Source organism: Papaver somniferum, chromosome 3 (assembly GCF_003573695.1).
Source record: "Papaver somniferum cultivar HN1 chromosome 3, ASM357369v1, whole genome shotgun sequence".
Taxonomy (NCBI): Eukaryota; Viridiplantae; Streptophyta; class Magnoliopsida; order Ranunculales; family Papaveraceae; genus Papaver; species Papaver somniferum.
Genome location: NC_039360.1, coordinates 48,207,224 through 48,279,312, shown reverse-complemented (window position 1 = coordinate 48,279,312; position 72,089 = coordinate 48,207,224). Strand labels below are relative to the sequence as shown.

At 36.5% G+C, this 72,089-nt stretch overlaps 3 protein-coding genes across 7 annotated transcripts; all 3 read left to right on the top strand.

Moving 5' to 3' along the window:
- The first annotated feature begins 19,600 nt into the window (after positions 1-19,600).
- On the top strand, positions 19,601-22,217 carry LOC113356093 (protein-S-isoprenylcysteine O-methyltransferase A-like). Of its 5 annotated transcripts, none has more exons than XM_026599109.1 (5): positions 19,601-19,890; positions 19,974-20,217; positions 21,115-21,281; positions 21,457-21,521; positions 21,618-22,217. In XM_026599109.1, the coding sequence occupies exons 1-4, from the start codon at positions 19,758-19,760 to the stop codon at positions 21,477-21,479; spliced, it is 567 nt and encodes a 188-aa protein (XP_026454894.1). In that variant the 5' UTR covers positions 19,601-19,757; the 3' UTR covers positions 21,480-21,521; positions 21,618-22,217. The 5 variants fall into 5 exon arrangements, with proteins under 5 accessions (XP_026454894.1, XP_026454892.1, XP_026454890.1 ...); XM_026599107.1 differs by having other exon boundaries at positions 21,454-21,521; XM_026599105.1 differs by lacking the exon at positions 21,457-21,521 and having other exon boundaries at positions 21,115-21,243; positions 21,648-22,217.
- A 10,541-nt stretch (positions 22,218-32,758) lies between these two features.
- Positions 32,759-39,047, top strand: LOC113356092 (cytochrome c oxidase assembly protein COX11, mitochondrial-like). Its single transcript, XM_026599104.1, has 7 exons — positions 32,759-33,237; positions 33,317-33,629; positions 33,772-33,824; positions 36,298-36,370; positions 36,457-36,561; positions 38,513-38,593; positions 38,673-39,047. Exons 1-7 carry the CDS (start codon positions 33,161-33,163, stop codon positions 38,769-38,771), a joined length of 801 nt encoding a protein of 266 aa, XP_026454889.1. The 5' UTR covers positions 32,759-33,160; the 3' UTR covers positions 38,772-39,047.
- A 106-nt stretch (positions 39,048-39,153) lies between these two features.
- On the top strand, positions 39,154-46,602 carry LOC113359412. The gene is made up of 3 exons (XM_026603051.1): positions 39,154-39,642; positions 45,941-46,144; positions 46,234-46,602. The coding sequence occupies exons 1-3, from the start codon at positions 39,619-39,621 to the stop codon at positions 46,600-46,602; spliced, it is 597 nt and encodes a 198-aa protein (XP_026458836.1). The 5' UTR covers positions 39,154-39,618.
- Positions 46,603-72,089: the final 25,487 nt, after the last annotated feature.

The window sequence follows — 72,089 nt, the reverse complement described above, 5'->3', positions numbered from 1 at the left end:
TCACAGTTTTGATAGCATAGTAAATCACATGAAGTAATTTGTTTTCTCGCTGACCTAGTACAACACCAATAGCATAATCTGAAGCATCACACATGATCTTAAAGGGTAAGTTCCAGTTGGGTGCCTGGACTATGGGGGAGGTAATGAGTAAAGTCTTAATCTTCTCAAAAGCCTCTAAACATGCATCATCAAAGACAAACTTAACATCTTTTGCAAGCAAGTTGCAAAGAGGTCTAGAAATCAAGCTAAAATCCTTAATGAATCGACGATAAAAACCTGCATGCCCTAAGAATGACCTAATATCTCTTACGGTTTTTGGGACCTGTAAAGTCTTGATAAGGTCAACTTTGGCTTTATCTACCTCTATACCCTTAGAGGATACGATATTCCCTAAGACAATTCCTGATCGAACCATGAAATGACATTTCTCCCAATTAAGCACTAGATTCTTTTCCTTACACCTAGTCAACACTAATGACAAATGATGAAAGTACTCATCGAAAGACGAACCAAACACTGAAAAATCATCCATAAAGACCTCTAAAAACTTTTCTACCATATCGGAAAATATGCTCATCATGCAACGTTGAAAAGTCGCAGGGGCATTACATAGCCCGAAAGGCATGCGTCTATACGCAAAGGTACCAAAGGGACAAGTAAAAGTAGTTTTTTCTTGATCTTCTGGGGCAATAACGATCTGATTGTAGCCTGAGTAGCCATCTAGAAAATAGTAATGACTATGTCCAGCTAATCTATCTAGCATTTGGTCGATAAAGGGAAGGGGAAAGTGGTCCTTCCTAGTGACCTTGTTCAATTTCCTATAGTCAATACAAACACGCCAACCCGTGGTCACTCGGGTCGGGATTAACTCATTGTTATCATTCTGGACTACAGTAATACCGGATTTCTTGGGAACAACCTGAACGGGGATGACCCACTTACTGTCTGAAATGGGGTAGATAATGCCTGCATCTAACAGCTTAAGAACCTCGGTTCGAACTACTTCTTTCATATTAGGGTTTAGTCTTCGTTGCATCTCCCTAGAAGGTTTGGTATCTTCCTCTAAATAGATTTGATGCATACAAACAGTAGGACTTATACCCTTAATGTCTGCTATGGTCCACCCTAAAGCTTCCTTGTTGTTTTGAAGGACGGTCACTAGCCTACTTTCCTGATCACTATCCAAGTCGGAAGCAACAATCACAGGTAAAGTTTCAGACGGGCCTAAAAACACATACTTCAGGGTATCTTGCAATGGTTTTAGGTCCAACTTAGGAGGCTCTTCTAACGAAGGAACTAGGGTAGACTTAGAAACTGGTAGTGATTCGAACTTAGGTTTCCATCCGTTACTAGTGTCTAGCAAAGGGGTTGACTCTAACAAAGCATTCACCTCGTTAATCACATTATCATCATCGAAATCAATCCCAAAGTGAGCTAGGCATTTCTCTAACGGATCTTCTAACAAAGTGTTTGGTAATGACTCCTCGACTAATGTTCCTATCGTGTTTACCTCTTCTATGCTCGAGTCATCTAGTTCAGAGGGTAGCTTACTAATATGAAAGACGTTCAACTCAATATTCATATTACCAAAATACAAGTTCATAATACCAGTTCGACAATTAATGATCGCATTGGATGTTGCTAAAAATGGGCGACCTAAAATCACTGGTATCTGGTTCTCTGGGTCAGGGACAGGTTGGGTATCTAGGATAACAAAATCCACTGGATAAATAAACTTGTCGACCTCAATAAGAACATCCTCAATCACACCACGAGGAATTTTAACAGACCTATCAGCTAACTGAAGTGTCATCTGGGTAGGTTTCATATCACCAAGTCCTAGCTTGAGGTACACATGGTATGGAAATAAATTCACACTGGCTCCTAAGTCAAGCAAAGCTTTCTCAACACGGTGTTTACCTATTGTGCAAGAAATGGTAGGGGACCCTGGGTATTTATACTTAGGAGTAGTGGTATTCTGAATAATAGAACTCACGTGACTAGCTAGGAAGGCTTTCTTTTGGACGCTAAGCTTACGCTTTCGTGTACACAAGTCCTTAAGAAACTTATCATAAGCGGGAATCTGCTTAATCGCATCCAACAATGGTAGGTTGATAGTAACCTGCTTAAAAACCTCCAATATATCATTAAAGTTCGACTCTCTCTTAGTTGGAAAATTTGATGTGTTTTCAAAGTTGTTGTAGATAGTGATAAAAGGGTTGTTTTAAGACTTGTGAAGGCAATGAATTTTAGACTTAATAAAAATTTAAAAACAAAGAAAACTTATTACAAAATTGATTTCAAGATATTAGAAAACAACCAAGACACTGATTTCACTATTACACATGAATAAATTATGGTAAACAATCCAAAACTCTAATTATCTTTTAAGACTCTTATTTCTTAATTCACAAATAATCTGGAAAATTCTCAAAAATTAATTGTATCCCTAAGCATAGATTATCTGAACAAAGCATAACCTATCTAATTGAATCACAACTAATGAAGAAAATTTTTGCAAACAATTAAAAACTCTGCAAAAGCAGTGATTGAGTGAATTATAAATTATAAATTAGAGAGAATAAATAATTACCAATTATTCATGCGTAAATAGATTCCTCATTGTCTGATTGTGAGAGAGTTAGCGCTCATATGTGAAAAACCTCTCCAAAGAATTTCTTCTGATGCTCAAAAAAATGGTTACAAACATGATGAGAATATGAGAAATACAATAAAAACCGGGTTTGTAACAGTTATAGTGTTACAAACCAGAGAACTACGACCCACAATATGTATCACTGATACTGTTACTCTAAGACCCGCGTTAAGCGTCGTTGTCACTGTTGGAAAACGACTTTCTTTGGCAGTCCGTTCTTCGTGTTCTTAAGAAATGCAGTAGCAGAAAATAGAATCTCTGCAACTTTGGTGTTTAAGCTCTGTGGTGCTCTAAAACTCTCCCCAAACTCTCCGTCCGCTTCTCTGCTACCCCAGGATGATATTTATACTCAACAGGCGAAGAAAATCCTGCGTAATAACTCACAGTAATCTCTCTTTATTCGGCAGTGAAGGGTAATATTCTCAGAATATTTTCTTTCCAAAAATCCTTCTCCTACACGTCTGCTGCTGTTGAATCTACCTTATTTACCTCTGACACGCTCCAAACTGTTGCTCGAATCAACAAACATGCTCAGAAATCGTTCAGACTCATGCAATCCCGTGAAATAACTCTCCCATGCACGTAATGCCATGTTTTGCTTCTCGCGTAATATCCAGCCAAATTGGATCGAACCAAAGGCCCATACCAAGCCTTTTAGGTTATATCACGTCCACCCATGAAGTTTCAGCGATTTAGTCTACCTCTAACCCATCCAAAATCCGATCGAGAAAACTGCCAGGAGTGAACTCTTCTTCCCGCCAAAAAATGAATTTGAAATGAAGAAGAAGGGTTGCCCCCTATCCGGTTCTGGGGTGCGGTTAGAAGCTGCCTAGAAATGGGGTGCCCCTTAGTAATTAGGTTACCCCTTATCCAAAGTGAGGCTCCGTATAGCAAATGTCCTCCGGGGATGCTCCGAGCAACTTTTCGAGCCAAATTTTCCAACAATATTTATTTCCTAAAAATACATAAAAATAAAATATTAGTACAAAAATCGAGTTCCAACAAAACAGACATTGAGGACAATTTAGACACAAAAATGTGTCTATCAAGTAGTAGATGAACCATAGGGTATGTTAGGTTTTTGAGTGTAGAGTATGTTATTTCTCTTTTTATGGTATGTTATTTCTCTTCTTCTACATGTTTTTCTATGTATAGTCTATTTGAGTTTAACAATGACAGATCAACCAAATTAACAACTGAATTCGATAAGAAATTTTGATATGAAGAAGTTTTGTGAGTGATGATAAGATGCACCTAGGGAAAATTTCAAAGTTTGAGTATTTGAGGGTTAGTATCTTGAAGAAGACATGACAACTTTTGTAATGAATCCAGATAGCATTATACAACCGAGATTAAAGAATGTGTGTGGTGATAATATTCTTCACGCTATAGGATATATCCATGAAAGGTCTTTGCTGATAAAGTAATAACAATATTCCGTCTGAATGGAAAACTACAGTAGTGATCCTGAAGCTCTTAACAATTCGGGTTTACCTGAGACTTCACCAGGCGTACTAACACAACATACTGCTCTCCAATTAAATGACAACCTAATAATTTTATGTTTCAACTTATCGGGTATGTTATAATTATATATTTATTTAATTTTTGATTTGATTTTATTTTATTTTAATTAGGATTTTTATTGGTGTCTATGCTGCTATTATTAAAGGTTTATTTTGACTTAGGATTTATTTATTTGTTTCATATATATATATGTATATCAAATTTTCTAGAAGTTTAGATCCCCATGTAAAGAAAGTCTCTAGGGGTGATTGATATATTGTGTTCCAACTCTTTTATCCGAACATAGTCATATTTAAACTGATTGTTATGGATTTAACTCCAGTTGTTGCTCTTACACCTGCTACAGTTCGAAGAGCATACATAGGTTTCGTTAACTTTTCCATGCTTGACGAACGACATGAAATAAAAAAAGTCCTGTCAATATTGATGACCTATTCCGTATGCTTAGAGGTTATTAGCATACTTCGTGTTTTCCGTATTTGGAACCACTTCACAAAAATTCAATGACATGATTTTGATTTCACTCCCACAAGTATTCTAAACCATCCATTTATTTGTAGTGCTGAAAGAAGATTGAAGTTTTTATGCGAGTTAAATTAAATAACCATGAAGTGCCAAGGCAATTATGCAGTAGAAAGATTTACGGTAGGAAGAACTCGATTAATGTTGATGGAAACCTTGTGAATCCTAGGTATCACTCTTGGATTGATCCAATCACTGTGAGATTTACACTGGTTGTGAATCTGATCGTTGTCGGCGCAGTTCAGTTTAATCTACTTCAAGTGACTAGACCCATGTATCTAAGTTGTTTATTTAAGAATAAATACGGACATTTTGATCAGGAACTTGATTCCAATACTAAGGTAAGGAACAAGGCCACACTTTCTTCATCCATCATGCATAATTCTAAGAAACTTTTACATAAAAATTGAAAGGAAAATAACAACAAATAAATAAACCCTAAGTCAAAATAAACCTTCAAAAGAGAACTTACTGTCATGATCTACTCTCAGAAACTTACTTGAATGTTTTCAAGAAAGCTTCATCAAATCCTTATCATATACAATGGTAAGGATCAAGGTTGTGAAATCGTGAATCGTAGCATGAACCGTTCTCAGTTTTTAAGAATCGAACCATATATTGAATCGTGAATTGTAGATTCATTTTCATTTCTATATATACATTGGAAACGAAAAATATGAATGGGTATAACCAAATAAACTGTCGGAAAATTAGTATAAATTTTAGTATAAATGAAATATAATCAGAATTTTTGAGTGGTGTAGTGGTTTATATCAACTGAGTAACCTTTAGGTCAGCGGTTCGAACATTGATGGATATTATTTTCCTTTAAGTTCGTATTTTTCACGATTCAAAGTCAAACAACAGTCAAGGAATCCTATATTTACAAGGAATATTCACGATTTAATAGATATGATTTGATATCACAATCCGACTCGATTTAGGATATTAAAACACAAACTCTATGATTCAAATCATGAACTTTTACGATTCTAAAAACCATGATGAGAAAAAATGAGATTTGATTTGAGAGCTCTGTATTAGTTTTGACGGTGGTTCTTTTACAAGGTCAAAACTTGTGAATTTACCTCTGGTTTAGTATCACAAATATAGAGTTTGCATTACTAGTCTAAGTATCACAAAGAAATTTGTATCAGACAGACTCAACTGATGGTAATAAATGCTCTACGATGACCCCTATAACCTCTCTATTTGTACTATCAGAACTATATATGAGCTAGAGTTTCACCCGACGCGCTCTTGGAGACAAAATTTGGATCATAACATCTAATTTAAAAATAAATTTGGATGAAAATGCAGAATATATTATTTTTCATGATTTCGGATCATAATAAATTATTTCATTTTATGTGGTAGATTTTAAATCATAATATTAGCTTAGCTAACGAGGTAGATTTTGTCATCGACTCAAGGGATCAATTTGGTCATACAAGGGCCATTTTGAGTAGTTAAACAGTTCTAGAATGGTGAATTACCTCAAAAAAAAAAGCTTTCTGCAACTAAAAAATTATGTTACGACGTAAATTGGAAACGACAAAGTGGCTTTGATGTAAATGAAAACTTCTGAGGTAAACTCTGGGACATAATTCATATTTTAAGTTACAAAATAGATCGTGGATCGTATATTGCGCCAAAAAGCCCATTTTTGGTCATGCGACATGATTTAGGTCGCAATGCAATTTTAGGGGATAGTTTTATTAAGAGATACAGACATTCTATATTGGATCTTTTATACGAAAAGACGAATATTTTTAGATCCCAATGCTAATTTTAATACTATAACACATTTTAATTCACATGTAAATTCAATATAGGGGTATATTTTTAGTCATAATGGAAATCTTGTGTTGCTAAGTAGATGTGTCATGAGGCAATTATAAAAGCAAAATCGGGTCATGATGCTCATTTAGTGTCTCACATTAGAATTTAGTGACAAGCCAAATTCTGGATTCTGAGGTGGATGTTTTTTTTACAAGACACATTTTTGGTCATGGGGTTGATTTCGGGTCACAATGTAGATTTTGGAAATGAAATACTGTTATTTTAGACAACAATATTTATTTTTGAAGTTGACGGAATTATCTCTATTGGAGACTTCTGGAAAATCTCTGCTTCAAAGGGAAAAATCAATTTGCTGGGTTCAAGATCCTTATATTGGTCCGCTAAGTTTTCTGATGGCGTTAACTTCACCGCGACTTGTTTTTGGCCTTTGGGGAGTTTGGAATCTCTCTGGGTCTTGGTTTCATAAAGTGATGTGAAGAGTTGACTCAACTCCTCGAAAGGTTCTTTCAATGCTTTCAGTTGTAAATCGATGTTACGAATCTGTTGGTAGAGTAGCCGGAAACACATCATACTAACCGTCTATATTGAGTCACATGACATATTTTTTTATCATAAATAACATATATTACAATCACAAGGGCATATATAAGTTGTCGTTGTAGATTTGTTGTTGCATCGGAAATAAAACACATATAAATACATTAACATTCCTGGTATAATCTTAATATATTTGATATCTTGTAAAATATATTTAATGATATTAATTACTTCTTAGCGATGCATTGAAATATCAACATATAAATGCATTAACATTCTTGGTATAATCTTAATATATTTGATATATATATATATATATATAATATATATATATATATATATATATATATATAAATCTTGTAAAATATTTAATGATATTAATTACTTTATAGCGATGCATTGAAACATCAAAAAAAATAAAAATAACGATAATCGTGCATAACATTATTCTGATAATACTTGACATGTATAATATTCATTAAAAAAATGAAAAAATAGACCAAAAACATGTATTGTTAATCTATATGTGTTTCGGGTTTCAACAAAATTAAACTGAAAATGAAAAAGCACAAGATAATCTGATAACAACTTCATTATGAAATAAACAAAATGGTCACAAAAAAAGGATTATCAATATAAAATAGTCATTTACGAAAATGACGAGGGTACCGAGTACACCACTATATTTTCGATATCAACCTATACAAACACAATTTGTAAAATATTACAGAAACAATAACTGCCAAAAGGTTATTTCAACAAGATGTAACTTGGTATATAGTTACAATCCAATTTAGATTATTGGTAACTCAATGGGATGTAATATTAGAGCTGAAATAAAGCTCCAGGGGAATTTGTATTACAATTATTTATATTTTGTACTTTTTTTCTTCAATAAATTTCAACCCTTTTCCCTAAAAAACAACAACTTGGTATATAGTTAAAGTTTGATGCCGAACTAATTACGAGATTATACAAATTGATTAACGTACAAGTGCAATTACTTAATTATAACTATAACAACATTTACAATGTGGAAAGTAAAGTAATGGCACAACACACAAAAGTTTGTTAACAAGGAAAACTTTTTAGCAAAAAAACCGCGAGACCTAATTCAGTTTTGAATACTCTCAGAATTAATCCGCTATACATATTGACTACCGCCAACTTCGTACAGTTGAGACCAAGTAAGCACTCCTTCATTACTCAATTCATTTAGCATCCGTGCATTTATAACCAATCCGGTCTACGTACATGAATTCCAAGACAAAATCAACTATCTGGAGTTGCTTCACTTTCCGTGAGGACTTTTTCTCTCAACTACTTTGGATCGTAACCTGAGACAAAAAATAACTAAATCTATTACAGTAAGACAAAAAAGAACTAAATCTATTATAGTAAGATAAAAAAGAACTAAATCTATTTCAGTAACCAACTCACTTATAAATCTCTCAAATCAAGATTCCGATCAGAGATAAATAGAGTAAATGATCTTCCGGATATTCAATATAATCTTTTTTTGTCAAAGATCAAACCAAGATAACGATTATCAAAATAATCAATCTCAATGAACAAACTCAAGTGACTTACCAACGAAGCAACTAGACAGTGTGTTTGATCTTTCAACAAGTTTTAAGTGCAAGAAGAATCAAAAAGATCGGAAACCAGGAAAATAAAATCTTCAATCATCAATCTTTAAAGTAACCGAGATACACAAACAACTTGATTCAATAATTGATCAATACACATATAATGTAGTCTGTTAACGTTGACTGATCAACAATTCTTTCTACATATCTTGAATCACTAAATCTATAATAGTCAAATCCTCAAACAATGAGTGGCCTTATATATCGTCAGTTCTTAATCAAATCAATTAATCGAAAAACTAAAATAACAATACGATTAAGTTTCCCACCAACGGTACTACTAAAAACTTCTTGATCCAAAAGAATACTTTAAACGAAGGTAGCTCAAGATGTTTTCACCTAATTAGATTACTCTAAATATTTGTTAACAAGTTGTCTTCCCACACAATAACTTAACTTATGTGTCAACTGATGAGTTTATAAGAATACAAGCTTCACTATTCATATTGTTATGACCAGGGGTTGATTGGAAGACAAGGTATTACCAATTTCGAAAATCCTTAAGATATGCAGTGAACGTTTAGTTATGAATTTGGAAAATACCAAATGTATTCCAACTATTAAACCTACGTCACTCATAGTCGACAACTAATTACATAACACACATCCATCTATTTTACCAAAATAGTAACTACATGTTAGAGCATTGCTCGGTCGAACTCACAAGTATTGATATCTCAAGTTTGTTTTTAAATTTAGTTGATCAAAACTATTTCTTGATTTCTAGTCTATATTTAGTCAAGTCTCGGATTAGGATAGAAGTGTGTAGTTGAGTACCAAACATCACTGCAATCTACCGTTTGAAGGCGAAGATCAACCAAAGATTTTGGAGAACTTCATCAACAAAAGGTAAGTGAAGACTGAACCACCTATTACTCAAGTTTTTACCTTTGTATCTATGAGACTAAGTCGCATGACTAAAGCGGACTTTACATGCACACAAAAAAATTCGAGTCATGTTTATCTTGTTAATTATTCTCGAAATATGTTGATTAAGCTTAAGAACATTTGTTCATACTTGATGAATTTGGTTAAGAACAATTTATTGTTTATGACCTAAATCGTGATTCAATTTAATCATTTGAAAATAGTCTGGAACAGTGATATGTGTCATTGATGTTATTCGAGAATGTTTCAAATTGATTATTAGAGAGATATAAAACTACTGTAAATCTGGGTACATGACAGTACACGTACCAACTTATATACTGGAGCAACTGTTATAGGTCCGGAGCCGCAGTGCATGTACCCAGTACACGTGTCGGCGTAGCTATAGTTCGACTATGAATTTTGGTACACATACCGAGTATGCAAACCAAAAAGTTCTGTTGACTCATGAACTCAGGATGGTACACATACCTAGTACGCATACCGAAAAAGTTTTGTAGACTCCTGAACTTTGTCTTAAGGGCATACAAACCCGGTACACGTGCCGTAACAAAATAACTTACGAACTGAAAAGTAAATATACATACCAAGTACACATACTTACCAGTCGAATATTTTCAGATGCATCAGAATTAAATCTATGATTGAATGACTCTCAATAAATATATCTAGACATATTTGATCACATTATAACCTATTGTTGTGACTCAAGATTAAAGTCTTAAAGTGTTATATGAAAATGATTAAGCATATAGTTCGTATGGCTAGTTTCGGCCAACCTTTCATGAACAAGTCATTATACGCGGTTCAGTTACGGATCATCATAACCAGAGTGTATATTGTGTTGTGTTAATCTCAAATCAAAGATTCATCTAACGGTGGATATTGATTGCTTGATTCCAAAGCTACCTTGGCTTAAATCTAAAGCAACCTTTGATTTTTAAAGTCTGTATAAGGAAAACCTCAAGCAACTGGGATCTTTGAATCCCCGACACTTTTCTTGTGTGTCCTAGTTGTAAACTAGAGTCGTCCTCTCATTTAAACCTTTTTAGGTTTGGCGACTAAAAAGAATTCGCTTAGGGATTCGTGAAGCCAGGTCTGAATATCTCTATCTTGATAGTCATGCATCCTGATCTTCCTACTGATAGTTGAGTCTCACTCCGATCAGACAAGATTGATAAAAATCGCAAAGTTTTTAGTCTCAGACTTTATGATTCCACAAATATATTCCTCTATAACGATTATTTGTTGAAATCAGAGTAGGTTTTACTTGTGAGGTGAATAATAATCTAGGCTTCTCTTCGGGAGTCGTAAGTACCATATTTTGAGGTTTGCTAGACTTTGTATATTGCAAACGATTTCCTATCTCACCTTGATCTTTTGATCAAAACAGAAATCACATATAGGCTTATCTATGCGAGGAAGATTGGTTTAAAGTCTTCAATTGAGTTGAAGCAACTCTTAGGCTGTAAAGGACATCATCTAAGGGAATAAATTGCGCAGAGTCTTGCGAGATTCAAGAGGCGTAAAGAGTGCAACTGTAACTGAATTACTATGACGGTGGATTCAGTCTCAACTACATTCCAGTCCAAAGTTTTGATAGTATGCTAGAGTCTGGACTAGGTCCTGGGGTTTTTCTACATTTGTGGTTTCTTCGTTAACAATTTTTTTGGTGTATGTGTTATTTCTTTTTTCGCATTATATTGTTTTTCTTTATAATTGAAATATCACAGGTAGTACGTAAATCAATCAAAGTAGATACATCCATCATAATTGTTGGATACGACTTGATTGATCTTTGATATTGATCTTTGGAATCATCCAAGTACTCTCATGGCATAATCAGGTTCACGGACTTGTCTCTGTTTACATATTGATTATGAGAGCAAGAGATATACACTCTTAATATAATTCCTGATAGAGATTCATTAAGTTGTAACTCTCGGAATTGTATTTGAGTTTAGTCCATATAAGTTGCCTAATAAAAATTTGGTGGTTTATTTTGGTACCCCCGCATTTCCAATTGGTATCAGAGCAAGCAAACACGCGGAAGACATAATAAGTCTGTTTTTGAAGCAATCTGACTATATGGACAGATACGAAATCTCTGATTAACGTACCACCAATTTGGAAAACACCGTTATTATGGATTCTGTAAAAGAGTCTGAATTTTCAAACTCTCATAAGATGAACACTCTGTTCCCATAAAATAGTTAAATATTGATGAGTGTTATCCCTATTATCTTACTAATGAGTTTGACTCTGAATTAGAATGGGAAGCAGCCAAAGAAAGTACAAAGATTTTAAAACATGTAGGATTTCAATCTTCTGAGGTCAATCGGCTGAAACACAAAGTCAATACTCTCATTGGTAAGACTTTTGAACGAGATTCTAGGACAAAAATTCTTCTTGAAGAACAAGCCGAAGTAATTTGAAAATTATTTCGCTAGAGGCTAAACTCAAAGAAAATGCCTTTGAAATCGAACTATTGTTGAGTAAAATTCCATGACCTAACCCTTTTTTAGCCTGGAATTTTTAGGGGCGACCCAAAAGGAATTAGGGGCGACACTAAAAGACAAAAAAGGTCACCCAAACGTAATTATAAACTACCCCTTATCTCTGATTTTTCGAAATGGCCAATATGCCCTCATATAATCGGGAGCCTACACCATAATCGGTAGTTTAGAGGTGAATCGGTAGGTTGAATTGAAACTATACCTACCGATTATAGTGTAGATACTTCGGCTAATAATCCCTTTTATAATCGGTAGGTTATCCAACTTATATGACTACCGATTATAAGTTGCCCCAAAATGAGTTTTTTCTAAAATCCTTCATGTATTGAATTTTGAAACCTGCTATAATCGGAAGGGAATACAACTTAATAACCTACCGATCATAAGGAGCCACAGATCGAACCCTTGCCATATTCCATAGGTTTTGAGTGTACACAGCCAGCCATAACCACTTGGTTCGTGTTTTGGATGCTGCGTTAATCAGGAGTTAAATAAATTATAAAACCTACCGATTATAAGTTGCCCCACAATGAGTTTTTTTTAAAATCATTCATGTATTGAATTTGAAACCTGCTATAATCGGAAGGGAATACAACTTAACAACCTACCGATTATAAGGAGCCACAGATCGAACCCTTGCCATATTCCATAGGTTTTCAGTGTACACAGCCATCCATAACCACTTGGATCGTGTTTTGGACTCATCGTTAATCGGGAGTTAAATATATTACAAAACCTACCGATTATAAGTTGCCCAAAAATGAGTTTTTTTCTAAAATCCTTCATGTATTGAATTTTGAAACCTGCTATGATCGGAAGGGAATACAACTTAACAACCTACCGATTATAAGAAGCCACAGATCGAACCCTTGCCATATTCCATATGTTTTGAGTGTACACAGCCAGCCATAACCACTTGGTTCGTGTTTTGGAAGCAGCGTTAATCGGGAGTTAAATATATTACAAAACCTACCGATTATAAGTTGCCCCAAAATGAGTTTTTTCTAAAATCCTTCATGCATTGAATTTTGAAACCTGCTATAATCGGAAGGGAATACAACTTAACAACCTACCGATTATAAGGAGCCACAGATCGAACCCTTGTCATATTCCATAGGTTTTGAGTGTACACAGCCAGCCATAACCACTTGGTTCGTGTTTTAGACGCAACGTTAATCGGGAGTTAAATATATTACAAAACCTACCGATTATGAGTTGCCCCAAAATGAGTTTTTTCTAAAATCCTTAATGTATTGAATTTTGAAACCTGCTATAATCGGAAGGGAATACAACTTAACAACCTACCGATTATAAGGAGACACAGATCGAACCCTTGCCATATTCCATAGGTTTTGAGTGTACACAGCCATCCATAACCACTTGGTTCGTGTTTTGGATGCAGCGTTAATAGAGAGTTAAATATATTACAAAACCTATCGATTATAAGTTGCCCCAAAATGAGTTTTTTCTAAAATCCTTCATGTATTGAATTTTTAAACCTGCTATGATCGGAAGGGAATACAACTTAACAACCTACCGATTATAAGGAGCCACAGATCGAACCCTTGTCATATTCCATAGGTTTTGAGTGTACACAGCCAGCCATAACCACTTGGTTCGTGTTTTGGATGCAGCGTTAATCGGGAGTTAAATATATTACAAAACCTACCGATCATAAGTTGCCCCAAATTAAAATTTTCAAAGCTACCATAATCAGTAGATATGCTAAATACAATACCTACCGATTATTGGTTTCTTTACATTCAACTTTCGTCAAATTAGCCGTTGGAGTTTTTGGGAAAAACAAAAAGAGCCGTTGGACCCTAAACCTATATAAAGAAACTCATATCTATCACCCCAATTGCACCAAACTCTTTCCTCTCTTCAGTTTTAATTTTCATAACAAAAAACATGGATATTGCTTTTGCCGAAGAAGAAGATTGTGCTATTTGTAGAGCGTGGTTTGTGGTAACTGATCATGATCGTGTTCACAAGCTCCACAAATCGGAATCCGAAAAGCATATATGGAACCGTATCTTAATGGTATTTGAGGCCTTAGATGGTAATCGAATTCGAAGATCATCCAATGACATTAAGATGAGAAAGAATGCGCTCGATAATGAGATTGACAAACTTGAAGATGAGGAACGGTTTGTTAGGAACGCTTTTCGTTGATGGACGTATAAAAAACGAGTAAGTATCTCTGTAACTCCAACTCACATTAACAAAAGTTAGTATTAACTTGTTACTCATTCGTAATTTCAGAGAAATCTTGCGGATCGCCGGTATGTGGACCTCTACGGGAAACGATTTGAACATGAAGGATGCTACAAAATCAAGAGGGACAATTTCTATGGTCACTGGAAGTTATGATCTGGTTTAATACTTTTATGGTCAATTAGGAGTATGGATTTTGGTGCTTTTGACGAAATTGTAAGGTTAAGTTCGTTTGAACTTTATGTAATGGATGTAATCGGAGTATTATTAATATAAAAACTAGTCTATTATACGAAATCGGTAGATTATTTTGTTAAACAACCTACCGATTGTAATATTCGGTTATGTTATGAGTCATCTTTCTTTCCGATTACGGTGTTGTTTGGTTCCAGCAAACAGTTTTTTTACATAGAATAATCGAGAGGGTAATAAAAACTAAACCTACCGACTATTATTATTCGGAAGTCAAGGTGCACATTTGCATTCCGATTGTGGTGTTGTTTGGTTCCAGGAAACAAAGTTTTTTTACATATAATAATCGATAGGGTAATAAAAACTAAACCTACCGATTATTATTATTCGGAAGTCAAGGTGCACATATACCTCCCGATTATGGTGTTGTTTGGTTCCAGGAAACAAAGTTTTTTTACACTGAAAAATCGGAAGGCAAAGTATATTAAAAAACTCCGATTATGACAAAATATTTTGAAAAATCCCCAGAATCGGTAGGTTAATAATATAAAAAGCTTCTGATTCTGACCAAAAAATGCAAAATCCCCAGAATCGGTAGGTTAATATATAAACTTAGCTTCCGATTGTGTTCCAAAATTCAACAGTTTCATGTCTATTCATGTGATTCGCTTGCGAGTCATCGTTAAATGCATAAACATAGCAACATAATCATTCATAATCCATACAAGGAACCATTCACAATCCATAAACATAACGTAACAACTAAAAATCCGACACATTGTTTGAAAACGACACAATCCGACATAAACAAAGTTATTCATAAAGTGAACGAAAACATCGAGAGTTTACAACATCGAGAGTTTACTATTTCTTCTTTCCTTTGACTTCGCGACGAGTTGGACCAACATTATTATTGGTTTCATCAACTTGAGTGCTCGATGACGCCCGAGTTCTTTTTTCACAATCTTTTTAGGTGGCTTGGATTTTTCCCCAAACTGAGATGCATAATCTTCATTGTCAATGTTATCAATCAACTCCTAGTGCTTTCTTATCTTATCAAGTGGCACAGGATCTCCGGCTTTTATGCAATTAGTGCACCATTTGGAAAAACTCTTGAACATTCCCTTCTGTTTTAAAACATAGCATACCATCAAATGGTTATTACTCTATTTTGACCCATAATATCAAACTAAACTAAGAAAAAAATACGTACCAATCTTTCATAACCCACAACTTTGTCTTTGAGGATACTCTTGTACGAAGCTGGCTTTGGTTTAAGATCACGGATTACACGAATGTGAGAAACACTCAGGTACCATTCCATATAGTTGGGAGAATTTTCAAAACCTTTGTTGGCTGGCCTTCCTAGGTTGATCAAGTAATGCGCCCTTCTATCCCAATGCAATGTACAGGATGGTTTATTCTTGTGAACGACCGTGATAGAATCCTTATCAGACGTGCACTCCTCCATAACCAAATAGAAATTTCCATGGATTTCCTCCTTTAGTATACCTTGTACAAAACCGTGTTGTCGCATCACCCTTGAGGCATTGTACATCACATATCCTGTGGGGTGCCACAACGGTCCAAAATAAAGGGCCAAATCGGATCGACCCGCGATATGTCCACCAACTCGGTCTTCCTTGTACGGATCAAATCATAAGTCTTGGGCTGTCAGTGAGTCCAAAACCTCCCTCAAACGAATCAGCTGCTGCTCCTTCGTCCTAGAATGGTTGTCATCGAAGACGTATTTTGTTCCTCTAGGATCGCCTTTCTTCCACGCCGGGTTTTCAACGGCCAATTTCAAGATAGGGAAGTGATCGTAGATCCATGCATATATTGTCATTTTTACAAGTATTAGGCAATTGAATCTTCGATGGTAGAAAAACCAAAAAAAAAAACAACAACAACTATGTAGAGTTAATAAACAATACCTGTAATAGACTCACGTTCCCGACCACTTGGATAATTCCAACCCTCGACGCCTTTATCAACTCTTCCATCAACCACGCATGGCATGTCGTGCCCCAAGAGTACTCATGCACTTTGTCGAGAGGATCCAGAAGTTTTAAAAGGTTGGCGTCTACCCGATTGCCATTGGTATTGGGGAAAATGACACATCCCAATACACATAGGAGATATGCGGTGGCCGCGTGGCTGACTTACTCATCGGTTAAAGGTCCTTTCTCTTATTTTTCCTTGGTTCCCTTGAACATATCCATCAGAGTACTAATGTTGAACTATCTAGTTCTATACTTCATGCATCTCTTGAACTCAGTTGTAGATGTTTCTTCATCCCAACCCAAACACTTTTTAGTTAGATCATAAAGTTTGGTCCATTCCAACTGCTTTGTGAACTCATCCCTAACACCTTTTTCATGGACAGGGAGTCTAACAATCCGCACAACATCATCTGGGGTAATCGTCATCTCCCCAAACGACATATGGAAGGTGTCGGTCTCAGGATAAAGTCTCTCCACAAACGCCAATATAGCCACCCGGTCATGTTCCAACATTGAGTTCTCCGCAGCATCAGCCAACCCTGAATTTGCAATAATGGTCTTAAACCTTTCACGTTCATCCTTCAAAGGCCAATCCAGCATTTTAGTTGGTGCGGCGGTCGCTTTGAGCAACCGAACCGCATCAGAATGATACTATTAAACACATGACAAGTTACAAAAAAATTTAGAATAACCTAAAGTATTACGAAGAAAAACATAATAGGTAAATAAAATGGATACGATCATTACCTCAGTTTCATATATTTCTTTGGCCCAGGAGTCTTCGTATCCAAATAACAATTGTCCTCCATCCTCCGGCAGCCCAAGGATTACACCTTTTGGAATATCCTTCACCTTCAGTTCATTTGGGACAAGGTGTTTCGCTTTCTTTCGAGGAGGATTTTTCTTTTCGTCTTCTCCTTCTTCTTGCGCACCACTAGGTTGTCCTACTTCTGGTACTCTATCTTCGGGTGCTTCTAGTTGAATTTCTGCTTGTGATTGTGGAGCACTTGGTTGAAAACCTTCTTGACTTGCTTGTTGAGTTCCATCTTGAGCACTTGAAGCGGCTTTAGCAGTCCTAAATCTGCTTGCACTAGCTGTCAAGTTCTGACGTCTTTGCTTCCTTACACTATCTGAGACAATTGCATCTTCGACTTTTCTACCTCGCTTATCCCTAAACAACGCGAAGAAAGTACAATAGGTTAGTAAACTATATAATCGGAAGTTAATCTAAATACACCGTTCCCGAATATCCATATTCGATTGGTTGAGTAAACCACTAGCTTCCGATTACGAACAATCGGAATCCCTAGTTCACTAAACCCTACCGAATACAAATAATAGGAAATAAAAGAAATTTTTGGTGTTCGAGTATGTGTATCTACACCAAATAATCAAAAACTAAATTTCAACACAACCTTCCGAATAGGAATAATCGAAAGTAATCAAAAGTATAACCTTCCGATAAATCTCAATCGGAAGTCTCACAAAACTAATGTCTACCGAATATGCATCACTTTGTGTCCAGAAACTACTAATATGGTTCAGCCTAAACAATCGGAAGCAAATTACACAACATATCAACCGCTTAATACGTCTCTAATACTTGTTCTTCCCTCATATATTCGGAAGTCAAAAACACAATTACATTCCGATTATGATCGATTTAGGCCTTAGTAATGAAAAATGTTCAATAATCGGTAGGCAACCTAAATATTTAGCACCCGAACATAACGAATGTTCTTGTGAAATGAAGAAATCGACAACAATCGGGAGTTTAAAACCATTACTAACCTACCGAATACGGGTAATAACCGAAAACCCTAAAAAAAATCATGGATTCGACGAATTGAAGCAATATAAAGCAAATTAATGGTAGAATCTTACCTAATAGGCGCCATTTCAAGTTGCTGGAGAGTTTGGCTTTGAGTATCGCCTACATCAGGGGCCGCATCTTCTTCGCGTTCTTCGCGTTCTTCGGGTTCGTGAGTTAAAACCTCTTTATTACGGGCATGCAATCCAATGTTTGGATCCTTACCGCGACAAACGTTTTTGGTTTTAGCCTTCTGGGGTTCCTTTTCTTTCATCTTTATAGAGAATAATCGACGATGATTCAATTCGACGATTAACGATGTATAGCGAGGAGAGGGAGAGAGTTTTCCTCTCTGCAATCGGAAGGAAAGAGGAGAAGAGGAGTTGAAGTTGAAGTTGAAGTTGAAGTTGAAAAGAAACGAAATGAAATGAAATGAATTTAGGTTGACTTTGGTTTTATCTGTCAAACGGTTAATAATCGGTAGGCATTACCACATCATAAACTACCGATTGTTGAGTAGCCCAAAATCGTTAGGGTTTGTTACTTATATACCTACCGATTATAGGAAGACCCAAACCGAACCACTGCCAAATTCCATAGGTTTCGAGGGTACAGAGCCGACCATATCCATTTGGTTCGTGTTTTGGATGTAGTCATAATCGGAAGGTATATGGATTACATAAACTTCCGATTATAGGTTGCCCCAAAATAAGTTTTCTTCTAAAATCCTTCATTTAATGAATTTGAAATCTATCATAATCGGAGGTATTACTCGTAACTGTCCGATTATGGGAAGCCCCAAATCGTTAGCTTAGACAGGTTTTAATTCGTCTGATTATATAGGAGCCCCAAATTTCACCATTGAAAAAATCTAAAGATTTCTAATTTCTATACTTTAACAATCGGTAGTCTCTTGAGGATCTTGTTACTCCCGATTGTTATAGAAGCCAGATACGAGTTTGGCACATAAACGAACTTAATCGGTAGTGTAATCTAGTTAATAACCTTTCGATTAGGTATTTACAATCGGGTACAGTGTAGCTTCCGATTATGTAAGGGCATTAATGTATTCTCCGCTTTTTTAGACATCCCTTAACGTAGTGTATAGGTTGGGAATAAAAAAGTCGCCCCTAATTCCTTTTGGGTTGCCCCTAAAAATGCGAGGTTTTTTAGTGCCTCCTAGCTAGTGGACCGTGCTGACTCCTGGACGGATGGGCTTGTAATTGCATCAGGTGTCATGAAATTGGTGCGGAAGTATCCATAAACTCTGTACACAATAGTGTCACTTTGAAGCTAAGAATCAAACTAGGGTTTCACATTTTATTTCTGGAGAATCTTCAAATTACAGAAAACATCTCTCTCACACAATATTTTTTTTTCGATTTGTAACCCTAGAATTTCACTACGGAGAAAATTTGGATAATAATAGAGAAGAAGATGGAAGAGATTCTAAGCAGCGATACAGCTTGGAGACAATTATCTCAAATGTTCTTGGCGATCTTTTTCTTTCACAGTTCTGAATATGTGTTAGCTATAATTTTCCATGGAAAATTCAATGTCCCTCTAAGCTGTATGTAATTTTCCACCCACCCTTTATTAAATTTTCTGTATCACTTAAAATTTTCTGATGATCTTGTTGTTGAAATTTTGTAGCTCTTTTGATCAGCAAGCAGTATGTGATGGCAATGGGATGTTGTATACTGGAGTACTTGTTTGAAATTGCTTTATTTCCACAATTGAAAGAGCATTGGTGGATTAGCAATATTGGCCTTATTATGGTGGTAATTGGGGAGATAATTCGGAAAGTCGCAATTATAACAGCTGGTCGTGCTTTTACACATTTGATCAAGATCTATCATGAGGACCATCATGAATTGGTTACTTATGGAATCTATCGGTAAGTTCAGTACTCATCTATGTCTTTGTATATCATTAGTATCACATAGGCAGTGTTCCATATGCTTAATTTGTAGGCAGATGAATGAAACATTAGAATTGGGTGAAGACATTTTGTGTTTTCTTGCTAACAAACCGATTTTGTTAATTACAATCCGCAGTGACCATGCCATCAGTTTAGGTTATGCAGCTTTAGATCATTTTAGGCGCAAGTTGAAATTGTTGCTATTGATAATACTACCTCAATAAACACTGGTTAACCAGGTCATGCGGCACAATTGAGGTGTAGAACTTCAGCGTTGTTTCTTTGTTATAAAATATTCTTTTGGTCCTAGTGTTAATTTGACTGTCATGCGTGTCTTAAAGTAACTTGAAGAGCTAACCGTCTATGATTCTAGCGTAGATTCAGGCTTGTAAATCAGTGTTTTATAAGGGGTCTCTCTGTTGCTACAATATTTCTACTTTCTAATCAAAACAGAATTTCTTGGGGACACCGTTACCCTTGAAATTTAAGTATCTGTTATTTCTGGATTGGGTTCTGTTGCTCCGTCTCCTGTTTTGTTATGTTCAGTGAAGAAATATAATAAAGGTATCTTCACGCACTGCAACTGCATTAGTTGTTATAGGCCTATTGCCAGTAGGAACAAAGGGGTAACTCAAGCTGTATATTCTTAACGCTTAATCCTAGTGGTATATTCACACTGCAGTCAAATGGCGTGATAAAGAAACACTGTGTTCAAACCATCCGTGTAGAGTCAAAACAAAGAGACAAAGATGCTTAGCTACATGCTTTTGGCCTGTAATATTTCTTCCTTCATCCTAGAGTAAAAGTTTGCAAAATCTTTCACCTTTAGGTTAAAAGGCATTAATGGTAACTTTTATTTGATGTGAATAACAGGCTCGTTCGTCATCCAGGATATTGTGGGTTTTTCATCTGGGCAACTGCTACTCAGATTATGCTCTGTAATCCCTTCTGCACATTGGCGTTCATGCTTGTTACCTGGCGATTTTTCTCGACGCGAATCCCGTATCCTACAATCCTTTTTCATTTGAACGTACTAAGTAGTAAGTACTAAGATAAGTATCATACCTATTAAAATCTTACTACCTGTTAATAAGAGATTTTATGATCATCTTGTGTTAAGGTAACATTAATTATGCTAGTTTCAGGTATAATATGATTTCCAATTTAATATTATTTCCCCAAGATGTTAACTATTAAGTTGTTTTCATGGAGAAGAAGAACCAATTTTACATTGGTAATTGGATAGACACCATTGGATATGGATAGTCGAACACTTGAACGTAATTCTTCCCATCCTCATTCAAAACCCAATGATTCAATAGGTTAAATCATTTGAAGTTGGTTATTGAACTTTTATTGCTGTTTTAATTTTCCAGCTGTGTTTCTTTTTAACTCGAAGAATTCAGATATGAGGAGTTTTTCTTGAGGCAATTTTTTGGATCGCAATATGAGGAATATTCAAGTCGAGTTCCATCTGGTGTGCCATTCATTAAGTGAAGAGACTTCACAATATTTGTGTTTGCATTCGCCACTAGCTGATCGAGCCTCAATACTCATTTATGTGGCAGAGTCCTCATCAGAGCCTTTTCATAGTTTGCCACTAGCTGAACGAGCCCTAATACTCATTTTTGTGGCGGAGTCTATATCAGAGCCGTCTTGTAGACTAGGCCAGCTAGGCTGTTGGTTACAGCCTCAATTTTTTGGGGCCCAGATTTTTCAATTATTTTTACAACTTGTTTTTTTTTTCTTTTTTTTCTCGCTTTGAAGGTAGTGCTCTTACATAGTGGTTTGCCACTGTTTTTGTATAGTCATACCATCTGGCTGTTATTGAAAGCCGTTTGTATTGTAAGCACCATGGTCTGTGCACTGCTTTACTTTTGTACACTCTTATGTAAGAACATTGGACTCCACTGCTTTAGGTCTGATTTGGATATCCTCCTTCCAATTAATTTATAAAAATGTGATGAATGTAACTATACCACTAGCAGCATATCAAATTCTATCTAAAGCATATTGTGAGTCAACCTCAATATTTGGTTAAAAAAGGGAAAAATTAGGCTTGTGGAGGGGGAGGGCGACCGGGGCTAGCCCTCTGATTACTTTGCACTTCAAAATCTCTCACCATTAATCTTAAAACTAAACCCACTCTAGGAACATCATACGGTCGATATTCCTTCTACGTTATTTGATCATAGACCTTAGAATCCTAGCTTAATTGGGGCCCTATAAACAATTAGGGGACCTGCACTACAAGACAAAAAGGGTTATGAAATAATAAATATGGGTTATCCCTTATCCCATTTTTTTGAAATGGCTAAACTACCCCTAAATCATTAGTGTTAATGATTAGTTAAGTTATGTTAATTAGTTTATTTAAGTTAAAATCAGATTTAAGAGTTAAAAATTTTGGGGGAAAAAAGAAGTGTTTTTGTATGTTGAGAAGAAGAAGAGTTATTGTAGGAAAAGTTAGGGTTTTTAGAAATGAGTGATTGTAGTTGAGGAAATGATGTTGGTGAAGCTTCAAATAACAAACATGATTGTGTTGAAGGTGAGATTGTCTCAACTAATCTTATGGATTGGATGTTTTATGAAGAGATGTTAATAGAGGAAGCCATCAATATTGGTGCAAATGAAGATCCCATTGCTCGAAATGAAGGAACCACCCCTCAAAATGAGGAACCCCAAGCTCAAAATAATCAGGTAAACATCTTATACCCTTCGATTTGTGTGTTTGTTGCTCCAAGTGGTCAAATCATCCCCACCATGGAACAACTCAGTGTAAGGGTCGTCAGAGTCGGGGGGTGTATACCCAAACGACTCTATGAGGTCGTCAATATATTGGCACTACCAAAAACGACTCAAACCTGCAACTTTTCAGGTTATGAAAAATCGTTAGTGTAGTGTGATACAGATTGACGACCCTTCTTAGCTACGTCAACCAAAGTCGTTATGTTTTTTGGTTAACAAAGGAACGACTCTAAAACCAAAACTCTCTGTAAAATGTAACACTTAGGGTCGTCATATTTGTAGTCATATGAAATGACGATCCTATCTAGCTATTGCAAATGTTATGAAGGGTCGTTAGGTGTCATAGTAATATGGTGTAACGACTCCTACAAATGTTATGGGGTCGTCATCTGTTACTATATATGGTAACGACTCTAATCTAAACTAAAAAAGTTCAATGACGACTCGCTTATATCTATTGACGACACTACCAATTTTTAAGACAGAGAGGCTGTTCTTAGCAGAATTAGGGTCGTCAATAGATTGGGTTACAGAGGTAACGACCCAAATCTATGAGTAAAAATTGTAGTAGCAGAATTAAGATCGTTCACTAGAACATCATACAGATTAACGATTTTTCATATAGTATATATGCAGCATTAGGGTCGTTAGGGTATAACATCATACAGAGTAACGACCCTTTGACTGTAACTAAAAAAAATCGGTTCCAGAACTCAATTTCTTCTTCAATTTCTTCTTCTAATTCTTCCTGGCTTGATACTGCAACCTTGGTTTTGAATTAATCTTCAATTTGGCTTTCTCTACCAATTTAGGGTTATCAAACATTGGTTCGAGCCATGTTTGTAGAAGAATTTTTTCTCTATCAATCGACGAAGATTTTTTTTTTGTCGTTAATGGAGGAGAGGGGGAGAAATCGGGTGGGAGAAAAAGGGAGAGGAGGAGAGTTTTCTGATTTTGGTTTTAGAAAATGAATTGGTTTTTAAGTAGTAAGGGTAAAATAGTATTTTCACCACCTTTTAGAACCCTCTAAAATTTTTGGTGTGGGTATAAATTGGTCAGGGCCCCTAATTGTTTTTTGGGCCCCCCAATTAAACCAGGCTTAGAATCACGAGGATTAAAAACTGAAAATAAATTTGTAGAAAATATAAAACCAAAAATTAAAAACTTTTTGAGGGAAAAACAGAGAGAAGACAAAGAATATGAGAAATGACAAGAGGAATTCTATTGATAGGCATCTACCGTATTACATAACAAAGTATGCTTTATATACAACCATGGGAAAACCCTAACTACCTAACTGGGCCGCACATCTATGGGCCATAGGCCCTACAACACTCCCCCTTGTGCGGTCCAATAGAACTTCATACGCAGTGCTTCGAATGTAATTCTTCAAATGTCGTCCTCTCCTTGATGACTTGTGTCAAAATCAATTGCCTCATTAAAACTTTGACAAGGAAAAACCCAGTGGGATAAAATCTTGGTACAACTCTTCACATGTAGTACTTCACATGTTGTCTGTTACTTTACATGCAGTTCATCACATGCAATATTATCTTCAAAGATCGATGAGTCTAAGTTAATTGCCTCGTTAAAACTTCGCCATGGAAATCCAGATGGACAAAACCTGAACTAAAGAAAAAGAGTACAATATTAAGCAAACTTAGAACATAGTTGGACTCGAATATGTTGCCTCATTAAAACCTTGACGAGGAAAACCCAGTGGGATAAAACTTTGACGAAGGGAAAAGAATACAACATGACAGATGCAAGTAAAGGTGATCTATTGCAGATGATCACTTTGTTCTGTAGAAGTTGATTAGTTGCTTCACAACTCCTAAGGCAGGAAATCCTTGTGGGAAATACAATATCCTTAGTTGGGAAATTACTTCCCGGTGTTTGTAGTTGTCTCATCAAAAACCTTGTCGAGCAACAAAACCCTGTGGGAAAAAGTAACCTCGGTGAAGGAAAAGATTTCAACAAACCATTAGATGCTCCCCCTGATGCCGGACAATTTTCATTAGTCTAATGCAGTCAGAAGAAATTTATCACACTTTACTTTGGTGACTTGAATGTTTATATGACCTTGTTGTTGATTCTGGAAGTTATGTTGCTTAACAGACTATCACGTTTCACTTCTTTGATTCAGATATTTTCAGTAATATCAACGTGATCTTTATGCATTCAACGTTCAACATACTTGATGCTTTTAGTGTTGTCTCGCTAAGAAAAACCTTGTCGAGTAACAAAACTCTTTGGGAAAAACTATTCTCGATCGAAGGGAAAAAGAGTACAACACATCTTTAATTTCGAAGTAAAATATGTCGACATCATATCCTTGGATCCTCCCCCTGATGTCGGCATCACCCCCTGATTACTTTCAGAGTTGTTCCAGACAGTTCCTTTAGTCATGTATTTTTCGAAACTGAATATTGGTAGTGACTTAGAAAATAGTCTACCATATCTCCCCCTGATTACTTTCGTTGGAGAAGAGATTATTGTTCCTTCATAATCAACAACTTTTGGATTGCACTTTCATTAGCATTCCTTTTTATGTCTTTGCAGGGATAAAACAAATATATGGAAATGGTTACTTTTAAGTATGATTACATTCACTATACCATTCCAATGACGTTGTGTTGGCGCTGAGCTATATCAAGCTAACAAGTTCACTGAGGATGTAACATTTGGCTGAGTACATTATGTTAAGTACAATAATGCGTCTATTATACTTAGATAAGGAAAGTTCATCTCCCGAAATAACTTCGTCATCTTCCTTTAGACGAATTGGTCATTTATGTACATTTGAAACTCGACTAATCATGAGAGTGCTAGCAGGATGCATGTACTTGTTAAATTGCCTGACAATGAACATATACAAACTGGTGGAATAATATACCACAAGCTCAGTATTCGGTCGAGCTTTCCCCAGATTTTTCATCTCAAATTCGGATTTTAGATAGCTTTTAAGGTCTCATATTACATCAAGAGTACCCATCATGTTTGTACCATCAACATAGATAGATACAATTGCAAATCAGGAACTTTCTTGTGAATACGCAAGTACAAATAACTTACTTGTCTATCCCCTCCAAATCAAATAGTCACTTAGACGGGTATACCACATCCGCCTGATTGCTTCAATCTATAAGCGAGCGTTCTATCTAACTGTTAACGCACTCTGTGGTTTAGAGTCACTTGATTTGGGAAAAAAAGGCTATCAAGTACTTTTGTAAATATATTCTATCTCTTGGTTCTTTCAGAGATACATAATAACCACATACATATGCTGTATTTCAAGTCCTTTTGAAATTACCAAGCTAACTAAGTAGCGGAACGCTATAACGTTCATTATAAGAGGACAATTCCAGGGCTTTGTGAGAAACCTCGCGCCACTAGGTGAGTCTTGATACTAGATTTGAGACTTCATTCTTCCCACCGTGCTCCTATGACAAATAATCATGTATGTCCCATAGGCTTTACACTTGGTTGGTTAGCACTACCACACCAAATACCCGTATATCTGCCAAAGAGCTAAGTTCTACCTTGATTGTTTGGCCAAATATGCTATTTATTTGAAATTAATGAAAATAAAGCATGGTTCTATCTCATTGTGCTCTACTTATGGAGCAACTATTTATGGATTATATCATCACTGTGCACACATGATCCTTCCATTGACTCATGTGCGTTCTCATAATCCGTCAGGATTTCATTGTTCTCTAGAATCATTTAAAACTTCAGAGCGTCCTCCAGTTTGATTCATAGACATATTCAGAGACAATCTTATGAGATGATTTATGATGATATAAATAAGTTGTGCCTTACTCACCTAATTCCTTTCTAGGCGAGGATTGATCGTACCAAGTGGTCTTTGCAACTTCCTTTATGGAGCCACGGCCTCAACCACATTTCCAATGAGTGTAGTTGCAACCCCTTAGTCTATGGTGTATATACTTTATTGAGAACTTGTAACCTTGCAGGTAGGTTTGCAGCTGGTATGTGTGATCTTATCACTTTAGCGACATCAATATACATTCTGAAAATCGATTATTCTTTGTCACTTCACATTTACATTTTGTGGGGTATAAGAATCAATATGAGACACAGTGGGAACACACCACGACAATTCTTGTCGTTCCCTTAGAAAATATTTTTTCTTATCTCCCCCTAACGACGGGAAGACTGTCTCATAAAAGTGATAACCCGCAAATCTAGCGGTAAGGGATCTCCTGCCAAAAGTTTTAAAGTGCGGATAATTGTTGGGAACTCATTTCCAACATAAATACTTAACAGTTTTGAAGACCCATCATAGTACGATGTGGATTCTTAATGGCACATATATAGTGCAACCAAAAATGCGTAATAACACGAATGTAAGGCTTAAATCCAGTTACCAACTGGTACACATAAAAGGTTGACTAATATTGGGTTCTAAAAACGAATTAAGTAAGATGCGTGTAATATTGCATATCCCCAAAGCAATAAAATATAGGTTGGTACGCATAACCTATTCTTAGACACCATCTGTAACCTTTGATGGTAGCCTCCGCGAGACCATTGGGTATAAGATGCTCTATATTGATCCTATTAAATACGCAATATTCATCAATTCTTTTTGATGTAAATTCTCTAGAATTAACAAGGGTGGTGAGCCTTTGCACTTTGCATTGTGTAATATGTGCTAGGAGTTTTTACACAAATTAAACACATCGTTTGTTGTGAGTAATAATTGATTCAACGCATCGAATCATCCACCAGATCCATAAATTACTTGAATGGTCTGCATTCTGCATGGATATATGTTCACCAACAACACTTTATTTCTTTGAAAAATGAGTTATTTTCCATTTGCATCTAAGTAAAACAGGATGGTCTCAATCATGTTTTACTAAAGAAAGACTTTATAAGATGAGTGACGTGCTTTCTTACTTTAAAGCATAATGGGGAGAGGAAGTGAAAATCTAGTAACTTTAGAAATCACTGATTGTGATAGATGTCGTAACTTCGCATTCTACTAGTTCATTGTCTTGTACACTCAAATGAAGTGATGTACGTGTTAGTACTTTCAAAACGGAACATCGTGTCACAACCAATGTGCCTTATGGTTATGTCAAAGTCTTTATGAATCAATCCCAATCGATTGATTGTTGGGGTTAAAATGGATTCAATAGTTCAAGTCCAGTGATTTGCATTTCACTAGATTGACATATTATTTTTCTAAGAATATGCTTCCTTCCACATTTAATAGAAATAATTTATAGATGCAATCAACTCCATCTCAGTTTTCCAAAAGGTAGGTAATAGTTCACGCATGAATACCCTTTGCACTTAACAAGATGTGATTATCCTTTACAAAGCTTAGACATTGAGTCTTGAGAGATTTAATAAGTGGTGTGGTCTTATTATGTAACAAAAGTCGGATTCAACTCAATTACTTTAGAATGAATATATGTTACATCTCATCCAGATATATCCCAAATGCTTTAGAGAATTTATGTCTCGTGGGAATGATGTACTTTCCATTCCAACAGAGCAAACATTTGATCTAGTTCAATTAAATAGTCAATTGGCTAGGCAAAGTTCTTGTTGCCATTTAAGTTGATGTGAAAATTGGTTGCTACTATGTTACACACATTACATTGTGTATACCAACACCTATAACCAGGTGCATTTCCAACTCTTTCATTCATGATGGAAGCTAGAATTACATTTTAGCTTCATCCCATGATATATATGTCCATTTTCTCATGCTTTATATGAGTCATTACGTCTAACCCTTATTACTTCGGGGTTCTTTCCATTTCTAAATTTTCTACATTTAGCTTAATTTGAGAAATTTCTTTATCTCAATAGGCCAAGAGAATCTCACTATACATGTCAACCACTTACTTTAGGTTGAATAGATTACTCAAGATAGTTCTCTTGTTGTCATACTTTAACATATACTGGTTCGTTAGTATCATGGATGAAGTACATAAAATGGAATTTTCTGACTCATATAACAAAAATTAGAATACATGTAATTTTATTTTCAACGTATCTTTTGAAAATATGGACTCATTAATTTTTGTGAGTTCTTCCACAAAAATTAGAATACATGTAATTTTATTTTCAACGTATTTTTTGAAAATATGGACTCGTTAATAGTCGAGCAAGTGGATTACATCCCACGGAACATTCAAATTTAGGGAAAAAATATCATGTATACAACAATGGTTCTCAGGTACTTCTAAACCTCAAATGAATACATTAGAATCGAGTTGGTACATTTAATTGAACAAAAAAAAATCATTCAACCATAGCCAATATCATATTCAAGATTGAAATTGACCCTTTATATAATATGGACTTATCTAAGACAAAAGAATATTCCAAAAACAAATAAATAAGCCCAATAGATGTTCCATTAGTTACATACCTCAAGCTTTGGTTCCCACCGTACACAGACAGAACCGGAACTCCCTTGATCGTGCATAGCCAGAAAACCAAGACCACGTGGAACAGAACAGGTGCTGGAACAGACTCGACTCGGCTGACTGAACTGGATCGGAACTGGTCGGTAGGAACCGGATTGGGTCGGGCCGGAACAAGATAGGTCGAGTTGGATTGGACCGGTATGGGTCGGGCCGGAACAGGTTGGACCGAGTGGACCAGACCGGTGAATGCGGAAGGGAAAAAATGTAGAAATAAAAAGAAATTATAAAATAAAATAAATATGTATAAAACTTGTAATGGTACAAAGCAAATAAGGGTAGTAATTACGACATTTATGCCCATATAAAATTTACACACCAATTAACATAATTAAGGAAAACATAATTAGTAATTAAGACAAACGTTACAATTAAATGAAATAAATGTAAATAAACATACAATAAAAACAAATTCATACGTTACAAACAGTTTTAAAAGAAAAATCAGTTTTTTTTTTATTATTATTTCTTTCCAAAAAAACGATCAGACATTTAATTTAATGCAAAGAAGGAGAAGAAATTTAATCAGTCAGAGACATGCGTTAAGATTTTATCATCTTTTCATTGGTTAAAAAAACAGGCCTTGAGCATATATATATGGGAGCCATTTTATGGATACATAGTAATCATGTTAGACATAGTGTCTGCATACACATATATATAATAATACATAAATAAATTAAAATATAAGAAAAGATGTTACATCAATAATAGTACAACAACACAACTATATAATACTAACTACAATCTGTCAATATAGATCACAAAAAAAAACAGACAAAAATACACCACTATCAGGAAAATAATATTTAAATATGATGATCATATATATATCTTATAGCAAAAAATATATCAACATACATGGTATGTTATATCATCTCGGTCAAACAAAAACAGTGGAATAAAAAAAATACACATAGCAGATCTAAGGGCGACATTCAATTATATATATATATAGTAAAATAATATAGATTATAATCAAATTTTATTATTATTATTTTATTTTATTTTTTGACAGACAAAACAGATCCATAATAATATGTATACCACGATCATCAAAACAGAAAAGACATGTTAAAAATCAAAAATTCGAGAGACCAACAAGCTAATCAATCAATTGTATAAGTACAAACATATGCCTCCTAATCAAATCATATAAGGACACACATCAAAGTAAGCATATGGATAAATGATTAATTGAACATGTAGAAGAGATCAATCATATACACGACAAACATTTTTTTTTAAATAGAAATCGTTTAGACATACCTCTTAATATGGGGTATTCGATTGAAACCAGAAAATCCAAGAAGAACTGAAGAACCATGCAAAGAAGATGAGTTCGTGCCTTGCGATCCAAAGAAATAAGAAGAATGAACAAAACCCAACATTAGCTCGGCGGTGAAGCTTCGTGCTTGATAACGTTTTGAGGGAAAAACAGAGAGAAGACAAAGAATATGAGAAATGACAAGAGGAATTCTATTGATAGGCATCTACCGTATTACATAGCAAAGTATGCTTTATATACAACCATGGGAAAACCCTAACTACCTAATTGGGCCGCACATCTATGGGACATAGGCCCTACAACAAAACTGTAAAAATAGAGAGATATATTCGAATGATTTTTTAGGGACCATGGTTTTTTTGAGGGGACCATGGTTTTATTAGGCCACCTTCCCTATAGTGATAAGGGGTGTCCTAAAACGTTGAAATGACTAACCTACCCTTAACCTAATTTAATTTAAAACCAACCTAATAACCACATATATATATATATATATATAACCACCACCTTCTCCCACCACCACCGCCCACCACCGCCGATTACCACCACCACCACCTTCGATTATCACCACCACCAACCACCGATTACCACCACCACCTCCTCCCACCACCACCTCCTCCCACCACCACCACCACCGCCTATTTAAGAAATGTAACAACATCAATGCAATCACAATTAAGTTCTGTTACATGATAATTTTATCGAGTATAAAAGACGCCAGCCTCAACCTGATTCTGCCATGGGACCACTCCGGAGGTATTTTCCAACAAGCCCTTCACTTTAATTTGATTTTGATTGCTTCAATCGAATAGAAATCATCAAAATAGGGTTTTAATAGGAGTTGCAGAGCCATGTTCGGTTAGGACGATTTTCCAAAAAACCCTAGTTTACTAACCGAACTTCTTGAAAATGAAGAACACGAAGAACAGTTCGGTTCTATTGGATTTAAAATAAGTCACCAAACTCTCTGTTCGGTTGTTTCGCAAAAAATTTTAAAACTACAAAGTAACCGAACTCCACCCTTAGAACCGAAGAAAAAAAAAATCCAGTCTAACCGAACTGTATTGTTGTGGCCACTATGTTGAGTTCCAAAATAACCGAACTTCGCCAATAGAGTTCGGTTTTTTTGCAAAAAAATTTAAAACTACAAAGTAACCGAACTTAGCCAATAAACGCTGGAACTTCACATTTTTTTTGTTTGTTAAGTTCGGTAACTTCACAATTTTATCGCAGAAACCGAACTCAAAGTTCGGTTGGTTAGCTGTTAGGTTCAAGTGTGCGAAAGAACCGAACTTTGTAAACTTATATACTCTAATATTACGTAAAGTTCGGTTAGATCAAAAGTGCATGCAGTTTGTGAACCAACCGAACATAACGCTGTAACTCCTAGAAATTCTATTATTAGAGAGTTCGGTAACCTGCGTGTTTGGAACAAGTAACCGAACTACACTTTCAGATGAGTTCGGTTACTTGTTCATCTCACGGGGCAACCGAACTACAGCTTCAGATGAGTTCGGTTACTTGTTCTTCATATAAAGTAACCGAACTACAACTTCAGATGAGTTCGGTTACTTGTTCTTCATATAAAGTAACCGAACTGTTCAAAATCCAGTTCAAATCCGGATCATTTTGAAGATTAACAAATATTCTAGGAGAGGATGGAGATGAAGAATCAGATGAGTTTTCATCATTTGAATACTCAAACTTAGTGAATTGGGAAAAAAATCTATTTTCCATATTTTTCTCCTTCATCTTCTCTAACTCTACTCTCTCAATAATTCTACTTAACTAATAATAAACCCATCTTTTAATTTAATCTCACTAATTATTTTTAACTAAATCATTCACTAATCATAACCTAAAATTAATTAAGAAGGTAGATTAGGTATTAAATAAATAATTAGATATGGGATGGCATAGAATTACTTTTAATGCCTTTACCCAAAATAAAACCATGGTCCCGAAAAAATAACCATGGTCCCAAAAAATCGGTCATATATTCTGGGGAGGGGCTAAACAACGGAAGAAGAAAAGAAAAAGGTTTTTGAGTTTTTCGATCTCAAAGAGTGTTTACTGTAGAAATATTTAGATTTTGGAGTAAGCTGAAGTAGTTATAGCAAGAAGAGATGGTATCAGTAATGGAGGTGCTAAATTGCTAATACTAGCAACTTAAAGAATGGAGGAGAAGTGTTCAATTTGATCACCATTTTCATTATTGGAAAACGAATTTCAATCTGAAAGAAACCTGTCCATTGATATACCATTCAATTGTGGGTATTTACGTCTTTCATTCCCCTCCAGATTCACTCTCGTTCTATTATCATCTGGGTTCCTAAAACCCTCTTTTCATTCCCCCAAAACCTCTCCTTTTCTCTAAAAATTGCCCTAGTATCCAAAACCCCTGATCAAAATGTTGTCAAGATTCTGCAAGCGGACGAATTTGATGCATTCATTGAAGAACTTACAGCATTCTCCCATCCAAACAAGGTATAAATCATCATTTGTACCTTGATTACTTCATTTTACTTCATTTTTTTGATTCTGAGTTTTTTTTTTTCATTTGCAGACGAATCACAGAAGCATATTATATTGGTAGTAGTAGTAGGGCCAATCTTGATTCACAAATTCGGAGTTTCATGTCTTACAAAGGGTTTAATCCAACATCTTCTTTAGGTTATAGGGTTAACAATTTACCAGTTCATTATGTTATTCGTCGTCAGTATGTGAGTAATATTACCAGAGATAAAAAATCACAAAAAACTCTTATATATTTATCTGTACTGGTTTGTGCAATGGTGGGTGCAACATATGCTGCTGTTCCTTTATACAGAAGATTTTGTCAAGCAACTGGGTACGGTGGAACTGTTCAAAGACGTGAGGTGAGTTTCGGTAAATGTTGAAAGTTGGTTTCTTTGGTTAAAATGTTAAATTAATAAAGTACAAAAAGATAAAGAATTGTTAGCTGGTTTTGTCAATTTAAGAGTTGTAGCATTGTACGTGACAAGGTCCACCTAATTGCAGACTGTTGAGGAAAAAATTGCTCGGCATACTCAAGATGGAACTACATCTACAAGGTATTTTCCGAGTAAATGAATTTCATCTGGTTAGTTAAGCGATTTTATTGAACAGTCACCTTTAGCTTTAGTAACATGAAATCATTTAGTTATGAATATCTTCCACATATTGCGGGAGCCAAGGAATAGCCATAAGTTGTAGAGCTGCAAGTTCAACCCAAGGCTTTCTTTCGTCATCTTGTATCTATTCTTACATTACTAACTGCAAGATTAACTCTCAGATTAGGAGGTTAGCTTTCTTATGGTAGTTTAAACATACTAGGTACCTAGGTTCCTATAGTTTAGATCTGAGGTGTCTTCTCAATTCATAATGGAGAGCATGAATAGAATTCTGAATGTTCGTCTCTTCAGCATGAGGATCGAGAGTCTGTTGTCAGGATCCAAATTATTTTATGCAGGCTTGGATTTTTCTTAACTGAACATTTGTTATTAGTAAATTTTGTACTTACACCCTCTAGAATCTTGGTAGGTTACTTTCCCCTTTTTGGTCTTGGCGTGCACAATACAGTCTGCGGCTAGTTCAAAGCAAAGTGTGGTTAGTATCTTGTTTTAGATTTAGTTGTGATGGTACTTATAGACTCACTTTAGAAGTTTCTTTATTCCCATTTTCATGGGAGTTTATTTGAATTTTATAATCCCGATAGAAGTTGATCAAGTCCTAAAAGGGTCATGTAGCTATATAAAGCGATACGACTTACAACATAAATCAGGTCTGTTGTAATTACATTTTATTGTGTTCTCTGAAATTATCTTTGTATTTTTTGAGTTTAGACGGTTTTCCAGACTAGTCTATCTACAAAGAAAATACATATCTTTATGTCCTTAGCTTTTGACGGCTTTTGCTGTTTAAAGTCTTCATGCATATATGCACTTTTTAATATTTCCCTTTTTAAAAGCCCTTTTACACCCTTCTAGCTTGTAATAATTTACGTGAAATCTTTATAACATACTCTAATCTGCAAGGATATCCCAGTGACAATTCAGCGCATATCTTACTATCATTATCAAAAAAGAGGGACTTTCGACCAACCCAACATTGTGGTGTACAACTGAAATGACAATAATTACCTTAAACTTAATGATCTGTTTCAGGTAGGTATCCCATCAAAAGACCTAATACATAGGTCTGTCTATGTTAAAATTGCTCTCTAAGTCAGTCTCAGATTGCAGAATCTATTCCTACAGGAAAAACTGGAGTTGGTTTATCATTCCATTCCTAGTGGGAAAACTAGTGTCTTGCCTTGCTTGGAATTAACCAATATAGAATGTTCTAAACTTAGCTACTTTCCCTTGAATTTCCTAAAGAGGAAGAGTATTCTTGTCTGTGAGGGTGTGCTAGTTAGTACATATTGAGGAAGAGAGATTTCTATAAGAAGAAGAATCCAGAGACAGGATTGGGGATGAGGAGGTGCAATACCTAGTATATAGGAACCCTGAAAGGTGAAGTTGTAAATGATGTCTTGTTGACAAAATAGAGAGATTTAACAGCTAGGGAAAAATAATCTTGAAGGTAAAGTTGTAAATATCTTCCCTTTGATGTAATATGGAGATACAACTGCTAGGGTAAAGTAACCTTGAAGGTAAAGTTGTTAATGTCTTCTCTCACAGCTAGGGTTTAGTAACCTTGAAGGTTAACTTGTAGAGATCTTTCTCCAATCAAATGAACATTGAGCATCCTCTACTTCTGTTTTTACTTGTTGTTTTTGTTCTCTTATTGGGTTCAAGGTTGATCACCAAATTACTTTAAGAGAGATAGCAGATTCATTTCCAAACTGCATTTGTCTTTCTTTCCTGTCGGATTTGTTTGTTGAATTTCTCTTCGATAATGAAATAATGCTGTTGTTTTTCTTGTTTGATTTTGGGAAATTAAATTATTGCAAATATTTGTCGAATTAAATTATCACAAATATTTGCTGAGTTAGTAAAGATGAAATGCTCGCGCGAAAAGGCTTAGGTGAGTCTGCACTGTGGAAAAGGCTTGGGTTAGTATGCTCTTGAGGAAAGGTTCGATTATGACTTATGAATATGTATCTTATATCTATTTATAGATAGGAAAGTATACTTAGATTTCACCTGATAACGCTGGTAAGTTGTTTAGTAAGAAAAGTGAAATGAGATTAGAGAAACTCAGAGACATGGCTGACAGCCAGGAAGGTGACTGGTATTTGTTATATTTGTGAGTCAGCTATACTGTATGACTGTCTATCATGTGGTACTCTTGTAGTACTTTGTCTTACGCTTCTTGTTTCCAGTTATAAGAAATAACAGAATCAAGTCATTCATATGTGACTCAGAGATAGCTTGTGAGGTTGTGACTCTGTCTTGTTCACAAAAAAATAACTCTGGTTTGCTAATAGAAACATAGAGTAGCAAATTTGTTTATAGCTTGTTTTCGAGTCAGCATTTTGATTATGTTTATTTCTTTGTGTGACATGACCTCATTACTGTTAGCTGGTTTTGTTGTTGCTATCAGGGAGATTGTGGTGCAATTCAATGCTGATGTAGCTGATGGAATGCAATGGAAGTTTACTCCTACCCAGAGAGAGGTGCTCTTCTTCATAATTTTGTGAACCTTGCATATGGCTTCTGTATTACGAGTAATTCATTGTTACCTCTCTTCAATAAACTGCAGGTGAGAGTCAAGCCTGGAGAAAGTGCTCTTGCATTTTACACTGCTGAAAACTGTAGTTCAACCCCAATAACCGGTGTCTCTACCTATAATGTTACTCCCATGAAGGTACTTTTTTCATTCATTATGTCGAATATCCAACCAGCTATAAAAGTTCTGATTTCAATAACTTTTGACTTCCTTGGTTAATGTCTTAGCAATTAGGCGACAAAGTTAAATTAACGGGGCTTGTTAACTTGTATACTGGTATTCAAGTTATGGTTTAATATAAAAATTTAGTTTTTGTGTCAGAAACTAGTTTTTCTTGTTTTATTGCATTGGAAACTTATATTGCTTGCATTGGAACTAGCTTCCAATGCGATAAACAAGAGGAACTAGCTTTCAATACAATAAGTTATATGTTTATAAAACCTTTACTTGTATACCAGGATACATGTTAAGAGGACCCTAAATTAATTGCTATTATCTACTTTTATTAGACCAGGATGTCAAACATATTTTTGAGCCACCATAAACTTGGCTGGAAAAGTATCTTCTTTTTTGGTCTATGGTAGCAGCAACTGACCAAGAAGGTGATGCAAGTTCAAAAGTGATGCCTATTTTTTCTCGCTGATCAGTAGGTTTGGCCCTTTGGGGGCATTTTTAGACTTTGACCTTCTGAAAGGGTATATATCTATGTTGATCCATTTATCTTAGGTGGAATTTTTTCTTGTTTAGGATTTTTCAACGAATAAACTTTTAATGTTTTGTGGAAAGTGGACATAGCGAAAAGGTTACGATGTATAGTTTTATAGGATACCAGTGAATTTAAGTTGATTCGTGTTTCACTGCAAGTCATTGATTAACCTTGTGGTCCTTGTCTGATGCCCTATATGTTGATTTTCGGGTCAGTCTGGTTATAATGTGGTAATGTGGATGAAAGAAGTTAGGAAATTAATAATCTGATAACTTAACACCTCAGCACAGGTCATTTTTTTGTTTCTTGTAAGATTCTAAGTGTAGACATGAATTGGTAGTGCAAGTGCAACATTAACTTATGCGTTTGCCTTGCTTTGAGGAAAGAGTGTTCCTTCGCACAAAACGACCTCTTTACATACTTCAGTGGAGTTAATTCAGTTGCCTTTATCTCTAGTGAGTAATAACACATATCCTGAAAATAAGGGCTTCATTACTGGACACGTGTGAAACATGGGGCACTTACCAACATTAAGACTACACCTTGTATAGTCACTGGTTTGGACCCATCAGAACCAAGATTAGTATGCCTCCCTACCCATTTTAAGTAAAAATGCCCTGCTTTGAATTTCCAATAATCGTATTTTGTTAATGTATCTATCCCCATGGAAATAACATTTTAAACTGCAAACTTAATGTTCTGAAACTAAACCCGAGATCAACTGAGTTTATGATAGAGGTAATTCTCAAATTGTTTGTGGTATTCAGATGGTACAGGTAAACTGAAAATGTATGATAAATTAGTTATTTCAAATACAGGGCAACTTATGCTGCTTTAGAAGTATGGTGAGTAGTAATACTCAAAATTTCATCATAACTGATAGTTCTATGATACTAATTCAAAAATTGAGCACTTATTCCGATGAAGGAGATAAGTCACACTCCCTAATTCATCCTTGCTCACAAGTGTTCTTCGAGAGTGATATGAGCTCGCTAAGGCGCATATTGCCTTAGTTACTGGGCTCGTAATAAGCTCTGGTAATGTCCTCACGAGAGATTCTAGGGAGGAGAAGTCAGCTGTAATGAATGTGTAGGAAAGGGTTACTTGAAGCTGCAGAGCGTACAGTTTCTTTAGAATTTGCATTAATCCTTTTTTTTGTTTTAGGAATTGATTGGTTTTCTTTTTTGTTCCTTCTTCTATTTCTTTTTTGTGTCATGAGTCATGACCTAGTTGCCCTCGAAGACAAAAGCAACCTAATGTTGCTTACTGTTTTGAGGCCTTTAGATATGCTACGTTAAAAAGCTGACTTTCTGGTTGCAGCTGATTCATATTCTATATTAAGCCTTCTTATTCATTGTGATTAAAATTTTCTTCTTTATGTAGGCTGGAGTTTACTTCAACAAAATACAGTGTTTCTGTTTTGAAGAGCAACTACTTCAGCCAGGAGAACAAATAGACATGCCTGTAAGTCTGTGGAACTGCATTTTCACTTTTGTTTGTCTTTGCTCTGATTCTCACTAACTCAAACCTAATGTGTGCATAGGTATTCTTCTATATCGATCCAGAATTTGTCACAGACCCAAGATGTGATGGTATCAACAACATCATCTTATCTTACACCTTTTTTAAAGTCAAGGAGTAAAAGTGACACCACCAAAAGATTATAGATATTTTATAATTCTTTACAACTCTATTCTTTCTTTGAGATTATATTGATAATATTTTTATCGCCATTTTTTCAGTAGATATACTCAATCTTGTTAGTCCGAGGATGCTTGTCCATTGCTTGTGTAATGATTACTTACTCAGAAACATGTTTTTGTGTGTTGTTTCTGCATATAAATAAATGTATTTACAAGGTCTTGGCGGGGGTGACAGGGTTAAAGAGTGGCACCCCCAACTGGTGATTCTTCTTGGAGATTTCTTTAGTCTGTCTAAATGCTGCCGAGCTGTTTCAGTTTTAAGTTTTTCTATACAGATAGTTGCAGAAGAGTGCTAGTTTGCAATAACAAGTTTTTGTTTCCATTCCAGCCGAAACATGAATTACTTAGATGTGCTGGTTTGAAGAGTAAAACTAGAGTTCTGCAGTCACATAAACTGGGTGCAAGTCACAGTAAAAGTAAAGCTCTCCTTAAATATTTTTGTGGAGAGAAAGAGACGAGGAAGCTCTGTTCTTGTTCCAATGGCGGAAGTAGGGAAAACCTAGTATCCAGTAAAATCCAAGACTGAAACCTAAATCAAAGAAACCCACATCTACAAGATTCTGGGACATTGCATAAAAAGTGCTGGTTTGCAGCAACTAGTTTTAGCAATACAAACTTGTTTCCTAAAAAGAAAACGGTTTCTGTTTCCAGCCTAACACGAATTGCTTAACGAGGCGGCTATAGAAACGCACCCATATCGGCTAGTTTTAGTATTGACCGACGATCAAACTACCATCAATCAATAAATAGTGGACGAGACGAAAAAAGGGAAGCTGGAAAAGAGAGATGGAAGGAGAAGACCCTAAGAAGGTTGTTAGAAAAAACGCTTTAAAATTACCAATTTTTCCATGGAATATGTTTTGATCCCTAGACCTATTGCCCATTAATTGTTTTTTCTTTTGAATAGATAAAACAATAGTCCCACATTGACTAAAATCTAAAGAGTTTTAGACATAAATACCATAGAGTTGGCTATAAGGGCATGGCCCTTGGGTCATTAGACTTTTGTGCTTGGGGGGGAGGCTTAGACTTTTGTCCTGACTTCTTTGTCTGAACGTGCTTGTCTTGGCTTCTTTGTTTGTACGTGTTTTGTCCTGGCTCCCTTGTATGTACGTATTTGGCTTGGCAACAACACACTGCTCCATGCCTGACAAAACAACTTTTGTTGCACTATCTTTAACCCAACATAACCAGTTTTTTCTGTCATACGCATGGGTTTTCTTTCTTGTTTGTAACTACACAAACACTATATAAGAGAGTAGTTGTAATCTCAGAAAATACACACCACAGAGAAATATCTCTTCTACTCTCCCTCAGTTTTTCTGTAAACATCTCTTCTACTGTTTTAAGTTCTGCCAAGCTCTAAGGGTACCCTTATTGTATGCTACATTGAGGGGTACTAACTGTAGTTGTATCCTGGAGGTGACTCGCCAACTGCTGTAGCATCTCAGAGGAGTGGCAGGCGATATTGCCTTTAGGACAGCGTAGTCTACGTGCCTCTACATTTTCTGTGCAGCAACATCAGCAACATTATTTTGAGCTAAGTATCTTCTTCTCAGTTACTTTATTAGTAATATACCCAACAATCTAAAGGCAATATCCTCTTTACTATATTTTGTAACAACATGGGAAAGAGTACTGTAGACAAACCCCCAAAGTTTAGTGGCAAAGACTTTAAACGATGGCAGTCCAAAATGTTATTCTTCTTAAAAGACCAAAGGCTAGATGAAGTTGCCTTAGAAAGACCCTCAAGAAGGCTTCATGACCGTGGTTATGAAGATAGACTGGATAGGTGGACTAGGAAAAATTACATGTGCAAAAAACCATATTCTTAACTGTCTGGATGACTCCTTGTACGACTTTTATAATGCAAAAGAGAATTTTACTGCTTTTGATTTATGGGAAGCCCTAGAAGAAAAATATCTTGCTGAAGCTGCTGGAAGCAAGAAGTTCTTGGTGGCTAGGTTCCTGGAATATAAGATGACTGATGAAAAGCCTGTTGTAAAACAATTCGTCGAACTCCAGCTACTCATCAACGAAATTCTTGCTGAAGGCATGCATATTGATGAATCTCTACAAGTATCTGCAGTGATTGAAAAGCTACCACCCTCATGGAACGAGTACAAGAGGAGGCTGCGACACAAGAATCGTGAAATCACCATGGTGGAGCTGGGGAAAAAGATCCAGGTGGAGGAACTTCTGTGCTGCAAAGACAAGAGCCTGATGCTGAGCAAAGACATGTCAAACAAAGCTCATGTCCTGGACGATAATGCTGCGTCAAAGAAAAGGCACGGAGAATCCAGCAAAAATGGTAAACGTAACAAACAGCGTAACTCCAAAGGTAACCATCTTAAGCCAAAGGGTGGTGTCTCCAAAAACACCATCAAAGGCGACTGCTATAACTGTGGGAAAACTGGTCATATGGCCAAGGACTGTAGGGCACCTAAAAAGACCAAAAATGATCCTAAACAGAAAAATAAGGCAAACGTAGTAGATGATTCTGGATATTTTACTGGCATGGTGTCTGAAGTCAACCTTGTCTCTAATGTGACCAATGTGAGAGACTGGTGGATTGATTCTAGAGCCACTAGGCATGTATGTAAGTTCAGAAATGCTTTCTCCTCCTATAACAAAGTAGGAGACGATGAGAAATTGTTTATGGGAAACTCTTCTACCTCTAAAGTGGTAGGAAAAGGCAAGGTTGAATTGAAGCTCACTTCAGGAAAAACTCTCGCATTGAATGACGTGTATCACGTCCCGGACATATGCAAGAATCTTATCTCAGAAACCATCTTACTTGGAAAAGGTTTTAAATTTGTAGCTGAGTCTAACAAAGTTGTAATCTCTAAAGGTGGTGACTTCGTAGGAAAAGGATATGTCACTGATAACATGATTAAGCTTAGTGTACTTTCTTTGAACTTGAATGATAATGCATCTTCTTCTGCTTATGTTTGTGACTCCTCACATGTTTGGCATGATAGACTAGGACATGTTAATTTCAAATCTATTGAAAGACTTGCTAAATTAGGCTGCATTCCTAAAATAAACTTTGACAGAGGTCATAAATGTGAAATTTGTGTTGAATCTAAATATGCTAGAAAACCCTTTAACAAAAAGGTTGAACGTAGTACAACTCCCCTAGAACTAATCCACTCCGATTTGGGAGATTTGAAATCAACACCAACTAGAGGTGGGAAAAAATGGTACATCACTTTTATAGATGATCACTCAAGATACTGTCAGGTTTATCTTCTTAGAAGTAAAGATGAAGCCCTAGACGCTTTCAAATTATATAAACTTGAAGTAGAAAACCAAAGAGGTGTTACTATTAAAACTCTTAGGTCAGACCGAGGCGATGAGTATGTGATACCTATAGGAGAATTCTGCAAACTTAATGGCATCATTCATGAAACTACTGCACCTTATTCACCTGAGTCGAATGGAGTAGCTGAAAGGAAAAACCGAACACTCATAGATATGGTGAACGCTATGTTAGCTAGTTCAGGGCTACCTTCGAACCTGTGGGGGGAAGCAATTCTCTCTGCTTGCTATATCTTGAACCGAGTTCCATTTAAGAAATCCGACAAAACTCCATATGAGTTATGGAAAGGAAGACAACCGTCCTATGCATACTTTAAAGTGTGGGGGTGTTTGGCCAAGGTGGCCACTCCTCGTTCCAAGAAAACCAAAATAGGACCTAAAACTGTAGATTGTGTTTTCCTAGGATATCCTGAGCACACTAGTGCTTATAGGTTCATGGTAATTGGTGAGAACACCATAATGGAATCCAGAGATGCAGTGTTTTTCGAACACATTTTCCCTTTAGGGTCTGGACCTCATAAAAGGGTCCGCGATGATCTCTCAGATGTTCCTTCGACTAGTCAACCCCCGTCTCTAGATGCTGAAACCGAACCTAGAAGAAGTAAGAGGGTCAGAACCGAGAAAGGTTTCGGTCCAGATTTTGTGACTCTTACGGTAGAGTCTGAACCCCAAACCTATAAGGAAGCTATGACTTCTCCGGAAGCTCCCTTCTGGGAAGAAGCTTCAAATAATGAGTGGGATTCCATTCAACAAAATGAAACTTGGGAGCTTGTAGACTTACCTCCTGGTAGTAAAACCATAGGTTGCAAGTGGGTCTTCAAAAGGAAACTTAGAACAGATGGAACTATAGAAAAACACAAAGCTAGGTTGGTAGCTAAGGGGTACAGACAACAGGAAGGATTAGATTTCTTTGATACCTATTCACCGGTCACTAGAATCACTTCTATCCGGATGCTGATTGCTATTGCTTCTATTTATGATTTGCATATACATCAGATGGATGTTAAAACTGCTTTTTTATATGGTGAATTGAATGAAGAAATTTATATGGACCAACCGGAAGGTTTTGTTGTGAAAGGTTTTGAAGATAAAGTATGCAAACTGAAAAAATCTTTGTATGGTTTAAAACAAGCACCTAAACAGTGGCATGAAAAATTTAATCATGTAATGATATCTAATGGCTTCAAGGTTAATGAATCTGATAAATGTGTTTACATTAAATCTGTGGATGATTCTCATGTTATTGTGTGCCTATATGTTGATGATATGCTCATATTAGGTAGTAACCTTGAAGTATCAATACCACTAAAAGCATGCTTAACGAAAACTTTGACATGAAAGACTTAGGCCCTGCTGATGTAATCTTAGGGATGAAAATCAGAAAGATGTCTGATGGATATAGTCTTAGTCAATCTCATTATGTTGAAACTGTGCTTAAGAGATTTAATCATGAAAATGCTAAACCTGCAACTACTCCTTATGATCCCAATTGCAAATTGAAAAAGAACAAGGGTGAGGGTATTTATCAACTTGAGTATTCTCGTGTTATTGGCAGTCTTATGTATTTAATGAACTGTACAAGACCTGATATTGCCTATACTGTGAGTAGATTAAGCAGGTACACTTGCAACCCTGGGCAGGATCACTGGAATGCTCTCTACAGAGTTCTACGGTACCTGAGAGGAACTTCAAACTATTGCCTAAGTTTTGGGAAGTATCCTGCTGTGCTAGAAGGGTATTGTGATGCTAACTGGATATCAGACTCAGATGAGTGCAAATCCACTAGCGGGTACATCTTCACACTTGGTGGTGCGTCTGTGTCATGGAAGTCTACCAAACAGACATGTATAGCCCGATCACCATGGAGTCTGAGTTTATAGCCTTGGAGAAAGCTAGAGAGGAAGCTGAATGGATACGAGGTTTCCTGGGTGGAATTCCACTCTGGCCCAAGCCTGTGTCTTCGATCGCAATCCACTGTGACAGTCAAGCTGCTATTGGATGCGCAAAGAATAGTGTATACAACGGAAAGTCTACATCTTCGAAGAAGACACAGACAGTGAAACAACTACTCTCTACTGGCATCATCTCTATAGACTTTGTAAGGTCTAAAGAGAATATTGCAGATCCTTTGACGAAAGGGTTATCTAGAGAGGTAGTTAGATCCACATCGAAGGGGATGGGACTCAAGCTCATAGAATAAATCGCCATGAAGGACACTCAACCTTGTGAATGGAGCTCCAAGATCAAGGTTCAATGAGATAACTAATTTTTGGTGATGTCGAGAGAAAGCACTATCTTTGTCCCTCCCTATGGTGTAACCATATGATAGTGCTGCCTGCATGTTTTAGGATGATCTGTCAGGATCTTAATGAGTTCCATGGCTTTACTTAAAGCGGAGTGTGGCAGGACACTCTTAATGGACTTACCTATGTGGATGTTGGAAGTGGGGCCGCTTCCTATGAGAATTTGAGCTTTTTCTCTAGAGACATTCATTAAGTCCGGGATTTAGCCCACGGCCAAAACGGGCACAACGGCAAGAGCTTGGCAGCTTTCTTTTTCTTTGAGACATCAAAGTGTGGTTGTTATTTCTGAATTGCACTCACTGTTGACGGTTCAAGACATTGTGTTCACCGAAACAACAAGCAGTTCCGGTAACCTCTCACTATGTTAAGGTTCAATCTCTGGGACACCTTAGCCTAATATTGATGTATTATGTTTTCTCGTATTTCGTCGATATGTTTTATCATTCATGTGGGGGATTGTTAGAAAAAACGCTTTAAAATTACCAATTTTTCCATGGACTATGTTTTTATCCCTAGACCTATTGCCTATTAATTGTTTTTTCTTTTGAATAGATAAAACAATAGTCCCACATTGACTAAAATCTAAAGAGTTTTAGACATAAATACCATAGAGTTGGCTATAAGGGCATGGCCCTTGGGTCATTAGACTTTTGTGCTTGGGGGGAGGCTTAGACTAGGGCAAGGTTGCCTTTCCCGTACGCGCGGTGCTTCGCACAGAAGCACGCACGCCGCCGCCGCCGTCCGTCCGGTCGGTCGGGCTCGGGCTCGGGCTCGGGTTCGGGTTCGGGTGTGGGTGTGGGTGTATTAGATCCTATCTTTTTGCTGAAATTTTTGGTACGTGTTTTCCACACAAGTAGAAGAATCTTTTCTTTTGTCCTGACTTCTTTGTCTGAACGTGCTTGTCTTGGCTTCTTTGTCTGCACGAGTTTTGTCCTGACTTCTTTGTCTGAACGTGCTTGTCTTGGCTTCTTTGTTTGTACGTGTTTTGTCCTGGCTCCCTTGTATGTACGTATTTGGCTTGGCAGCAACACACTGCTCCATGCCTGACAAAACAACTTTTGTTGCACTATCTTTAACCCAACATAACCAGTTTTTTCTGTCATACGCATGGGTTTTCTTTCTTGTTTGTAACTACACAAACACTATATAAGAGAGTAGTTGTAATCTCAGAAAATACACACCACAGAGAAATATCTCTTCTACTCTCCCTCAGTTTTTCTGTAAACATCTCTTCTACTGTTTTAAGTTCTGCCAAGCTCTAAGGGTACCCTCATTGTATGCTACATTGAGGGGTACTAACTGTAGTTGTATCCTGGAGGTGACTCGCCAACTGCTGTAGCATCTCAGAGGAGTGGCAGGCGATATTGCCTTTAGGACAGCGTAGTCTACGTGCCTCTACATTTTCTGTGCAGCAACATCAGCAACATTATTTTGAGCTAAGTATCTTCTTCTCAGTTACTTTATTAGTAATATACCCAACAAAGGTAAGTGTAGAAAAGGCCGAGATCGCACTAGGAGAAGAAGCGGAAGCGAAGACGATCATGGATAAAGGAATAGAAGAATCCAGCTCGGAAGGTGCCGTTCTTGCTGGGGTCACTGAGAAATTATGTCCCTGTGGTGGAACTTGTTTGATTGTAACTGAAAGCACTGATGAGAATCGCGGTCGTTACAAGTGCCCAGTCAAAAAGGTAAGATAAATCATCGCTCAACATTATTCTGTTTATAGCAGCTGTATAAATCATCTCTGAGCCGTGATTTGTTTCATCTGATGGAGCAGGAAGATGGAGGTTGCGGATTCTTTGAGTTGTTTGACAAGTCATCAGCAGGTTCTGACACTCGTCAAGACCACTCTGGGTCGTCCACTGCTCGAATCCCTGATCGTCAGTGCGAATGTGGTGCTGGTCTGTGCAAAATTAAGAGGCAAAAGAGAGGACAATTTGTAGGCCAGAGGTTCTACCGTTGTCCTCTTAAGAGGAAATCTTGTGGTTATATCAAATGGGTTGACGAAAGTAAGGCAAACTATGATGCAATGAAATACTATTGTGGAAGAGGGGGTTCTTGTATTGCATGTGGACAGGACGGCCATTGGGCTATAGACTGCACTCTCCAGACTTATGCCCTGCCTCAAACCCTCCATCCATGGTAAGTTGGAGAATTCAAATAGATCTTGCTGCCTATGTGCACTAGAGGGTCACTTCGGTTGTCAATTGAAAGGCCCTCATTCTTGTATTGGCATGGGAAGAAAAGATGCATTTCATATTTTGCAGTTTTTACTTCTTTTTTTTCCTGATTACGAATCTTATCACAGATGAATTTCAAAGTATTACTAGTTCATCAAACAACTTTTGCTTGTAGCACCTGACAAGAACCTCGTACACATAGGAGGTTTAACATTAGTCAATGAAAGTATAGAAGCTGGCATTTCCCATAGTGAGTCGCCACAAATCAACCCTGAAGCAACCGCTGGTACGAAAGCGTCAACTTCATCTTTGTTGTTCCCCTCCCTCCAAAACCTATATAAACTTCCAACACACATATGGATTGTGCAGTGACTTCCCTATAATATTTATTTTATATATAAAGGATCTTTGACCAAATATGATTATCACATCATAAGCATAGTTGTGTTAGAAAGGGTACCTGACGATGCCATTTGATTGAATCCAAGATGTCCTCCAAGAACACCCCTAGAGCAGAATAGTTTGTAGAACTTTAGGTTTCTCCTTCTTGACCCTTTTGTGTAATGAAAATAATAAAATTCTTGAACTTAATATTGATGGTTATTGAGTTCGTTTTATAGGTAGAAGGAGGACCAAGATTCATAGGATTATAACCAACATTCAATCTCGTCCGTTCATCAAGGAAGAGGGAATATGAAAGGATCCCAAAATTGTAACCAACATATTTAGCATAATTTATAATTAACCAAGTTATTGCATGGACCAAGAGAATATTTATATGTGTATAAATATTCTTAAATTCTCCCACTGGTCCATGTGATAATCTATTTAACGGTTAATCGTAGAAAAACATAAGCGCGGATAATTGCTAAACAAATTCAATGGTTAAACGTAATACCTCAACCAAACAAATTACTTATGCGAGTCATGGCGGTGGAACATTGTATTGTTATCAACATGTTCCCTTCCATGTACCACAACACAAGCCATTTACTCAATCAGGCCTTAAATAGGAATACCATAATGGTCCAGTAATGTCTTCAAAAGAAAACAATTTCTGTAACATTCATCCAATAACATAAAAGTATACTAAAGTGGATACAGAAGTAAGTTCAGAAAAATAACAATAATAAAATATCAATAAGTGTTCAAACATAAGCGAAGGTCTAAGTGAAACTAATTATTTGTCACTGCCTCAAGACCCATGTTTCCAACATGTTCCAAAAAGGTCTTGGGCGGTAACGTCTTCGTAAATGCATCTGCAATCATAAGTTTTGTGCCTATGTGTTCAATGAACAACTTTTTCATCTGAACAACTTTCTTTACGCATGGGTACTTTAGATCCATGTGTCTTGAACCCTTAGTATATCTAGCGTGCTTTGAAAAGAATACTGTTGCGGCATTATCACAGTAAAGTTTCACTGGTGTAGAGGCAAAATTTAGGTCTCCAAACATTGAGATGAAATTCCGCAGCCATGAACAGTGATTTGTAGCCTCATAACATGCTAAAAATTCAGCTTCCGTTGTTTAGCCAGTGAAAATAGACTCTTTTGCACTTTTCCATGATATTGCTCCTCCAGCTAATAAAAAAAGATATCCAAAAATGCTCTTTCGAGTATCATTACATCCCATGGAATCGGAATCTGTATAGCCAACCAATTCAAATTGATCTAACTTCGTAAATGTGAGACGATGATCCTTCGTTCCTTGCAGGTACCTCAAAAATTTCTTTGCAGCTTTCCAGTGTTCCATTCCAGGATTCACAAGGTATCTTCCCAGCATACCAACTATATAGCTGATATCTGGTCGTGTGCAAACTTGGGCATACATTAAACTTCCCACCACAAAAGCATAAGGGATTTTATCCATTTGTTTATGTTCCAGTTCATTCTTAGGACAAAGATTGAGTCCAAACTTGTCTCCTTTATAAACCGGAACTATACTTGGCTTACATGCACTCATCTCAAACCTCTCTAGAATTTTTTCGATATATGCTTTCTGTGAGATCGATAATGTTCCAAGTGATCTATCACGAGATATATCTATCCGAATCACATAAGATGCCTCACCCATATCTTTCATTTCAAAATTCTTCGAGAGATATTCCTTAGTTTCATGCATACGACCAAGATCACTACTCGCAAATAGTATGTCATCTACATACAATACCAAAAATATGAACTTCGAGATATATGCATGGATCTACAACATTTTCTTCAAAACCAAAATTTTGAATGGTTTCGTTAATTTTAGATACCATTGCCTGGAGGCTTGCTTAAGTCCAAAAATTGATTTCTTAAGTTTGCAGACCATGTGTTCCTGTCCTTCTAGGACAAAACCTTCAGGTTGACACATGTAAATTTCTTCGTCAAGCTCACCTTTAAGAAAGGCTGTTTTCACATCCATTTGATGTAACTCAAGGTCATATTGAGCTACTAATGCCAGAATAATTCTGAGAGAGTCTTTCTTTGACACGGGAGAAAACGTTTCTTTGTAATCAATGTCATATTTCTGAGTAAAACCTTTGGCTACAAGTCTAGATTTATAACGTTCAATATTTCCATTAGCATCGCGTTTGGTCTTAAAGACCCATTTACACCCGATTGCTTTGTGTCCTTCAGGCAATTCAACGTATTCCCAGACTCCATTATCATCCATCGATTTTTTCTCTACTTTCATAGTATTAATCCATTTACCAGAATTATCACACTTGATAGCTTGTGAATAAGAAACTGGATCTTTCATAATCCCTAAATCAAAATCCGATTCTTGTAGATAAACCACATAATCATCAGAAATAGCCCTTTTATGTTCTTTAGTAGATCTTCTTAAGGCTACTTCTTGTGGTTGTTCTACAATTTCTTCAGTGGCAATAGTATCATCATGAAGCTTCGGTGCCATTATTTGTGTTTCTCCCTCATCAATCGGTTCTACAACCGGAGGAGTCACAATGTTTGTAGAAATATGAGGTAAAGGGATTATTACTCTGATTTCTTGAAAAGATTTTTCTTGCACTGGTGTACTCACACTAACTTCGCCATCCTTAATGAATTTTGCATTTCCAGTTTCAACAATTCTCATACTATGGTTAGGACAATAAATAATATACCCCTTGGATTTTTCAGGAAAACCAATAAAGTAACCGCTAACAGTTTTCATATCCAATTTCTTTTCTTTGCCTTGGGATTATAAACTTTCTCTTCTGCTGAACAACCCCAAACTTCCAGGTGTTTTAAACTAGGTTTCCAGCCCTTCCACAGTTCAAAAGGAGTCTTTGGAACTGCTTTTCTTGGAACTCTATTTAAAATGTACACAACATAACGAAGAGCATACATCCACAAACTTAAGGGTAAACTCGTATGACTAATCATGCTTCTAACCATTTTCATTATAGTACGATTTCGCCTTTCTGCTACACCATTCTGCCAAGGTGAACCCGGCGTTGTGTATTGAGCAACAATTCCAAGCTTTTGAAGAAGTAAAACGAAAGGTCCAGGATGTTGTACTGTTTCGTCATACCTTCCATAATACTCTCCTACCCTATCAGACCTAATGATTTTCACCTTCTTTTCTAATTGCCTCTCAACTTCGGTAATGAATTGCTCTACAACATTCACCACTTGAGATTTATCATGCAATAATTAAAGATAACAATAACGTGAAAAATCATCAATAAAGGTGATAAAATATTTTTCTCCTCCAAAAGTCGGAACGTCGAAGGGTCCACAAATATCTGTATGTATTAATTCAAGGAGTTCGGAACTTCTTGTGGCACCTTTCTTTGTGTGTTTTGTCATCTTGCCTTTAATACAATCCACACAACTCTTATAATCAGTAAAATCAAGGTTCTGTAGAATCCCATCTTTTACCAATCTTTGAAGCTTTTCACGAGATATATGTCCCAGCTTCTTATGCCACAAGAATGAGGAATTACCCTCAGCACGTTCAGTTCTATCATTATGATGCATGGTTAAATAGGTTCCAGGTATTAATGATGATGATAAATGTAATTTGTAAAGTCCATCAGAAAGATAACCAGAACCAATAACTTTAAAATCTTTAAACAAACTAAAACATCCATTGGCAATTTGAAATTGAAAACCTTGTCTATCTAGTTGAGAAACTGAAATTAAATTGCGGGAAATAGTTGGAACATAAAGAGTGTTTTCCAAATCAAGAAGGTATCCATGATCTAGAATCAGACGATAGGTGCCTACAACATTAACTGAGGCTTTATTGCCATTGCCCATAAAAGGGAAGTTTTCATTCTAGGTTGTGATTTGGGTTGAAAGGTATCCCTGCATCGAATTAGAAACATGAACATTAGCACCAGAATCAAACCACCATGATAAAGAAGATTCTTTAACAATCAAATTTGTTTCAAAATAGCTTACGAATCCCAACAGATTACCTTTATTTTCGAACCATTTTTGGCGCTTAGTGCAATTTTTCTGAAAATGACCAGGTTTCTTACGGAAACGACACTTATTGTCATCTTTATTTGCCTTCTTCTTTTTAGGTTGACCAGAATTATTCTGTGGTCCCTTTGCAGGCTTGTGCTTATTGTTCACTCCTCGATTGACGAAATGTGCTTGATTAAGCCCTTGCTGGTTTAGCCTAGCTTCCTTTTGAATCAGCATATTTCCCAGTTCATTTGTAGTCCACTTTTCCTTAATAGTGTTATAATGCACTTGAAAAGGAGCATACTGAGCTGGTAGCGAGTTGAGAATGAAGTGGACAAGAAAATTCTCATCCACAGTTAATTTCATCTCAGTGATCTTAGCAGCAACGCTTCACATTTCAATTACGTGTTGGTGCATTGATCGCACACTGGTATACTTCATGGTAGTCATATCAACCATCAACTTCCCAACTAGAGACTTATCAGCTGTCTTAAAGCGTTCCTTTACGATTTCCATAATGTCCTTAGCATTTTTAGGTTTGGGACGCGATTCTTTAATGCTTGCATCAATGTGCATTCACATCAGCTGTATGCTCAACCTATCACTTCTCTCCCACTTTTTCAAGAGATCCTTATCTTCAGTGGAACTCTTATTATCTATAATTGACTTTTCAATTTGGAGAGCAAGGTCAATATCCTGCACACCCAAAGTGAACTCAACATTCTCTTTCCATTCTGAGAAGTTGGTGCTAGTGAAGAATGAGATAGACGAAGTATACGAATGCAAAGACTTAGAACTAGAAGCTGTAAAACATGACAAAGATACACAAAGTCAAACTCACATACATACAAATTAAGAAACTCCCATGGGTAGAATCTTAAATAAAACAACAATCATGTCATAAAGTCATAAAAACATTTACACATATATAAGCAAGCAAAGACAAACATATGTGGACGTTATGCTTTTCATGGTTACATAATCATAATATTTGTTCAAACATGTGAATTAGAGTAACCTCTGGGTAACTTTTCATTCTAATATGTATGACTAAATAATTATTTCTTAATGTTTATATATACAAACACTTGAAAAAACGTCTCCCGTGGGTGATAGTTATTCTCATGTGATTGCACAAAACGAAGTAGACTTACAATGACATGTTAATATAACATAATACTTTATTATCACTGTGGTCATAGCTAAAGAGCATATAATTTAAAAAATCATTTTAAAGTCAACGCAAAAGTCAACATAAAAAGTCAGTTATGCAGAAGTCAAACAGACAGCCAAAGTCAACATGTGGAAGTCAAACATACATTGAAAGCAACATCAGAAGTCAAACAGGCAGTCAAAGTCAGATGTATGGAAGTCAAACAGACAGTCAAGGTCAACAGTCAATAATGGAAGTCAAATGGTCAGTCAAAGATTTCAAGTACTCAACGTTCCCACTTCATGTCAAACAGACTTTACGTCTGACCTTTGGAGACGTTTACACATAACTTATTTTGTCCAAGCCCAAGAAATCTTACAAAACATTATAGTGAGCCCATTTTCCATATTTTCAGAATCAAAAGAAATCAAAATCACGTCACATACTGTTACCCTGGCCGCTCATTCATCATAGTTTCACGTTAAGGAAGTTCATACACAATCATGTCGTTTTTCAAAAAAGAAATCATAAGCCAAGCATATCATTTTATTTTGTTTAAATAGAATTTAGCCACATGAACGAATTTCTAATACAACAAACGAACTAAAAGAAAATTAGTTAACATACAAAGAACGTTCATGTTATATTAGAATCACAAGCAGTCATGTTATTTTCAATCATCATACATGTCATCATATCTGATAAAATTAGCACTCCAGGAAAATTAAAATATCAATCAAGATTCATAAACATGACTTTTTTTTTTTTTTAGATCAGGAATCAATCATATCATCATGTTAAGAAACAATCACAACAATTGCATACAATCATCAGAGACAATCATGGAGTTCTAAACCAAGCTCTAGATGCCAAATATAATTTTTATTTTATATATAAAGGATCTTTGAGCAAACATGATAATCACATCATAAGTATAGTTGTGTTAGAAAGGGTACCTGACGATGCCATTTGATTGAATCCAAGATGTCCTCCAAGAACACCCCTAGGGCAGAATAATTTGTAGAACTTTTGGTTTCTCCTTCTTGACCCTTTTGTGTAATGAAAATAATAAAATTCTTGAACTTAATATTGATGGTTATTGAGTTCCTTTTATAGGTAGAAGGAGGACCAAGGTTCATAGGATTAGAATTAACATTCAATCTCGTTTGTCCATCAAGGAAGAGGGAATATGAAAGGATCACAAAATTGTAACCGACATATTTAGCATAATTCATAATTAACCAAGTTATTGCATGGACCAAGAGAATATTTATATGTATATAATATTCTTACATTCCCAAGTAGAACGGAATAGCCATAGCCGTAACACTTGGAACATACTTATGAGCGTTGCACTTACGTTGCACCAAAACTTGGTGGATTATGTTTAAGAATACAACAAGCGCGAATAATCCAATTGATAGCTTCAAGCAGTTAAAAAAAAAACCATCTTGGTGAAGCAAGGGTTAAGTAACCTGTCTTGAAATCCTGCATCAAATCTGACGTTGTCGATACTATACTCAACATAACACCACATGCAGCTAGACCAGCGGTTACTCCTCTATTTTTTAAACCAACCCAAGCACCAAATCCGAAAATTGCAAGTTTACCGTAGTTAGAATCTAGAGACCAATCGGTTAAACCGCACCCATAAGAGTTGCAGAAGGCCAAGATGGGTGCAAAAATGTAAATAATCATAATGTGGTAAAAATTTAATGAATGAAATATGAAAGGAAAAACTATGATGGAAAGGATTGCGAGGCCAATATAACCGACTAAGCCTAACCAAATTGGGATCTGATCTTTCAGGAAGTATTCAGTTCGCCGTTGGTCATCATAGTCATTGCAGGTCCAGAAGTAATAATTGTTGAAGAAGTATCACTACCAACAGGTATTACATATTTACCTGAATTTTTCTTCCGCGTAGTTTTGATTATGTTGTATAAGGTTTTGGATATCACAATAACCAAGTGGAACCGTCTTCGAGAATCATAGCTATAAAAATGAAGACTTTATATCCTTGGAGACCGCTTAAGTTACTATCCTTGAGGTCTGCATTGTACCGGTTGCCTTTTTTGTTGTTCAATAAGTGGCCATATTATTCTCCAGGAGGGTATGGATCCAAGCAGCATTGAAAAATTCACCGAGTAAGGGCAGATCATTCCTACCCCAACATAAATACATGAGAAATCAAAATATAACTTCTACACAGGGGCTATAAGACCAAAAGCAGGGAAAGATGCAAATCCACAACCATCCAAAGAAGCGAAGAACCACCGAAAGAAAGCCCATATAAAACTACCACTGAACCACTTGAAAAGCGTTTTAACTTGTTCATTTGCTAGTTTGGATTCTTTAGGCATAAGCAAGGTGTTGATAAGCTTTGAGGTGGCAGTTCCACTTGGGTAGGTTAATTTGTAATCAAGTATCATAATTTTTCTCAAAGAAAGAATCGAGAAGAGACCAGCAAAGATGATAGCAGCAAGAAAAGCATACATCCATGGCAAACGGAGAGAAAGAACATTGTTTGCTGTGTTTTCCAGGGCTGGTCCTTGATCTGCAATATTCTTTGTCATGCCAAGTATATAACTTGCATATCCACTGCTAAAAGCGGTTCCACAAGTAGCAACAACACTAGTCTGAATAATAGTATTTTCTTGTCTCGTGAAAGGATGGGTTGACATACCGAATATCGACGTCACATAAATCCATGACTTGATGGAGAAAAACCCCAACAAACCAGCAGCTACATTAAGAGAAGGTATTATTCCAGTAGTAAGATTGAGTCTCATCACTGCTTGGGACCAAGTAGGTCTTCATCAAACTGTTACTGAGGAGGATGCTGCTGCTCTAGAACAAAGTGTCACTGTTGATGAAATTGTCTATGCACTGTCCACCATTGATTCAGATAGAGCCCCAGGGCCAGATGGTTTATCTTCCCACTTCTTCAAGAGCTGTTGGAGAATCTTAGGAGCAAACTTCATAAAGGCTATTAAGAGCTGCTTCTCAAGTGCAAAACTGCTGGGAGAGGTGAATGCTACACTCCTCACTCTTATTCCCAAAGTACCTCATGCCTCTTCTCTTAATGATTTTAGACCAATTGCTTGCTGCAATGTCATGTACAAATAAAAAGAATCAAGCATATAGTGAAATACTTGCAGCCCTTGCCAGTCTGCATTCATTTCAGGGAGGTCCATCCAAGACAACAACATGCTAGCTCATGAACTCCTAAGGAACTATCATAGAGACAATGGTACTTCAAGATGCACATTGAAGATAGATTTGAAGAAGGCTTATGACTGCATTAGATGGGATGCTTTGCTCATGGTGCTGCAGAAATCCTGTTTCCCTCCAAAGTTCATCAAATGGGTGGCAATGTGCATCACTACTCTCAGGTTTTGCATTATGGTCAATGGTACTGCCTATGGATATATTCAAGGTAAAAGGGGCATTAGGCAAGGATGCCCCCTCCCTCCATACCTCTTTGTCTTGATTATGGAATTATTCAACTCATTAATGCTGCAACAAGTTCAATCTGGTTTTTACACACTACATCCTAAGTGCAGAGACCACACTATCACCCATCTCTGCTTTGCAGATGATCTCCTAGTGTTCATGAATGGAGATATTAAGTCTGCTAGATCCTTGACCACTTCCATCTCTACCTTCTCTGCCAGAACTGGGTTAGTTGTCAACAACAGCAAGAGTAGCATTTTCTTATCTTCAGTAGATAGTGTGACCGAGTTTGGCATCAAAGCAATTCTTGGATTTGAAGCTGGCTCCCTCCCAGTTAGATACCTTGGTTTACCCCTCCTGTCTACTAGGCTTTCACATGCTGACTGTGCTCCCTTCTAGACCATGGTATTTCAAGAATCCAATCATGGAAGGCCATAACTCTTTCTTATGCTGGGAGGATCTTACTTATTAAGGCAGTATTGAGCAGTATGCTTGTTTTCTAGACAACTTGCTTTGTCCTTCCTAAGAAAACTATAAAGGCTCTTAACACTATTTTCAGAAACTTTCTTTGGGCAGGAATTGATCTCACTTACAAGAAGCCAACTGTCAAATGGACTATTATTTGTCTGCTAGTCAAAGAGGGTGATCTAGGCATCAGGTGTATTGCTACCACATACACAACTGCAAACCTCAGACACATCTGGGACATTGTCAGCAAGAAGAACACCATATGGGTTAACTGGGTATACAAGAACCTCATAAAGAACAAAGATTTCTGGTTCCTAAAGATTCCATCTGACTTCTCTTGGTGTTGGAGAAGGATCTTAGAGCATAAAGAGGCTGCAAGCCACTTCATAATCCACTTAATAGGCAATGAGGAAAGAACCAAGCTCTGGAAGGACAGATGGCTCCCATATGGTACCCTTTATAACCAATTTCCTCCTCAACTAGCTTATGATTCTCATCACCATATTGATGCCACTGTGAGCAGCTGTTTAACCAATGGAAAATGGTCCTTATCTCCTAATATCTCAAATGCTCTCATGAACTTTACTAAAGCTATATATGAAGTGAAGACAGATCCCTTGTTGGAAGATAGGCTAGTGTGGACAGCCAACAAGAATGGAGAGTACACCCTGAAGGATACATATAATGGGCTCAGAACTCAGCAACCTACACTTTCTTGGACCACACTAGTTAGGTTCAATAAATACATTCCAAGACATTGCTTTATATCCTGGATGGCCATGCATAGGTGGTAGGCTAGGAAAGATACCTACAATATTAGACTGCAAGTGCACAACGTCTATAGTAGACAAAGCAAATACAGGTCGATCACACAAAGACTAGGGCGATGTAGAGTTGATTCTAAGGTATTCCTATACTGATTCAAACGAGAAGTAACAAAAGGGGTTTTTGTTTGCGTCGATACGACAAAGTGATGGATGATTATACAAAAGAAATAAGATTACAAAGCAATAAATGGTAAACTAGGGCTTCGAATCCACCTCCTAAACACAAAGAAATCCCTAATTTGATATACTAGCTCTCCCTTCAATCAAGGAGCTATAGAAGTTCTAGCTTCAAACTACCTTGAAGATGTGATATAATCACTAACAAAGATGATGATTTAATCTCAACAAAAGATGTCAATCCCTAGTATTACCTATCTTTAGATAATCACAAATTGAGATGAATCAGTTTATATAGTGCTTGAAAACATACAAAGAATTACTCTAACTACCATGGATGCATGACATACAAGGTGAAAGTACTTTGATGTTTTTCAGAGATTAAATCTGCTTTCAATAAAATTCCATGGAGAACAAAGTAAAATCAAACCAAGTATTTCTAATTATCAAGGGTTTCATCTCTTCCCTAGCAGAGATGTTTGGAACATAAGAAAAATACTGAAAATTAAACCTAAACTACCACAACTTGCACCGGCTACTCCGATCTTTTCTTTATCTACAACCCCTCCCCCAATTTATACAAGTTTCTCCCCCCTTTCAGTCCTAGTATCATCATAATACAATATAAAATTTTGGGTTTTGTTCTCGAAACTCACCACTGCAGCAGTACTCTTTTTATCTTTCACAACCACGACCTTATCTTCACTGGATTGTTGATGTTGATGGTGTTTGAAGGAACAACAATTTCAGACCTAGCTTGTCAATTCATTCACTCTTGAGAACCAATTTAGCCGACCTATTCTTGCTCACATAATAATTACTGATTCTAGGTCTAGCTTGATTGATTTGTGAAAGATGGAAATAGGGTATAGAGAAGATACAACCGCTTAGGGTTAGGCTCTGGTTTAGGTGTTTGAACAGATGGATGGAGATGTTTCTGGGTGAGAAATGAGGTGGTGTCGGGTGTGATGGTCCTGATGTGAAATGGTAAAGTGGGAGGCAAAAATAGAGAATACACAGTAGAGCGATGTGGTTAACAGACGGATAAAATGGAGAAGAAATAGCCTCTTTTCTCACGCGTGGAAGCCTAGGTTTAGGTGTTGGTGAAGTCATCAAGGGAATTTTTGGTTGCTTACTTTAGCTTTGAGTAGATATGATTTAATGACACACATTTCTTTGGATATTAACTGTGTTATCCTCTCAGTAGCAAGACCAACTTCTCATACTTTGTCTACACCAGCCCCCAGTCTTTGGTTCACCATTTAGTATCAGTACCTACACCACAACGCAAAAATGAGATTATTCCGACAATATTACCCGCTAATGAACATCTGCACCAAAATACAAGATTTGATATAAAATGAGATCTTATAACACTTGGGATGTGATAAAATACAACAAAATGGCCAAGAAATATGCATTATTAGGCACCGATCACACCCCCAAACCTGAATTTTGCTTGACCTCGAGTAAAACAAAAGCTAAGAAAAGTTCTAGGACAAAATATAAGCTCAGATCCATGAAAGTGATACCTGCATTCAGTTTTAGCTCACAACAATTGGATATGTCAATCTAGCTTTCAAAGGCACAATTGTAGCACTGAAACAACTAAGGACATGTGATAAGAGTGTCAAGTGTATCCGCCTTAGACATGCATAAAGAATGATTTACTCTAGGAAGTTATGACTGCCAATTACTAAGAGATAGTTTTTAGGCTAACAACTGAATTCAAAGCCAAGATAGCTGTCCGGATTTACGAGAATTGTGAATGTTCACCTAAGAGTTGGTGATATTTCAGCTTACCCGCGTTGTACATCGATGGATACACCCTCCTTGCATATTACAAGACTATTTACAACACATAACAAAAAGGAACATTGACTGCATATTTACATTGATTGCTCTCTTAATTTGTGGCAAGAGAGGAACTTTAACTCTTTTACTGAAACAAAACATAACAGACAATGACTACTTCTTCTTTCTTTCTTTTTCTTTTTTTTTTTCCTTTTTTTTTCATTTTTTTTTCTTTTCTTTCTGAATTTTTTTTTTCAACTGATTTTGGAATAATGAAATATACAAACACAAACTTCCACAACAAACTTTATAGAAAAACACATTACATGACATTTTTAGCAAGAGGCAGCCCTTTTTGATGCACCCGGTCAAATTCAATGGTTGCTTTTCTTAAGGTATCCTCCAACTTCTATCCCAGCCAACCAAAGAACAAGCTAGTCAAGTCTCATTCAGTATTTTAGATGATTGGCAGCCTACTTAACCAATGAAACACCGACGCTATACACGCTTGGTAGATCGTGCATGTGCAAATTTTCTATACCACATGTGAACTGTGCTAGAATCAGGGGTGCCTCATCATCTAGACTAAGAATCCTAAGATATCATACATGCACAGGTATCACAAATCAAGGCAAATGAGCTCCATTTTTCATTTATTCATCTTTTTTTATTTATGGCAGAGTTCAGTTTCTAAATATAGCACAGTAGGTTACATGGTATCTACCCTTCACCCCCAACCTAAACTAAACATTGTCCTCGATGTTTCAAAAGATAAACAGGATTGAACCACAACGTACCATTAGAACAATGCTGAGAAGAGAAAAGGAACGAGATTACCAGATTTGACGAAAGAAATAACTGAACTCCACTATTCTCGGCTAGAATCCAACATTTTTCAGCTGAGATCACATTGGATTAGCACAATATATAAAAAAAAAACATACGATTCAACTGAGACATTACCTACTGGATTATATACAAGAAAACTTCACCATACACATACAACCTAAAGAGTTGAGGATCAACCCAAAAGATGATGCGGGGAAACATGAACAACCTTACACATATATAACATGAGAGTGCAAGTAAGGCTGCATATGTAAACGAGCTACCCCCAAACCTAAAGTTGTCAACAGATGTGTTTTTGAACACAAAATCTTGTAATTTTAGGGGTACATCATGCACAAGATCCAACTCAAAATGGACTTTGTTAGGGACGGGGAGAGACAAACATTCCAATTGTGGCTCCTCAAATGTATTATATTTAGATGCAAAATAGTACAAGAGGACTTGGGAAGCACACAGTTCTAACCCAAGGCTTGGAGCTGTCCACAAAGTGGGTTTGACAACCTCTCGGTCGACAGTAAGACAATCATGTTGTGGCTTAAGCAGGTAATTAGACACATCAAGGTTATTTTCATGCATATGATCATTGGTGTCAACAACAGATTCAACCTTCTCTAAGTCAGACACTAGTTGTGTGCTATGCACTCCGTCACAAAACAATTGTACAAGACCCATATCAGGATCAACATCCAAAATTTCAGTGTTACGAAAAAGTAAATCAGAAGAGACATCATTTGTCAAAGTCAAAGCAATGGAGCCTAATGTCTCAGAAACAGAAGATTCCATAACAACATTTTCAGAACAAACATGCTCTTCTAATATTAAATTATCATCATCATCATCGTAACATGAATAGTTTATCCCATCAAAAAGCATAGTATTTTCAGTCCATTCATTTGTTTCAAAAACAGGTTCATATTCAATATCAGGTGCATGAGTAAGACTAGACACACTATTTCCACAATTTATTTCATTAGGACAAACAAACATTTCATCTTGAAATTCCTCCCTTTCTACATTTTGTAAATGAATCAGATTCATCCTTAATATCATATTAAGTTGTTCAATGGAAGGGGAGTCTTCAATAGTGGGTATCCTCATTTCATATGGATATTCAGTACATGGTTGAGCATGAGGTTCACTACCGAAGGGAAATTCAGATGTGTTGCTATATGGATGATCATGCAATGCTTTCAATTCAAATATGGCATTATTTTGTTCAATCAGTTTAAGATTTTCCATCACAGATTGCATACAAGGGCTCAGGGGAGCACAAAATTGCTCAACATCCCCTGGTGGTGGCTGATACATGTGTGAATAATCATTAGGGTTTGCATATTGAGGCTCAGGACCTAGAAAAGGTCCATAATAATCCCTATAATTATCAACACCATGGTCTAATGGAAACTAAAAATGTGAAGTATGCTCATGTGCGAGTTCTCTAATGTGTTCGTGCGATGATTTCTCATCCCTAATGCCAGTCCAAAATCCTGACATTTTTTTTCTACATAACATCAATCAACATGTTATGGCTATCTGACAACCAAGCAATTCACAATATAGGGATATAATGCACATGAGATTCCAAAGCTAGATATAGCGCACACAGAATCAATTTAGCACATATGTTATGGCAATTCCAATCAGCAAAGATGGTTCTCAAAATATCACAGGGTCATGTTCATGGACACTCTAGATTGCAGAGTTGAGAAAGGCGCGGTGAAGCAACAATTCAGCTAGCAAATAAGTTACTCAAACTGTTCAGGTTTGTGCACAAAGAAGCTATATGTTGCAGGGTTTCACAATGGTCAAGAACATTAATTCAGTGGAAGGATACTTCAAGACAGATCATCAAGTTTGAGAATACGATACTGCTGGTATGAGCCAGGTTTAGGAACGATAAGCAAATATGTTCTGTTATTCCTGTCCCTTCTTTTTCCTTGGTTCGCAGCGCAGTTTTTACAGGTACCTGGTTACTTACAAGAGAAGTCAGTCCCATAAATGTGCAACTTAAAGCAAAGACGAAGAATATCCATATTGGCTATCGATAACTGAGACGACTCTATATCATGAAAATGAATTACTCTACTTGGTTGGATACCCATGACAGACCAAGTTACCAGTGACAGGACAATCACAATAGAGCAAGACGAAGCTGACACAAAATGCAGTTATAAACAAGTTTCAAATGCAAGAATGTTCAAATTGGACTGAGATGCATGATGCTAGGGTTGATATATTATAGGTAATGAATAATTCAACTGATAGTTAACCGACAAGCTAGAAAATGCAAATGCTTAACCTACAGATTCACTGTTTTATGACAAGCTACGAAATTTAAGTTATGCTAACACAGTAAAAAGAAAGAACTTTTACACAGAAACAACAGATTTGCAACTCTCAAAACTACTCAGGAATTGGTTCAACAATAGATGGATACCACAATACAGGCTTGCAGGTTCAATGTTCAAGTACTGAGTAAAACAACAAGCATTAACAAAGGACAAGACACAGCTTACACACTTCAAAGTATTTACATGAGCTTATATGACTAACTTACTGATGGAGATTTACAGATGGTGAAACATTATAAACTGAGGAAGTTAAAAACAAAAGAGAGCTTATCAGAGTCACACTATACACTACAATGCAACCAGCCAAAACTGAGATTGATTAAAACTATAATAGGATGAAAGATACTGATGCAGGTGGCTAAAATTAAAAACTACAGCTGACACTAATACTAGGATGCAGATTAAAACTACAGAATGCAACAGACTCAAACCAGATACAAGACAATGGTAATAAGCTAATAAAAAGATGAAGAGATGCAAAGCTAAGTAACTCCTACTACTACTTTATTGAGAAAACTAAAAACAACAGAAACTTAACAGATTTACAACCTAGACTATAAACACAACTGGCTACAGAAATTTTACAGGGCTAAGCTACAGTTTACAAGGATGAAATCTTTCACCTAAAACTAAGATGCATATTATTTCACAGATGGAGTTAATAGCCTAAGTTATCCTAACTAAAATCTAAACAAGTATATACAGAACTTAACTACAGCCACTAAGTTAAAGATAACTAAATAAAACTGACTGATTTATGTTGACTGAACCTACAGATATATAGAACAAAATGCAGTTAGGAACGAGATGACTTACAAGCTATAGATGCAGAGATGGTGTAAACTATGGAACCAAGAGATTAAAAAAAAGAAGAAATTGTACGAGTTGTAGATGCAACTGACTCAGACACTAGTATATATTCTTTTTTTTTCTTTTCTTTTTTTTAAGAATGATATGATATGAGATGCATCTAACTATCTTGAAAGAAAACTAAAAGATGCATAAAGATAGGAAAGATACACTACAAAATACTGATGCAAGCAACTACAGATGCTTACAGCAGGCTGATGAGAAGCTACAAGAGGTACTATGATGTAAACTGAACAAATGCAAGGTATATAATGATGCAGGTATGAACAGAATGGATGAAATAACAAGTTAAACTAATGACAAACAAGCTATAACTAGAACTGAAACAAATATGTACAGAACTTAGACTAAAACCAGTAAAGTAAAGGTAAAAACTTCAGCTACACCGCTACCGAGTCCCCGGCAGCGGCGCCAAAAACTTGGTAGGCTAGGAAAGATGCCTACAGTATTAAACTGCAAGTGCACAATGTCTATAGTAGACAGAGCAAATACAGGTCGATCCCAAAGAGACTAGGGCGATGTAAAGTTGATTCTAAGGTCTTTCTATACTGATTCAAACGAGAAGTAACAAAAGGGGTTTTTGTTTGCGTCGATACGACAAAGTGATGGATGATTATACAAAAGAAATAAGATTACAAAGCAATAAATGGTAAACTAGGGCTTCGTATCCACCTCCTAAACGCAAAGAAATCCCTAATTTGATATACTAGCTCTCCCTTCAATCAAAGAGCTATAGAAGTTCTAGCTTCAAACTACCTTGAAGATGTGATATAATCACTAACAAAGATGATGATTTAATCTCAGCAAAAGATGTCAATCCCTAGTATTACCTATCTTTTTAAGGCATATATAATCACAAATTGAACTGAATCAGTTTATATAGTGCTTGAAAACATACAAATAATTACTCTGACTACCATGGATGCATGACATACAAGGTGAAAGTACTTTGATGTTTTTCAGAGATTAAATCTGCTTTCAATAAAATTCCATGGAGAACAAAGTAAAATCAAACCAAGTATTTCTAATTATCAAGGGGTTTCATCTCTGCCCTAGCAGAGATGTTTGGAACATAATAAAATACTGAAAATTAAACCTAAACTACCACAACTTGCACCGGATACTCCGGGAATTTCTTTATCTACAACCCCTCCCCCAATTTATACAAGTTTCTCCCCCCTTTCAGTCCTAGTATCATCATAATACAATATAAAATTTTGGGGTTTTGTTCTCGAAACTCACCACTGCAGCAGTACTCTTTTTATCTTTCACAACCACGACCTTATCTTCACTGGATTGTTGATGTTGATGGTGTTTGAAGGAACAACAATTTCAGACCTAGCTTGTCAATTCATTCACTCTTGAGAACCAATTTAGCCGACCTATTCTTACTCACATAATAATTACTGATTCTAGGTCTAGCTTGATTGATTTGTGAAAGATGGAAATAGGGTATAGAGAAGATACAACCTCTTAGGGTTAGGCTTTTTTTAGGTGTTTGAACAGATGGATGGAGATGTTTCTGGGTGAGAGATGAGGTGGTGTCGGGTGTGATGGTCCTGATGTGAAATGGTAAAGTGGGAGGCAAAAATAGAGAATACACAGTAGAGCGATGTGGTTAACAGACAGATAAAATGGAGAAGAAATAGCCTCTTTTCTCACGCGTGGAAGCCTAGGTTTAGGTGTTGGTGAAGTCATCAAGGGCATGTTTGGTTGCTTACTTTATCTTTGAGTAGATATGATTTAATGACACACCTTTCCTTGGATATTAACTGTGCTAGCCTCTCAGTAGAAAGACCAACTTCTCATACTTTGTCTACACCAGCCCCCAGTCTTTGGTTCACCATTTAGTATCAGTACCTACACCACAACGCCAAAGTGAGATTATTCCGACAATATTACCCGCTAATGAACATATGCACCAAAATACAAGATTTGATATAAAATGAGATCTATACAACAAAATAGCCAAGGAATATGCATTATTAGGCACCGATCAATAGGGCCTTGAAGACCAGATACAAGCTACTTGCCTGGGACATGAATGTGGATCCTACATGCACCCTTTGCAACCTAATGATGGAGGATGACTACCATCTCTTTTTCAAGTGCAGCTTCTCCACCACTATTTGAAACAGATTATTAAGAAGGTTGGGGCTAAGAGGGCTAAGACACACAGATTGGGATCAACAAATTGGCTGGTGTGTGCAAAATCTCAAAGGGAACAAGGATGTTGGTATCATCAGGAAAATCATCTTTAATGCTTTCATCTATTACTAGGGACCACAATAGAACCCCTCTGGATGCAGTTGCAGGTAGCTCCACCCCCCTCTCCAATAACTCATCATGAACTACAAGGAGTGGAAGCAGGATTTAAACTGGCTGTCACAAAAAGGTCACTAAAAAGTCTCCCTTAGGACTGACTCCATGACAGTGGCCACCTATCTTCTGAGTTCTGACCCCAAACCCCCATGGCATTGTCATGATGTATGGGAGTCCATCCAGCGGTATAGAGCCTTGCTAGCTGAAGTGACTATATTTCACAATTACAAGGAAACTATTAGAGTTGTTGATGCTTTGGCTAGTTCAAAACCATCTGGAGTTTTTATAATAATTGATCCCAGCAATTTTGATGAGCAGCTGAAAAGGATCATCGAAGAAGATGCCTCTGGGAAGCTGTATAAAATAATTAGATAGGTTTTTGTCTCTTTGACCTCCAATTTTGGCAACTGTTATTTTTTTTTCTTTTTGTCTTTTGTTTTCTTGTTTTTTCCTTTTCAGTTTTTCCCTTTGTAAGGTTGAGGTCTCCTTAACCCCTTTCCTTTCCAAAAAAAAAAGAAAAAAAAAGATTGAGTCTCATCACAATGAATGTGAATAGAAGCCCCACTTGGATACTTACAATTACTGATCTTAGTGTTACCTGTGACCCCCATGTTGGTACCTCCTTATCCTCAGATATCTCTTTTATTGTCAATTCTTGTTCCCCAACTTTTTTTCCATCTTCCATCCTTAAAAGTTTTTTTTCGATCTCTACCTTTTCGCACCAAACCATTTTTAGATAGGTTAGTTATCTAAAACAAAATCCTGGAATTTTTTTTGTAATATAACTTTGAGACTATGTACGTATTTATAGAACAAAAAAAACAAAGTAGAGTTAGAGAATTAAAGGGAAAATATTGAGCAAAAAGAGTGTAGGAGTTTGACAATTAGGATTGCAGAACGGAGTTGAATTCGTGTGCCCGTTCTTAGAGTGGAATCTGGAAACCAATATCTGTTGAGTATGCGATTGATTTGAGAAATTTATAGTTGAATTCTGAGCTGCAAAAATCTGAAATTTACTCCAAATCCAAAATATAGATACAATGAAACTCATATCTTTCGCGCCTAAAATTAACTTGTAATACGTTACAACTTGCAAGAACACATTCCTAAGAGCCTCTCCAATAGAATGTGTGTGAAGGAAAAAGTCCTAATCCACGTAGGATCCACAATAATATTTATAAAAAATCATCTCCAACCAATTGATGTGAAGATGTTGTGGCAAAAAAAAGTTAGACATCCTCTAGGTGAACCTCTAGTTTTAGACATTCACTTAGAGGATGTCTTCCCATCCTAGTCACACTTTTGTTAATAAAAGTCAATGAAAAATAAAAATGGAAAGGATTCTAACCAATTATATGCCTACAAATAAGTAAACAAATAATAGCAAGCTTGGTATAGGGGCGGAAACCTAATAAGACAAAAAAGGTCATTACAAGTAAAATCAAGTGCCCCTTATCTAAAAAATCTGGAAATGACTAATTAACTCTTATTGTTAATAAACAACAATAGTAATGATAACCAAAATTAGTAATGATAACCAAGATTAGTGTTGATATAACTCTAAAATCAGATTTTTAGAGTTATAAAAATAATTTAGAGGGGAAGAAAAAGAAAACTTATGTGATATTTGTGAAACCCTAGATTTTGATTCACTCAACCAAAATGAGTGATTCCAGTGGCAAATTTGAGATGGGTAAATCTCTATATGATAGAGAAAACAAGTACTACATACCTCTTGATAGAGATCCTGATATGGAGTATTTTTTAGATGGTAGAGATGTTTTAACCCAAAGTGAAGGTCAAACTCAACCAATTGAAGAAATTAGCCAACAAAGTGAAAAACCAAGCACTGAAAATGACCAGGTATACTTCTAAATTAATCCCATTAGCTTTTTGTTGATCAAAATTATCTAAAGTACGTAAAAAGATCAAATTTTTAAAATTTTCAGAAGAACATACGGTTGGAAATAAGCTAGTTACCAACCGTAACTAGAAGTTACGATTAGAAAAATTATATAATTCCAACCGTAACTGGTTCAATTTGGGGAAAAGAACAATCGTAATACCAGTTACGGTTGGTAAAAAAAAATCGATACGAACCCTACCTTAGTTACGGTTGGATATTTCATGCATTAGTTACCAACCATAACCCATCATGTGCATGGCTGTATTTACTGCACTAATTACAATTGGTAGGTAATAATTAGTTACAAACCGTAACACCTGTTACGGTTTGTTATGTATTTTCGCGACCAACCGTAAATGGCTCTATATGTTTTTTATTTTCTTTTGATGTAGTTACGTTGGTTAGAAATAAGAAAGTTACAAACCGTACCGAACTTACGGTTCTTAAGTGTTTGTAATAACCAACCGTACTAAAGTTACGGTTTGTATATCTTATGTCGTTACCAACCGTACCTGTATACAATTTTTTGTTTTTTGTGTCTTGTTTAGACTAATGTGGCTGTATTTTTGTCTAGATGGGGAATGTACCTCCCATATTGGATGACCAACCTTTAGCGAATGAACTTCTCACCAAAGATTCTAGCTCTCACTATTTAACCGAGGAGACATGGGAGGAGAAAGACGATGCAAAGAAGTGGGCTAGAGAACGAGGAAAGTTGATTATGTGTATCATAGTTTGTAATGGTACCACTAGTAATAGTTCCTTTCAAATGGTTTGCGAGTGTAGTGGAAAACATAGAAGTCACGCAAAAAAAGGATACCTTTCAAGTAGCAAAGACAAAGAGGAAGAAAACTACTTTCAGTAAGAAGACTCGATGCCTCTTCAAGCTTCAGTTTAAAAAGAACGCGGCAGAAAGGTGGTTTTTGGAGAAAGTTGTATGTGGTAGTCATAACCACCCTATACCGGATAGTTTTCTATCACATGCTTATGATGGACGCCTTACCGAAGAAGAAAATAAGATCGTAGAATCACTGACAGAAATTCGTATGAAGCCTGTTGATATCCTCGCTCACTTAAAGGAAAAAAAACCCACAAAATGCTTCTACTTTGGATAACATCTACAATGCAAGAAAAAAATTGAAGGCTAAGAAATGGGAACGAAGGAACGAAATGAAACGATTAATGCATTTGGGGGAGTTGCATAATTATTCGGGTTTCCACGATGATGATGAGAAAGGACGAATAAGAATCTTTTATTGGCTAATCCTGAGTTTGTGAAGTTGGCACGGTGCTCTCATCAAGTGCTTTTAATGGATTGAACATACAAAACCAACAAGTTTGAGATGCCGTTGTTCAACATTGTCGGGCAAACTTCTACCAAGGCTCCTTTTAGTGTTGGTTTTTTCTTCTTGAAAGATGAGCTCGAAGAGAGCTATGTGTGGGCACTAAATTAAGTGAAGTTATTCTACGTAGAGGGATATACTCCAAAGGTGATTATTACCGACAAGGAGCAAGCTTTATTGAATGCAATAAGGAGGGTTTTCCCGGAAGCTCATAACCTTCTTTGCACGTTCCACTTGTGGAAAAGTATTGAAACTAAGTGCATGCGTCTTGTCCGTCCAACCCGAAAAAGCAAAATGGAAAGAATAAAGAAACTATCGTTACATAAACAAGATGAAGCAAAAGAGAAATTTAAGAAGGATGATAAGTTGGCAGAACTAAAATGGGAAAGTTTCAAAACGGAGTGGAGAGCCTTGACCTATTCTATCACCGTGGATGAATATGAGGGTAGAGCTCGTATATTAGTGGCTCACTGGAAATGAGGTTATACAAGTGTTGTGAAGTATTTGTTTGATAATTGGTTGGATCCGCACAAAGAGAAGTTCGTATCGGCGTTCACTAACCAATATAGGCACTATGACAACCAAGCTACAAGTACGGCGGAGTCATCTCACAACCGGTTGAAGAAGAAACTTCATAGTTGTAATGATGGGTTAGTTACGTTATTTGAAGCCATGAAAAACAGTTACAAATCGTAACAGTAGATACGGTTGATAACGTTAATTTGCTACCAACCGTAATTGGCTCTGTAACTTAAAATTTTCAGACAAAAACTGTCACAAACAAACACATATCCATACAATCTTGTATTCATAACTTCAAATTCATAGATAATATCCATAACTAACACAAATAAGTTCATAAGCTAAATTTCATAAGATAATTATCCATAACTAACATACACCTATTGTTTTTCATAATATCCATAAGTCGAATGTCATGACTAACCACACACAACTAAGATAAATCCATAACTAAGCATGGCGACCCATTTTGTTGGTGCTACCACCACCACGAGTTTTAGTACCATCACGACGATCACCGCGACTACCGCGACCGCGACCGCGACCACCTCTTTGGCTAGTGCCCACACCTTGCACCTCCTCTTCATCATTTGTCTCTTCGCTGCTAGGTGAAGGTTGACGACGGCTACTACTCGCACCTCCAAGAGAGTTTCTACTCCTCTTTAAGCCTCGTTCTTCCATGACCAAGGACTCGTACAATTCTCCCATGTTTGCATTATGCATGTTCCTTATTTTATCTTGCAAGATCTTTTGTTGAGGAGCTTTAATCACACCATTACTACGGATGCATGAAGTCATGCTATTTGCCAAAGCTTGTGCTCGCTCTTTCTATTCACATATCAAAAAGAGTGTTAAGAGATTATTTCATAATATACATTAATCTTAAAATCCAAAGTCACGAGGATAACAAAATTACGTACCGACATGAAGTATAGCTTCTTCCAAGACAAACCAAATAGACCCGTTTTCTCTTTGGTCTCGTTAGCTGTCATCCTTTGTGTTACAGCCTTATGAATAGCTTGTTGGGCCTCCGGATCATTGTTGATCACATGTGTATGACCAAAATGATAATACCAAACCATGTAATCATCGGAAGCTTCTTTCGTGTTGTTACAAGCCACTGCCTCTCCCGCTGCGAGTTGGTATCTTTCTTCATGGCGATTGTTCCAAGCATCAACCATTGGAGTTGGGAGGTAGTTGAGTACAATGGTGGAGCCTTTTGTCTCGGATCCTTCCTTGGATAATTTGAAGTTTTCCTTGATAACCCTTTCTTGAATATGACCAATTTGACGTAGAGTGCGACGAGGATTGGTTATAACATAACCTGTGGGATGATACAATGGTCCGTTGTAGCCTGCGGTCTCTGTGAATCTACGAGCATCAAATCCATTTTGGATCCTCGAATAAGGGTCAAAGATAACATCTTCAACAGTGAAAGCATCTATTTTCTCCCTCATTCGAATGAGCTTGTCCTCTTTGAACCTTTGTTGTCTACCAGTGAACATGAACTTCTTTCCCGTAGGGCCATAATCATCTTCTTCCCATTTAGTAGGAGGTCTCAGGCTTGGAAAGTGGTCATAAACCCATGCCTAGAAAATAAAATTAAGTATAAACTACAATTGCCATATGACTAAAAATATAACAAACTATCATATAATAAAAATGTAACCAAACTTACCATTAGAATCGCAACATTCCCGACAATTTCAGTAGCTCCAACCCTCGAGGATTTTCTTAGGCTCTCAAGTAGATATGCAAGGGTGGCAGTGGCCCACGAATAATTTTTGATCTCATCCAAATTCTTCAACAGTTGTAGGTAATGAACATTCACCCTATTTCCCGAGTTATCGGGAAAGAATAAGGTCCGAAGAGAATACAACAAATAAGATGTGGTTTTACGCCTAGCTGTTGTTTCATCAATCACCTCACCTGCCTTTTCCTTTTTGAACGTTCCTTTAAAAATTTTCCTCAGATTCTTCAACAATAGCTTTTTGATGATTTTTGGTTTATGTGGTTCAGCAGGGTTATAACCACCAGCCAACTGAAACTCCATCTCAGTTTCATCTTTCCCCCAACCAAGTGTTCCTTCAACAAGGACGTAAAGGTCAGTCCAAGACATGTTGTTGTCGAAACCTTCAAACACCGATTGTCCTTCAACTTCAAGGTCAGTAATTTGCTTCACATCGTCCGGTGTTATTGTCATCTCTCCAAATAAAAGAAGAAATGTAATGGTTTCAAGCCAATATCATTCCCTGAAGGCAGAGACCACAACACTATCATACTCCGATTGGCAATAAAGAATTCCATGCCCTAATCCTGTACTAGCCACTAGACTGCGAACCGCAGCACATTCTTTACTTAATGGCCAATGTTTAGCCCTTTGACGCTTCAACAATTTGATATATCTTGCGTGGTCCTAAGAAAAACAAATATACGAAAATGTAAGTATATTAAGGTGAACTGAACTAGACAAACAAAATATATCAAAATAATGAATGTTTTAAGAAAAGTAACAAAAAACATACCCTTGTCTGACAGACTTTTGCGGACCAGGAACCGGTATAACCAAATAAGATTGAAGACTTATCTGGGGCCTCGCTCCAAGGTCTTTTATTCTTCTTCGGTGGAAACAACAATTCTTTACCTTTAGGAATATGCATTCCTTTCGGTGCGGGGTCCTTTCTCGGCTTCTTTTCTTTCTTTTGCCTTGGAGGTGCGGGTTCCTCTTCCTCCTCAACAACTACCTCTTTTCCCTTGGTATTTTCTTCCTCTTCATCATTTTCTTCCTCTTCGTTTTCGTCATCTTCCTCCTCTTCATCGTTTGCTTCCTCTTCCTCGTCTTCATCATTTGAAGACTCTTCCTCCTCTCCATCATCACCGGTTTCGTTACATTCTTCTTCAGCTTCATTAGTTTCTTCCTCTACAATTTTGTTCACGGTTAGTTTGGACTGCAACCTCTTCTTGATCATTATGTTCCACCCTTCTAACTCAACTCCAGATTCAGCCACAGGTTGTTCCCTCAACTTAATTTCAAACTTATTCTTATTCTTCTTCTTCTTCTTCTTCTCATTC

Excerpts from the sequence above, each read along its gene's own strand:
- LOC113356093 (XM_026599105.1), top strand. The coding sequence starts at position 19,758 with ATGGAAGAGATTCTAAGCAGCGATACAGCTTGGAGACAATTATCTCAA. Across the intron at positions 19,891-19,973 it reads ATTCAATGTCCCTCTAAGCT|CTCTTTTGATCAGCAAGCAG; the intron begins GTATGTAATTTT and ends GAAATTTTGTAG. Across the intron at positions 21,244-21,647 it reads TTTTTCTCGACGCGAATCCC|ATATGAGGAGTTTTTCTTGA; the intron begins GTATCCTACAAT and ends CGAAGAATTCAG.
- LOC113356092 (XM_026599104.1), top strand. The coding sequence starts at position 33,161 with ATGTTGTCAAGATTCTGCAAGCGGACGAATTTGATGCATTCATTGAAG. Across the intron at positions 36,562-38,512 it reads ATAATGTTACTCCCATGAAG|GCTGGAGTTTACTTCAACAA; the intron begins GTACTTTTTTCA and ends TTCTTTATGTAG. Across the intron at positions 38,594-38,672 it reads GAGAACAAATAGACATGCCT|GTATTCTTCTATATCGATCC; the intron begins GTAAGTCTGTGG and ends ATGTGTGCATAG.
- LOC113359412 (XM_026603051.1), top strand. The coding sequence starts at position 39,619 with ATGGAAGGAGAAGACCCTAAGAAG. Across the intron at positions 39,643-45,940 it reads AAGGAGAAGACCCTAAGAAG|GTAAGTGTAGAAAAGGCCGA; the intron begins GTTGTTAGAAAA and ends TACCCAACAAAG. Across the intron at positions 46,145-46,233 it reads ACAAGTGCCCAGTCAAAAAG|GAAGATGGAGGTTGCGGATT; the intron begins GTAAGATAAATC and ends CTGATGGAGCAG.